The sequence below is a fragment of the Artibeus jamaicensis genome, unplaced genomic scaffold (assembly GCF_021234435.1).
Source record: "Artibeus jamaicensis isolate MK-2021 breed Jamaican fruit bat unplaced genomic scaffold, CSHL_Jam_final contig_387, whole genome shotgun sequence".
NCBI lineage: Eukaryota > Metazoa > Chordata > Mammalia > Chiroptera > Phyllostomidae > Artibeus > Artibeus jamaicensis.
In genome coordinates, this window is record NW_026521812.1 from 46,755,672 (window position 1) to 46,827,760 (window position 72,089).

A 72,089-nucleotide genomic window follows, 5' to 3' on the forward strand; every position below is an offset into this window, starting at 1 on the left:
ACTCCGGCCACCCCCAACTCCCACCCTCAATCCTATCCTCATTTGTCTTTGTGTATGTGTCCTTTATACACATGTTCCTTTGAAGAATACACTGTATTTGAAGGAAAAAATTATGCCCTGTAGGTCCTGGTGCTCAATAACTCATAAGATCTCACTTCTTAGATGGGGCCAAGGAACTGGGCATAGCAGGAGACTAGATTGGTTTTGTAAATGGTTCATCAGTTTTCTACAGGCTACAGTGCAGGGCACCGTGGGGGTGATGTGGAGGGAACCTCTGTACAGAACAGGCTGACAGGGACCAGAGGAGAGAGGGGAGAGAATTTCAGGGGAAAAGGGGAAGGATTCACAGGAACAAGTATAAAGGATACATGGACAAAAACTAAGGGGGGTTGGAAATGGGAGGAAGGTGGGGAGCACTGGGGGGGTGGGCTGGGATGGGAGTAAAAGACAGAAAACTGTACTTGAACAATAATTAAATTTTAAAAAATGCTTAAAAAAAGAATGGGACACTGCAGGAATGGGGAGAAGAAGTAATACTTTTCTCATTTTATTTTACTTTTGAATTTACATACATTAAAATTCAGTCCTTGTGATATATAATTATAAGGCTTTAACAAATGCATAAAGTCTTGTGTCTGTCATTACCACCCTGATACGCGCTCTAATGATTTTCTCGTACACTTCCCTTTTGCAGTCACCTCCTTTCCTTATGCTAGCAACCACTAATCTGTTCTCCATTCCTGTAGTATTGCCTTTTCTTTTGTTTTTCCCTTTTTTATATTGAATTTCTTGGGGTGACATTGGCTAATAAAGGTATATATATATAGGTTTCAGGCATGCAGTACATCATCTGTATATTGTATTGTGTGTTCACCACCCCAAGTCATCTCCTTCCCATACCATTTACTCAGGCTTTAACTTCTTCTACCTCCCCCCACTCCCCCTCCCTTTGCCTTTTCCAAAATGTCATAAAATGGAATTGTACAGTCTGTGGCTTTTTAAAATTCTTTTAATAGAATCTTCACAAAAGTTTTTAATTTTGATGAAGTTCAATTTATTGATTATTTTCTTTATGCTTTTGGATACATTGGTAAGCAAAACAGACAGATCCCTTGCCCTTACAGAATCTGATATACTAAAATAGTGTATTGAAATAGACATAAATGTAGTAAAATGGATGATTAAGGTGAAAAGAACTGGAATTTCAGCCAACCCTAAAGGCCCACTTGGGGAGAGTGGTTATGAATTTAAAATGAGAGCAGCCAGCAAAGTTTTGCATCTATTCCTCCAGCTTTTCATTCAGCTGCTCACATGCCAGTGCAGATGGCAAGAAGTCACGCATGGTCCGAGATGTGACTTAACTGGGTTAAGATTTTCACCAAGAGAGTATACTGGTGGAAGAATGTGGCCAGGGAATGGAGAGTATATATGGGACACTAATTATCCTAAATGGTTTGGAATCTTAACCAGGCAAGGAGAAATGGAGAATCTGACTTAAGTGAAAGCAGTAAAAAAAGGCTAGGTTAATATATTAGAAGTTACACTGCATCAAAGAATTGTTGAGATAGAAGCAAGGAATGAGATAACAAGAAGGTGGTGGTCAGTGACTGAGCCTAGATATTGAGATTATGGATGGTGATAGAGGTCCAGTTATTGGAATGACAGGGAATAATGAATTAATTTCTGAGAAAGCATAGAGGGCAGAATTAATGGGGGTGAGGCAGACAAGGAATTAAGAGGCCAAAATTTGGGAAGAGTTAGGAAGATATTTCAGTGCCAATGGATATGGAAATCATAAAAATCATTGTAAGCATAGTGTCAGTTGGTAAGATACTAAACCAGGTACTGTTATTTTCTAGGAATTTGGTGGCCTGGACATCTGTAGATGCATCCACTTGGAGTGTATTAGTTTCCTATTGCTGCTGTAAATGATTACAACAAACATATAGTTCTGGAAGTAAAAATTCCCAAATCACTTTTACTGGGCTAATGTGATGGTATCAACAGGGCTGGATCCTTCAGATTGAAGGATCTATTTTGTAATCCTTTTCAGCTTTTAGTGGCTTCCTTTTTTCTTGGCATGTGTTTACTAAAATTTCTGTTTCTTTTCATAAGACAATATATTTTATTTTTTTATTGTTTAATTATAGTTATCCTGCCTTTTCCCCATCGCTCACCCCTCCCCCTCCTTCATTGCACAATCTCCTCCATTGTCTGTTCCCACGAGTCCTTTATTTATGCTCCTTTTCTTGCTCCTTGCCCTTTTTCCCCTGTTTCTGCCCCCCTCTCTTCTCCCCTCTCGTCACTGCCAGTTTGTTGTTTATTTCGATGTCTCTGATTCTATTTTACTCATTTGGTTTTTTTGTTGATTAGTTTTCAATTATAGGTGAGATCATATGGTTTTTCTCTTTCACTGCCTGGCTTATTTCACTTAGCATAATGCTCTCCAGTTCCATCTATGCTGTGGAGGCTGGTAGGAGCTCTCTCTCTCTTTCTGCTGCATAGTATTCTATTGTGTACATGTACTGCAGTTTTTTGATCCACTAATTTACGGATGGGTACTTGGGGTGTTATTATTATAAAGTACCTTCTTGTATTCTTTCACCAAATCTCCCTCTGCCTTTTTGTTAAAAGGCCATTTTTATTACTTGTAGGATATGTCTCACCTAAAAAAATTTATGACACTCTCCCCATATCAAGATCCTTAACTTGATTGTGTCTTCAAAGTCATTGCCATATGAGGTAACAGGACCTGGATATTTGGGCAGGGGTAGGGCAGAACTCAGCTTTGCATGATGGTATAGACTGATGGAAAGAGCTTCAAAGAAGCCTGGAGGTTTAGTAGGAGAAAAAATTAATGGCTTGGAAGCGGCAATGAGGAGGAAGGAGGATACCCATTCTTACATCATAGGGGGCAAGGTGAGAAAACAGGCTCCACTTAAGACAGATTACACAACAGAGGCATTAGGGGATAGTCAAGTTTCCACTGGATCAAGAAGGTGGAGGGAACTTTCATAGAAGACTTTTGTGGATATCATACATTGAATTCTGAGTGTAAGGAAAGTGTTTGGGGGAGAGAGAAGGTGTGAGGTTAGGCCAGATTTGGAGTAGGCTCTGCTTTCTATGATCATTAAATATTGTTGAAAATCTGGAACCAATATAACATATATTTTTCTCTTATTGGTGACTTGGTGTTTTTGTCTGAATGTTTTTGTCCCCATATTGTTAAAGTTCAGTAGTAGTTTTACTAGGTCTGAGTTGGTGTTAACTACTCTGGGTCATATTTTCCAAGTGTTCAGTGTGCCTATGATATGGGAAGCTTTGAAGAACCTTTGTTTACCCAAACCCCAAGCACCCTAGGAAGAGCCATAGGGCTGTCTGGGAAAAGCAAACAGCAGGATATTCACAAGGGCTAGGACTAGCACCCCCGCAGTTAGAACTAACTTCCACATTTAGCCTTTGTACTCTGCTTCTGCCACGTAGCTAGAACTAACTTCCGCATTCCACTTCTGTATCCCGCTTTGCTGCGTAGACAGGAAGACCCCGTAGACTATATAAACCCCAAGAATCCTTTGTTCAGGGCTCAGAATTTTGAGACTGACTCCTATGGACCCATGCACGTTAATAAACCTCTTACTCCAGAATCCCTCAGTGTCTGGTTGCTTCATTTTCCTGTAACACCTACTCAATATGTAGATGTTAGGGTTTCTTCCAGAAAAAAATTCTTTATATTGTACTTCAAAAATTTGTTTAGTTCAGTTGTTTTGTTTTTTTTCTTTTTAGGTATTTTAATTATTAATATATCAACTTGAGCTTTCTTTATATGTCTTCTATATCTTTGACTTTCTTGAAAATTTTTTCAGTTCCCTCTTCTAACCTATCCACTGAGTTTTCATATCTACTCTTCTTTTAGCAAACCAAAAGGCTATTATTTTTTGTGTGCTGAGTGTTCCTTTAGGTAGCATCCTATGATGATTAATGATGGCAATAACGTATTTCTCTCAGAGTATTAATGAGAGTTAAGATTTTTAAAAAGTTTTTTTCCATGTATTGTCTTTTTTCCTAAACATTAAAAATTTATTTATTTATTTTTAGAGAGAGGGGAAAGGAGGGAGTAAGAGAGAGACAAACACCAATGTGTGGTTGCCTCTTAGGTGGCCCCCACTGGAGACCTGGCCCATAACCCAGGCATATGCCCCTACTGGGAATTGAACTGGTGACCCTTCGGTTTGCAGCCCATATTCAGTCTACTGAGTTACACCAGCCAGGGCTACATTGTCTTTTTCTGATCCAAATTTCTTCTTTCCTATTTTGGTTGTTTTCGGTAGTAGACCGCTCTGCCTGATTTTAGGCATTGTATCTCTACCCCTTGTAGCTAAGGGCAAGAGATGACCTCTGGAATGCGAGCCACAGGAGACAAAGCCTGTCTCTGGTAGCAAACGCTGCCTCAGTTCCTCTCCCTGCCCCCAGAGCTTGGTCAGAAGTCAGTGATGGATAAAACCTCTCACAGTGGGGGGCAACCTAAGCCAGACTCAATCACCTGGGAGGCCTTCATGGAAGGACTCAGGGGGCTACAACAAAGAGCAATGGACTCTTGCCCCCCAGCTTTGTCAAAACCCAAGTCCCCATGTATTCTGGGAGAAGTGCTTCCTGGCTTTAATCCCCTTAAGCCTGAATACCTGATGGGGAGGGGTACAGCTCCTTGCCTGGCTAGAGGGTGCCCTGGGGGAAAATCTGGCACCACAAAGACTTGCTGATTAACCTGTGAAATCTGCTAAAAGTGCTTTCATTCATATGATAAGGGTCCGAGAGGAAATGAGTATGTCTCCCAAAGTTTCTGCAGCTCTCTTCCTGACAGACACTGACTCATAGTAAGCCCTCAGACCTCTTTGTAATGTTATCTACTGTTTGATCCTTGCCACCCTGTATTCCTGTGTATTACAACCCAATAAAAGGCTATGGAGAAAGGCGCTAGGGGCCTTTTTCTCCTCGGAGAAACTGGCCACTGCTGGCCTCTTTCTCCCCAGAGAAACTGGCCACAGACCACTCCTCCATCCCCAAACAGATCTCATCTTGTCTTGGCCATATTTACTCATTCACGCGTGTCTGTGGCACCAGGGGGGGACCTCGCAGAGAGGTCGCCCCCACAGTTTTCTGTCTTTGATTTCATACATTTTCTTTTTAAGGTGCATTGTGTTTTTGAAATGCAGCTTTGGTGGCAGGAAGTGGTTGTTGGTAGGTCATTTTTCTTTTTTTTTTTTTAAGATTTTATCTATTTATCTTTAGAGGGGAAGGGAAGGAGAGAGGGAGAGAAATATCAATGTGTGGTTGCCTCTTGTGGGTCCCCTGCTGGGAACTGGCCTGCAACCCAGGCATGTGCCCTGACTGGGAATTGAACCACGATCCTCTGGTTCACAGGACCATGCTCAATCCACTGAGCTATACCAGCCAGGGCTGATTTCATAGGTTTTCTTAAAATGTCTGATAATTCTTGGTTGACAGCTCATAGTTATAAGAATAGCAAAAAGTTCATTGGAAGCTCTGAGTGTATGGGCGAGGCTTATTAATTTTGAGCTTTATTGTGAGATATTTCTTTGGGAAATGCTTAATGTCTGTGTCTTAGATTCTTTCTCTTGAACTGGTTAGAGTGAGTACCCAAAGATTTTTTTTATTTACCTTCCTGGATGATATGTATGTAGCTGCCAGAATTTGGGGAGCAAAGTGAGAGAATACAATGAGGCTTTCCGTATTCAACATATAATTTTTTACTTAATTCCTTTGTATGTGTGGAATCTCCCAGGGCAGAAGCCTTTTATTACTATCTGAAAAATTATATACCCTCTAAAATTCAAATAAAAAAATACAGTGAGAGACTACTCCATAGCCCTGAGTGTGGCAAAATGAAAAAGACAGGTAACAAGTTTTGTGAGAATGAGAAGGTGGAAATCTCATGCACTGCTGGTGGGGATGGAAAGTGGTACAACCACTTTTAAAAACAGCATGTTAATTGCTTTAAAAAGTAAACATAGAATTATCATATGTCACAGAAATTTCACTGCTATGTCTATTCCAAGGGAAATAAAAATATGTCTGCACAAAAACTTGTATACAAATGTTTATAGAAGTTTTATTCATAATATATAAAAAGCGAAAACAACCAGCTTTGGTGGGTGGCTTAGTTACATGGAGTGTCATCCTGTACATGACTAAAGTTGTGGGTTTGATGCTCAGTTAGGGTGCATACCGAGGTTGCAGGTTCAACCCACCATGGTTGGGGTGCATATGGGAGGCAACTGATTGATATTTCTCTCTGACTTTTAGTATCTCTCTCTCTCCCCCTCTCCCTATGTCCCTCCTTCCCTCCCCCTTCTTCTCTTTCTAAAATTAATAAACATGTCCTTGGGTAAGGATTAAAAGAAAAGTGAAAACAACTCAATGTCAATCAATGTCAATGGCAAATGGTTAAACAAAATGTGGTATATATGGACAATAGAATGCTATGTGGCAATACAAAGAAATGAGGTATTGTTACATGCTATAACATAGATGCATCTTAAAAGTGTTATGCCAAGTGAAAGAATCTTCATAAAAAGGCACAGTGGATTAATCAATTTATATTAGAACATAAATGTTAATTCATTAATTTAAAATATAATAAATTTTAATTCATTTTATTTAATGATTTATTTGAGCTGAGAGGAATGGGGGATTGGAACATGATAATGAATGGATATCGGGTTTCTTCTGGGGTAAAGAAAATGGTCTAAAACTGACTGTGATGAGAGTTGCACAACTTGATGAATATATAGTGTATAAACCATTGAATTTCTATAGCTATACACAGATTTCTGACTGCTTGGGAGGTAGGTCCCCCAAACCCCGCATTGTTCAAGGGCTAACTGTATACCCTTTAAATTAGCAAATTGTGTGATATGTAAGTATATCTATCTCATAGAGCTATCAGAAAATATACCTGTAGTTCTCTGACAGTATAGGAGAGAAGCAGTAACCTAGAGACTTTCAAATAGATAAGATCTGGTCTTAATGCTTTCTAAGAAAATTCTTAACCAATTCTTAGAGTTTTAGTGCTAATTTAATACATTTTCAAAATATTCTGCCAATTCCTCACATGTCTGGGGATCTATTTTTAAGTTATGTTACGTCTTGAACTTTTTTACAGCCTTAAGATTCAGCTTTCTCAATGTGCCAATCTTGTTACATTTCCCATGTTTCTATTTGGCTTCCAGCTTCTAAAAGAGTTGCTCTATTTTTTAATCTCACTCACCAGCATTTTCATCAAATTCTAGAAGAAAGTACAAATAATGCCTGTGTTTATTCAGCCCATGATAGATAAAGGTCAGCACAGCAACCTTTATCTGGAAGTCAATAGGCTACATTTGTTTGCTTTTTAAACTTTATATTAGAAGAAGGTTTGAATTCTTAAGATCTGTCTGCTTTTATATCTATAACTATTCTGATATATGTGTAATTTTCATGAGGGGTATTGATAGTTTATAAGGAAAGCAGATAGGCAAGATGGTTTAGCAATTATACCAGAACTGAGTTACAGTTGGATCTATTCCAACAAGATGTTATTTGGGGGATGGCATAAAAATATATAAATTACCAGTTAATTTAAGTGAAAACACTTAAATTGCCTTTTTAATTAACTTGAAAAATTTTAGGAAGCTACATTACTGCACATATTAATAAATTCAGATGCTGAGTAATTAGCTTTTGATTGTAAGAAGTGCTCTTTTCCTTTGGTAAGCACTAATATTCCTCTTTTTAACTATCTATGTTATAATTTCTATTCTGACATTCACTGTATTATGTACCACACCTTCTGTTTATATTTTAAAAGATGGTAGATGCAATTTTTAGGGTTTTCTTTTTATATTTTCAGGTTTGGAAGTTTTCCTGGCTTCAATCTGTAAGATGCACACCAGAGTGAAGAACTAAAGTAAGTATACAAGTCATGTTTCTATATCATGCACTTCTATTTTATGACTATTTCATCTCAAAATGCTTTCCCCCTGGTTCATTTATACGGTCTTCTCAACTCTTGGTATTTATAGATATCTATTTATTGATATCTATGTATTTTCTATCAGTTCAGAATTCATATATTTTATTTTCAGAATTGCCTCATTTTAGACTCCAAGATCCAACAAACCCTTTTGTAACAGTTAAAATTCTACATTTCCTTGCTCAAAATCTATTAGATAATGAGAGGAAAATGTAAATAGTTAAAAATTGAATTTGAGGGAGACATACAAGTAGAAAAACTCATGCAAGCTTTGGTAGTTACATTTAGAAAGGATCACAGAGTAGTTTTATTAAGTTTAGGAAAAATTATTATTGACATGTGTTTTAGATAAAATGGGAAAATTAAGGATATGTGGTTATTTGTAGAGAAGGGTCACAGGGGAGACGACAGTATTAGCCTACTAAATGGAGAGCAATGGAAGACAGTAACCATCACGTGAGAGAGCAGTGGGTTCATGGGTCATTAGGTCCTTAGTTCAGTGAATTTGAGGAAATAAAGAGAAATAAAAACTCTTCAGAAGACAAGGCATGTACCAAAAGAGGTGAAGGGATACCATTCAGAAAACATTTTGAAATGACATTTGTTTGCAAGGATGAGAGGGAGAGAAGTGGTAGAGGAAACTGGGTTAGAGTGTGAGGAGTAAGAAAATTCCAACTGAGTTAGAAGTTAGTAAGATGTTGGTGCTCACAGGAGAAAAATGGGAGGGCAGGATCTTTAGGGTGAGAAAGAGTGAGAATGAGATGATAAGAGATGATCACTAATGGACTAGGACCACAGCAGTTGAGAGCAAAGGGGCCAGTTTCATGAGAAATGGTATGAAGTCCATATGTAGGTGCATAAGAAGTGTGACTCCTGTGGGCCCTTGACCACACACACTGGCATTCCATGATCTCTGTAGGGTAGGAGTGCTATTGAAATGGAAATAACTTCTAAAAATTCTAGAAAACTTTTCCTTTGCTTATGCCTGTGAAATTAGGCCAGGTGAATCAGTTGTCTTGAAAGACCAAAGTTGCAGGTTCAATTTCTGATCGGGGCACAAATAAGAATGCATAAATATGGTGGAATAACAAATAGATGTTTTTTCTCTCTCTCTGTCTCCCCCCTTCTCCTCTCTCTTTAAAGTCAATAAAAAATTTAATATAAATTTCAATGTCATTTTCTCCTTGATTACAATTTCCTGTTACCATTTTGTAATTGAAAAACATGATGTAAACTGTCTTTGAAAGTATATGCCTTATTGATTCATTCATTATAATAATTTGTTGTGAAACTGAGTTCCTGGTCAGTGGGAAAATGTTAGCTTCCACTTTCCCTCTACAGTAGCTGTGACTCTGGACCTCAAGTGTAAATTCAACATTTTGGATTGAAATACATAACTACTTTATTTCATTTTTTAGAGTAATGACTTACTATGTTTGCTCATAAGAACAACAATTCAGGTGCAGGAGTATGTTCTGCTGTGGTGCAATTCTATGCTCATATTAAATCCAGGTACCCCTTAAAGTTAGAAGGCTTTCCCAGCCACCCTTGTCAAAAGCAGAGAGCACATACATTTATAGTTCTGACTATCAACATTCCATTAAAGTATATATATAAGTGCCTGTGCCTTCCCTGCCTTGTATAAGTTACCTCTGCTTGGATCTGTAAGTTTGGTGGCCTATCATTATTGGTAACTTGATTTCCAAATCATATGTGGTCTCCAAGAATATAACACCATACAATAGAATAAACAAAGGATCCCAAATGTATTTCCATTCATCTTGTAAAGTTACCAAGCCTATAGATCTAAAAGCACAAAGAGAAAAATGTGATGATATAATATAATAAAAATATAACTATATTAATGCAATTCAATGTGTAGTAAATATCTTTAGTAAGATAGTTGGTAAATGTCATATTAAGCGATAAAATGTAAGAAGAACATTTTATAAATTGTTTAGAAAATATGGTAATGGCCCAGTGCCCAATGAATCTATGAGAAATTCTTCAATTGCTAAGGTGAGCAGTCTTATATTTATATATCACATTCAATACTTTGGCAACTTTGTCAGAAAATTATGCATATTTTATTTTTATGAGATTTTTCTACTATAAATTACTATATCAATCTTTATCTGTTTGTTAAAATAGCTAAGTATGTGTATTAAGTCCCCCAGATTTATTGCTAAATTATAATTCCATGTGTCTCTTATATTTTAAAACACATTAGATTTCTGCATATTATTTCTCTATCAATCAACCACAGAAGGCTAATTATTGTATGAAATTTTAGGATTATTATTATAACAGACACCCAGCCCTATCATTCATCACCTAGACAGGCATTTTATCCCATGTCAGTCAATAAGTTCATCACACAAGATCAGCTATAATACTTCATGCATTTTGACTGTTTATTGTATATGGGGTCTTTTATATTAATTTAACTAAGTTAATGGAAGAGTTCCTACAAAGCTTTTGGAGTCTACCTCTGATTTTGTAGTTGGGGTAATAGGACAGAGTCTATTGATCTGCTATGGTCTGAATTTCTGTCCTTCACCCCCACCCAGTTCATATGTTGGAGCCCTAATCCCCAATGTGACTGCATTTGGAGACGGGGCCTTTGGGGGATAACTAAGATTAAATGAAGTTATGTATAGCACTGTAGTCAGTCAGTTAAGTGGGGTTAAGACCAAAGTAAATTTGAGATTAGGTATCTCTTTAAGAAATCAGTTTATTTTTATTTTGTTAAAGGCAAAATTTCCAGCCTTCCATTATGGGCTGCATGTGTTATATCTTAATTTTCAGGATTTTTTAATTACTTGCTTGCCTCTGGAATATACTTCTAAAATTGACTTCTGAATTTTGTTAATTGTAGTAATGCTTAGTATAAGAAATTTTACACAATTAATATAATATTTTGTTATAGGAAATTTAGAAGTCATCCAGTTCCATCACTTACACTAATGACCCAGGTATGTTGGAATCCTTCTGCTTAGGGGAAAGTGAGAACTGGGAAAGGCCCCTGGAAACCATCCTGTGGAAATCCCACCTCTCCCTGTACACTTATTTTATTTTTATTATGTTTGCTTCCTTTTAATGTAAACAGAATAGACAAACACATTAGAAACCTCAACATGACACAAGAGAATCCACACAGACTTATGTATAGATATTTACAGACCCTTCCAAACCAAGAAGGCAAATGGTGCCTCTAGCTTCTTTTCCTTCCCCAGCCCTGTCCAAAACTCAAGTGCTGAGGCAGCTGTTAGAGCCTCTAGAGTTGCTTCTGGATGAAATTTAGCACGAGGCTGGAATGACATCAGAACCCCCCCCCCAAAGCAAAACCAGGATTCTGACTTTCTGGCCCTGGCCCTAACCCTAAACCCTCTTCCTTGGCAAACTGACCTGCTGTGGATTTGCATGCCTCAAGAAGAGTCAGTGTGACCCCTGAAATTCAGATGAAGTGGGTTCCCAACCCATCCCAGCTGTTCCTAGCCTTGGGCAGAATAAGAAATGAGTTGTAAATAACTATGTCCAAGAGAGGAGAGCGGGGAGGAGTGAATGAAGGGAGGATCCCAAACTTAGAGAGGACAACTCCCAGGCAGGAAGTTGTGATCAGTAAGAGGCTCAATCTGGACTCAGCAACCAGCTCTGTGCTGGTCTGGGAGGGCACAGTGGGGCCGTGCTACCACCTGGAGGGGGACAGGTGGCAATGGACCAGGAAAGGCCCTGAGCCACCTGGACACCACTTTTCCTCTTCAGTCCTCTGCCTGGGAGCTTCACTGAAGCAGCTCTTGCCAGGAAATGGGCTTGGAGAAGACTTCCCTTTCTAACCAGAGGTTGCAGTTCATCAGGCAGTCCTCAGGCAGGTCCACTCATTGGCTTAGGACACTCTGCAGGCAATTGACAAGAGACAGGAAGTCAGGGTTACTGTGGGCCCAGATGCAGCACTAGGTGTTGAAGCATTAAGTGTTGGCACAGAGGGCACATTCCTCTTCCTACAAGTTCCAAGGCCAGGCATCAAGATTGTTATGGTAGACCTAGTTGTCATTCAGCTGAAGACACACCTTTTTGGTAGATGGCAGACATCATCCTCATGTTGCTTTTTTTCCACTGCTGCCCCAGATGCCTGGTCTGTACCTTTAGCAGCTTCAGCACATAGGGCTGCATCATTGCCTGTTTCACCTTCAGGGCCCACTTCAGGATGGGGTAGGAACCACCCACATCAGCATACCCGAATGCTTCCATTTGGTCAGTTTGTTTAAGATCTGAAGCAGATGAATACAAGAAAAGGGGTTCCTCTAGCAAAAGTGATTATTGTCACCAGCTTCCAGGCTCTGGGCAGTCAGTTCTGGCAGCTCACACACCACACAGGGAAGATAATCCAGTACAGAAATGCTGTTCTTGGCAGTGATGTAGGACATGATGTTTTGACCGAAGAACTTCAGATCAAAGGGGTGCAGTGGCAGATGCCAGGTGCTGGACTATGTATTCAAATTCCATGGTTGAACTTAAAGTGCTTGAGCAGCAGCAGCAGGACAGCAGAAATGGTCTTAACAATGGCCTCTTTGTGGAGGTTCATATCCAGCCCCAGCTTCACATGTTCTACAACATTGTGGTGGGCATCTCCTCAGGCAGGACATCTGCTAGGATGTTGATTGAGTCTGTTTTGGTTTTTGAGGTGGAAGTTGTGCCAGCAGGATCTTTAGCAGCACCATCATGCACTGAGGCAGGCTGGGGAGCAGGCCTGGGCAGAGGGTTTCTGTGGGGATTTGCTCAGTGTCCTCTTCTTCCCATGCCCCCAGAGGAGAGTGAAGGCACTCCTCTATCTGTGCCTGGACCTCTGCAATGGATGTGTACTCAGGCTGATTCAGAGTCTTGATGCTTTGGTGGATTGGCCTGGGTAGTCCCACTGCTGTGTTCATGTCACGGCCCAGAATGTAACCTATGAGTTTGCAGTGTCTGGGATCAAGGAGCATCTCAATGTCTCTCTGTTTGAGTTTGGGCGACCTTGGGAGCTCCTATGGGCAGGTAGACCTGTCAGTCTGAGGGTGCTGTGGTGGGGGAGGCATCACTTTGTCCCACCTGATGGGGAGTATTTCCCCCTCCAGACCTTTGCCCTCATCATTCTCCTTTTCCCCTTCCCAAGAGCCACTGATCTTGTAGGGAATCCACTGCCGATTTTATATCTTTAGCTTTCAGTTTCACAAAAGTAGGATGATTGCTGTGATCATTTTCCTTCTTAAAGGAGACTTTCTTTTTTCTTTTTAAGGTATACTGTTTGTCCTTTAAATTAACACAGATTTAAAAAAATAGCATATGGTCTTTAGGCTTTGCATCTGATGTTTTCTCCACTGCATGCTAGATTGGGAAATAGTGTGGCAATTTGAGCAAATTTATTACTTTCTGAGATACCTTCTTTGTAAGATGGGAGGACATAGTGTCCACCAACTAGGGTTTCTGTAAGGGTTAAATGAGTTAATGGCATATAGTAAGGGCCCACTGCTTAGTAGGTACTATAGAGAGAAACTATATTAACCATGCTACCTTCTGTCCTCTTCCACCAACACTGTTAATGGGATATGACAGTGATAGAAAGCAAATTTCTGCAAAGGAGTTACAGATTGTACAATCTTACAGCTCACTAAAGTTTCAAAGTAAAGCCATTCATTTTTTCTTAGATTATTATGTGAAACCTTTGGATTCCTTCCTGTTCCCTCAGTTTTGACCAAAAAGTCCTCAAATGATGTCTGTGATAGACCACAGCATGAAGAAATTTTTATCAGAATTTAATTTTTTACAAGTAGTTAACACAGACCATTATTTGACTGCTGTAGGCATACTAACTGAAATATTTTATGCTTTAGAAATGAACAGTTTAGTTCTGGACTGTTTACGTATCGCTTTACTGTGCTGGAATCAGGGTTCAGTAGGGATTGAGGAGAAACTGCTCCGCTATGATGGTAAAGTCACAGCACAGGCAGAATCAGCCACATTAGGCTCAGGTCCATTTACTCTGATGCATTATGAGTGACTCAGCTTAACTGAAAGTCACCACCAGATGTTGTTATTAGATAATTTATTAAGTGATTTCTATAGCAGCAATGACTTATTGGTCTTGTGTGCAACATAAAATAATGAAATGGCCATTTAAAGATTACCATTGGAGTATATTATGTAGTCCATAATTAACAGATAAATTATTTTTACATAATAAACCATGATAAATGCAAGGCCTGAGATTTTAAAATGACAACCAAAGAAAGCAAATGAGCTTTTATTTTACTAACAACACGTAACATAAAATAGACAGCTATCTGATGACAATTATACACCACTCACTGAAAAACTTTTTTTGTCAAAAAAAGCAGAAAATAAGGTGGAAATTTAGAAATAGGGCATAATTTTTCTCCACCATAGATCTTATATTTTTCTCTACCAAAAATCTTAGATTTTTCTCTAAGATTCTTGAAGTTTTGATATGTGTAAAAGATCTCAAGAATATAATTTGAGACATTTGGACAATGTTGTAGATTCCTCAACATCCATTTCACTCCCACTGGTTAGTCTCTAACCATTGTCATCTCATTTTCTGGCCAGTCGTCGGGGCAACGTGGCTTCACTAGAACATAAGCTCCCTGACAGGAATTTTTACTGTCTCATGCACTGATGTATCCCTATGATTTAGAACGGTGACAGGCCCGTGGTAGATACTTGATAAATAATTGTTGATCATTAACAATGAGAGAATGAGAGACAAAAAGAGAAAAAAGAGAGTAAAGGGTAAAAAAGGAAGGAAGGAAGAAAGGGAGGAAGGGAGGGAGGAAAGGAGGGAAGAAGGACCAAGAGTGACATAAGGGGAGAGAATTGCTTGGGGTTTCTGGATTCAGTCAATCAGTCAATCACTATAACTCTCTCCCTACCTGACTCAAGCAAGGACAGTTTTGCCCTATTGGTTCTGGTATTCATTCTAAGACCATAAAGACAACCAGCCACAGGATGGAATTAATCTCATTATCTTAAAGATATGGAAAGTGCATAAATTCTTGATGATAAAGTCGAGTATTTTAATTAATATTTCTACCTCTGAGCTTAATTATGGTGTGGCAAAATACATTTTAGCCTTATTTAATTTGAATGAAGCAGAAGTTTTATTTTTTGCTGCTGAATACTTTCTAACAGATAAAATCTGGATTTCAGAGTATGGAAACAAGATATTGAAGTTGAGAACCAGTCAGAGCCCAGGATGGCACCTGTAGTGAAGTTCTCTGTAATCAGTAATAAAAATAGTAATAGACTTCTTCCCTGACACTATGTGTCAAGTTCTGTGCTAATATTTTGAATACAGTAGATCCCTATGCTAGCCTTACTAGGTGGGTATTTCAATTTGCATATGTGAAATTTAAGGCTTTAGGAAGTTACAGAGATTTTATAAGATACATAATGATTAGGGGTTCATCTAGGCTGGTAATTAACAAGTACTGGACTCTAGAGCTCAGGCTTTGGGTCCCTGACTACACTCACACAGGTCTCATTTTGGCCTTTTAGAGAGCTGCCTTGTCTTTTCTTTTTTTTTTTTCTTCCAGATTTTTTTATTGTTCAAGTACAGTTGTCTCCATTTTCCTGCCACCACTCCCCCCAACCCCAGCCATCCCCACTTCTCACCCTCAATCCTACCCCTCTTTTGTTTTGTCCATGTGTCCTTTATACATGTTCCTGAAAACCCTTCCCCTTCCCCCCCCATTTTCCCCTCCCACCTCTACTCTGGTTACTGTCAGTTTTTTCTTTATTTCAATGTGTCTGGATATATTTTGCTTGCTTGTTTGTTTTGTTGTTTATGTTCCACTTATAGGTGAGATCATATGGTATTTGTCTTTCACTACCTGGCTTATTTCACTTAGCATAATGCTCTCCAGATCCATCTATGCTCTTGCAAAGGGTGGGAGCTCCTTCTTTCTTTCTGCAGTGTGGAGAGCTGCCTTTTTAAATTCACATGGTAGACTTAGAACAAAATGAAAAATTAGGGCTCAGCTTCTCCCCACATTATCCTTAATTTTCAGCTTTTCCTAGCAGTGTAAGTATGTGATTAATTACTCAAAATTTCTAGTTTTGCCATTTCTTATGGGTATTTGAATTGTACAAAATGGTGCTTCAATGTATTTCTATGCAGCATCATTGTTTTTGGAAAATTTGGTATAAAGAAAATTTCCATAATGATGGCAGATGAATAGGTGAAGAAAAATTTCAAACCAAATATACTGATATAGTGGTGACCTGGAAGATACAATTTTTTAAGGGGCTCAATTTCTATCTTCTATTTAGAAAGTGAAAAGAATACATAGGTTTAAAATAGTATTCCTAAGCAAAATATTTCCACCTGTTTTTTTAATCTAATAAATTATATTTGAATAGAGAACAGTAAACTAAAAATCAGCATTTGACCCTGGCTGGCATGGTTCAGTAGATTGAGCGCATCCTGTGAACCAAGGTCACTGGTTCAATTCCCAAGCAGGGCACATGAGTTGTAGCCCATGTCCCCAGTAGGGGGTGCACAAGAGGCAGTAGGGAGCACAAAAGAGCTAACCACCACACATTGATGTTTCTCTCCCTCTCTTCCTCCTTCCCTTCTCCTCTCTCTAAAAATAAATAAATAAAATCTTTAAAAAATAAGGATAAAAATAATAAAGCCAGTGTTTGTGTTTACTGCTGTTAGCAGTCTCTTAATATTTTTATCTTGCTTGCCAATTTTTTAGTCTCCCTAATTTGCACAGATGATAAATGTGTTACTACATGCTAATATTAATGAAGAATCACTCCCACATAAATATACTGCCAAAGTTTCCTTGAAAGAATTTCTTATTCCAAAAAAAGATATTATTTTATAACTCTTGGAAAATCCTCAGGCAAAAGCTAAACTCATTCTGATGATAATGTCTGGGATCTTGACATTTTCACTATTGTCTTATGTACCCTTCTAATACTATTTCTCAGTTTTTCCAACCTTAAACTCATTTAATTTTTTTATTAGCTCTAGTATTTTGTAGCTTTCCTTGATAATTTTATCCAGAATGTGGGTGGTTCTTACAATGCTAAAACTTTATTCATATCTTGAGGTAACAGTTTTCACTGACATACCAGGCAATATAAAGGCATGGTAAGAAGAAGATAAATAAGACACAGTTCCAGTGATAGATACATGGCTAGACATTGAAAATGCAAACTGCTAAGACCTAAAAGAGGACGGTAAGAGGAGAGTGTTAAGAGAAGTCCGAAGAGCACCTTAACCTGCTCAGAGAAACTGGTGAAATGTTACTTGAGTACATAATTCCTCAGATGAGCCTTAAAAAATAAGAACAAGCTTCTAAATCTTGTAAATCTGTGAAGATTTGTAAACTAAATCTTCACAAGGGTCCTTTGAGTTCTTATGGTTATTCCCATATTATTTGTGAAGAAACTAAAGCTTGGAATATTTAAGTCATTACCATTTGCCCAGTTCTTTGTTGTTCACTTCTCTTTAGTTCATCTTTCTTTGTTTATGAATTTATTATATAAAACACCTTTACATTATTCAGTAAATGTCTGTTGAATAAATACAGGAATCAAGGGAACAAAAAATGTCATCTTTATTTATAATAAGTAATTTTAACAAAATTTTATGTGATTTCATGTTGGTGACCAACATGATTAGAATTTACATCAAAGCAATTCAACTTGTGAGAAAACTTTAGAAAACAAAACCTCTCTCAGTGTTTCAAATAAAGAATTGGTCACAGAAGAGTTAGAAGATCTAGAAGAGCAAAAGGAAGAGGAGAGTTGCCTAGGGGAGAAGAGGATGCAGAAGAAGGAGGAAGGACAGAAAGAAAAGGGGAAGGTTAAGGAGGCAGAAGAGGAGAAAGGGGAAGGAAAAGGGAGGAGGAGGATGAGAAGGAGGAGCAGGAGTTGGAGAAGGGAGAGAAGAAGGCTAAGGAGGAGAAAAGGAAAAGAAAAGGAGAGAGGAAAAGAGTGAGAGGAAAGAGAGAGGAGGATGACACAAGAAGGGGAGGAGAAAATAGAGGAGGAGGAGAGATGCTGAAATTAGAAAGTGCCAGTGAGTATCTTTTCATGTTTGTTTATCATTTGAGTTTCCATTTTATGAATGTGAAATGCCATTTAAATAATTTGCCCATTTTTATATTGGGTTTCTTTCTTTTTGCATTGATTTGTAGAAGCATAGAAGTTCTTTTTAAAAAGATTCTATTTATTTGTTTTTAGAGAGAGGGGAAAGGAGGGAGAAAGAGAGGGAGAGAAACATCAATGTGTAGTTGTCCAGGTCTCAGTGGGGACCTGGCCCGCAACCCAGGCATATGCCCTGACTGGGAATGGAACCAGCAACCCTTTCATTTGCAGCCCATTCTCAATCCACTGAGCTATACCAGCCAGGGCTAGATGTTCTTTATATATTCTTCAGGCAAGTATTTAAAAATTATGAGTTGCAAATGCCTTTTCTGACTCTGTCTTTTAGCCCCTTTTTGGTGTCTTTCAGTAAATAGAAGTTCCATTTTAACTGAAGTGGAATGTCTCAGTTTTCCTCTGGTCTTTCTGTCTTGTTTGAAAAATTACTTCCTCCATGAAGTAATAAAAACATTATTTTATATTATATCCTGAAAGCTTGATAGGTTTGACTTCCACATTTAGGACATTAACCCACCTATAATTAATACTTGTTTTAGCTGTAGAATATTGTCATTGTTTCTTCTGGGAAATAGAAATCAGTCCAGGTATTTCAACATGCAGTTATTTACAGAATTTATTAGGGAACAATGGGGAGGCCTGGAGAAACAAAAGGAATAGACAGGAGGTCTCTAGGGAAGCAGAGCTGAGAAGTTGTTACCCTGAGATCAGGAAACAGCCTAATACCCGTAAATTGAAGCCTATGGTTCATCATCGATGAAGCCACTAAGAAAGGTTATGCTGCCACTGCTGATGTTGGAACCGAATAGGGTGCTAGGAGCCCATCCTCCTGCTGATGCACCGAGGACTGCAGCAGCTGGCCATCACCTCCAGTTTCCTGCCATAGCGCTGATGTCATTTTTCCAGCAGAGGCCAAGAGAAAAGAAAGATACTGGCTGCTCTCTTTCTGCTTTTAAGTTTCCAGTGCTTCTCATGGGTAGAACCTCACTTAAAACAAATGAATACTATTGATGTTATTTTAAAAAACAAAACCATCTTATCTACTTTTGTTGTTGTTTTCATGGGTGGGGTTAATTTGGATGACCTAGTCTGCCTTTACTGAAAATGATGTTTCTGATATTTGATTTAAGCAAATTTTTATGAATTATAAATGCTTACTGGCTTACAGTTTTATTCAGAAATTCCATTTTCCATTATATTGGGGGTATAGAAACATCATCAACCTATTATCTGCTTAACTTATATTTTTAGTAGAATAATACATATGTTTAATAGTTTATTAGACTTTATTCTGTTTATTCTGTTTCCACCTATCTCTTCCTAATCTATCAGTCTCCATGGAATTAATCTACTCTTTTGATCTTAAAATATACATTATGAGTTTACCATAGTTGAGCTAGTGGTAGAGATATTATATTTTTAACTATAATTGAGCACAATAAAAGTCATAGATGTGTCCTTATCCTTTGGTAGAAAAGTGCAGTTGGATTTCGTATTGCTTCCATATTAACCTTTTTAATTCTTCTGTTTCACTTACATTTAATACTGACACATTTTTATTTGTCCTGATGTATTTTTTGACATTACTTTCTTTCCTGAACTATATCAGCAATCCCTCAAATGCCATTTTGTTATAATTCTGAGATTTTTGCATTATCTCAAAAAAATGAGATCTTTAGAAAGAAAAATGTATTATCAAGAAATACATTAGAGGGGTGGGATGGGAGAAATAGATTTAAAAAATGTACTTGAAAAGTAACTAAATAAAATTTAATATTAAAAAAAAGAAATCCATTAGAAAATTTTATTTCAATTAAAGTTTATATTGAAGAATATAGTGTTTTCCTTCAAAAGGCACTCAATGCAGGTACAATTGACTTACTATTATCATTCAACTATCCATTGTTAGCATAAAAAACACAGGTCAGAGCTGCACATTAGTTATCAGATTATGATAAATCCAGAAAGTAATTTTTAAGTTAGCAACCACTTCTTCTGACATATCTTCTCTTTAGCTTGTTATTAATCCAATTCTCATATCAGACTTCACATTGACATTGTGAGAGATAATGGCCTCACTGCGTGGATCATTTACTGAAAGCTTCTGAATTAAAAGTAATAACACCTGGTACATCTATAGAAAGAACACATTTCATCTAAAGATTAAGATGATTATAAAAACCTGTCTGAGTATATTCCATACTTCAGAGAAGCATTTATCTTGCTTGCAAGATTATCATTTTGAATCATTGCCTGAGAGGAAGAAAATCACAAGTGTACAATATTGGATACCACTATTCCAATACTGTTAATTATTGTGCTTCTTTAAGCCTCTCACTTCTATACTGCAATGTATTTACCTTAATCTGTTTGTCTTAAAAAATAGAAAAAAATACATTCCCCTTTGGAATTTCTGGGTTAATTACAGTACTCAAAGGCTTATTTTACTTACTAGATACAATGAATTTTTAATGAATTTATTTATTACTTACTAAAATACCAAATTATAGTATAATTTGTTTGTTCATGATTGAAATTCCATCAGATTTAGCTGAATATTTACAATGCACTGCAACTGGTCTGTTTCTGACATTTGCACCCAAATTAACTGCAATGTCCAACAGAAAGGAAAGGTTGACTGGAATTATTATGGATTGACTTAGCTATATTTTTCCCATATATCCTGAAGGTGTGTATTCACTGTAGGCAACTATCTTCTCTTGAAGTCACAATGGATCCTTCATCCTTTCCATCAGAAGAATTATTAAAAAAATGGAACTGCTTTTTGACACAGCAATTTCACTGATGGGAGTATACCCTAAGAATTCCAAAACACCAATTAAAAAGAACTTACGAACCCCTATGTTTATAGCAGCATTTTTTACAATAGCCAAGATTTGGAAACAACTTCAGAGCCCATCAGATGAGTGGATTAAAAAAAAAACACTCATGATAGAATACTACAATAGCAGTTAAAAAAAAGAAGGAATTCTTACCTTTTGTGACAGCATGGGTGGAACTGGAGACTGTTATGCTAAGTGAAATAAGACAGTTGGTGAAAGACAAATACCATGTGATGTTACTTATAAACAGAATCTAGTGAACAAAATAAACTAACAAGCAAAATAGAATCAGAGACATAGAAACATGGAACAAACTGATAGCTGCAAGAGGGGTTGGGGGAGGTGGGGACTGGTTGAAAGAAGGTGAAGGAATTAGTTAAAGAACACAGATGGATGACCCATGGACATGGACAATGGTGTGGGGATTGACTGTGGAAGTGGGGTTGGGATGGGTGGAGGGGGACAAAGGGGAAAAAATTGAATAACTGTAGTAGCATAAACAATAAAATATTTAAATTAAAATAAAAATTGTAAAAAGATAGAAATAGCAATTTCCTAAATACTGACATGACATCCAAGGATATCTCAAGTTAATTAATTAATTAATTAATTTATAACAACATGTATTGAGAGTCCTTATGTGCCAAGTATGGGGACTACAGTGGAAAATAGGACTGTGGAATCCCTGCTTTCAAGGAATGTAGGGAGATGACTTTGCCATTCCTTAGAAGCATCAATGGGCGAGCAGAAAGTTATATCTGAGTGCCCAGACTGAAATATAAGTGAGGGAGGACTTTCTTTCTCATTACTCCCTTTCTGACCCCTTCCTTATTCTCCTCTTATTAGCATGGGGACAGGTGAGAAAGGTGGAGCTCGATGGTCTTCCCTTCTTCCTCTTCTTTTATAGACTCCTTCTCGCCTTTAACTCTCACACTTGGAAATGATGTGGAGATGACTGCCCCATCCAGAAAAATCAATGAAGTCATCAGTGTACCATCTCCACACACTATACCCAGCTTTGACAGGTATCAGGTGAAGATGCTTGTATGGGAAGCACTTTATCTGCCCTTCCATTCTCAATAATAGCTTTGCTGGATAGCGTAACCTAGGTTACAAGTCCTTGTTTTTCATCACTTTTAATACTTCTTGCCAGTACCTTCTAGCCTGCAAAGTTTCTTTTGAGAAATCAGTTGACAGTCTTATGCAACTCCTTTGTAGGTAACTATCTGCTATTGGTTCTTTTAAAATTTTCTATTTTTAACCTTTGGCATTTTAATTATTTTAATTATAATGTGTCTTGGTGTGGTCCTCTTTGCCCCTGTCTGGTTTGGGACTCTCTGTGCTTCCTAGACTTGTATGTCTATTTCCTTCACCAAATTAGGGAAGTTTTCTTTTAACATTTTTTCAAATAAGTTTTTAATTTCTTGCTCTTTCTTTTCTCCTTCTGGCCCTATGATTCAGATGTTGGTATATTTGAGGTTGTCCCAGAGGCTCCTTATCCTATCCTTTTTTTGCGGGAGGGGGGGGATTCTTTTTTCTTCTTGCTGTTACGATTGAATGTTTTTTTCTTCCTTGTGTTCCAAATCATTGATTTCATTTGATTCTTGGCTTTGTCCACTCCACTGTTGGTTCCCTTTAAGTTTTTCTTTATTTTACTTAGTATAAACTTCATTTCTTCCTGGGTCTTTTTTATGTTGTTGATGTACCTAATGAGTTCCTTGAGCATCCTAATAGCCAGTGTTTTGAATTCTGCATCTGATAGATTGCTTATCTCCATTTTGGTTAGTTATTTTCTCTGAAGTTTTGTTCTTTTCTTTCATTTGGGCCATATTTCTTTGTCTCCTCATTTTTGAAGCCTCTCTGTGTTTGTTTCTAAATAGTAAATAGAGCTGTTTTGACTCCCTGTCTTAGTAGCATGGTCTACTGTAGAAAAGTGTACCAGTAAATTGTATGGGATAGAGCCTTAGGTAATCACCTGGGTGGGGCAATGCACGTGAACCAGGTTGATGGACTCTCCAATATAGTGTCACTACTCTGCGGCTCTGTATGGAGGAGGTTTTAGAAAGGGGACAGTGCCACTGCCTAGCCTCTGAAATTTTGTCCAGGAGTAAGCTGTCCCTCAGCACTCGACCTGATGCCAGATGCCTCAGTTTTTCCCTGTATGCCACTGGTTCCCTTCCAGCTGCTGCCCTGGTGCTGGAGCCCAGAGGGAGTGAGTCAGCATAAGTCCAAAGTCCCTTGTGGGCCCTTTTAGAGGAGATGCCTAAGAGTCCCTTGATTTCTTCCACTCCCCACCCCCACTAGTTTTTACAGTTAGAATTATGGGGACTTATCTTTCTAGCACAGGAAGCCCGACCTGGGTGGTCTGGTATGGGGCTAAGATCTCTTGCTCCCAAGGTATCCCTCCTGCTATTTATCTGCCACATGTAGGTGTGGGACCACTTGTTTCACATCTGTGTCTTCCTCCCTCCTACCTGTCTGGTTGAATGTTACTGCTTTAATCCCTTGGTTGTTGGACTTACATACAGCTTGATTTTCTGACAATTCTGGGTAATAGTCATTTGTAGTTTACTTGTAATTTTTGCTGTGGTTATGCAAGGATATGAGCTGTGTTTACATACAACTCCATCTTGACTAGAAATTAAGTTTTTTAACAAAGCATCAAAATATTTCTCTCCAGTTCTGAGATTAGAATGAATTTCAATAAATGTCTTAAAAGGATTCAGTTCTTCCTTTCTTTCCCTAAGGAGGTGATAGTTATTGGGGTCAAGAAGTCATGCCATCCTGGAGCCTGCGATGTCCTTCCCCCACTCTGCTTCATATTCCATGTAGTCAAGACTCAGAATTCTCTGCCAAGTGACACAAGTCATCTTCCAGGTTCTGAACGAGTCTCTTCCTCAGCTTGTTCTCTGTCAGCAAGTGTAGGCTTAAGGAATGGCTTAACTAGGCAACCGGAGGCTGTTCGCCAGAGGAGAGCCTATAAGAAGAGTGCAAGTGGAGTAAATGTTAGGACTGAAGTGTTCTTGTGTGATAACACAAGGCAAATGTGTTATAGGACCATCCTCAGAGTGGACGAGAACTGGGGCAGGTGGGAGACAAATGGCCAGGGACCAAGACATCTAAGAACTGGAAATTTCAAGGTGGTCTTCCAGGTCATTGTGAGCATATGAATATATGTGTCAAAGTAGAAAGACAGAATTTGACTTCCGCCAAGATGGAGGTTTAGGTGGATGTGCCGTGCCTCCTCACACAACCAAGTTTAGGGACAACTAAATATTAGCATCAGAAAACACAACCAGAACACGGAAAACTGAACTTTTCGGAAGTCCGCTAACAACAAATTCTTCGGCCCGACCGGTAAGGGGCGAAACCGGCGTCGGGTGAGGAGTTACAAAGGAGGGCTCGATCGACCCGGGCGCGGAATCCAGACGCATGAATCCAGTCGCACGGGTTCCAAACCCAGGATTGGACCTAGTGAGCAACCGAGCGGCCCACCGGGTGAGCGACTACAGAGGAGACAGTGGGGAGGCGGTGGCAGCGAGTTGACTGTGGTTGCCTAGGTGCACGTGGGTGAGGGAGTGAGCGGTTGGACCAGCGGCGCCATATCCCCGCTCTGACCACGCCCCCACATACAGTGTCACAACCCAGCGACCTGAGAATCCAAGGCGCCGCTTTTCCCACTTAAAGGGCCAGAACAGACCAAAAATGTCGCAGGGAGACCTCAAAGCCCCACAGATAAATCTAAGTGACGAAGAAATAGCAAATCTCTCAGACGCACTGTTTAAAACACTGGTCATCAGCTTCCTCACAGATCTGGTGGACTATAGCCACAAATTAGAGAAACATATGAAGGCTAAATTAAGGGAAATGAATGGAATTCCACAGGAAACCCATAGAGATGAAAAAAAACTGGGACTCAAATCAATGGAGTGGACCAGAAGGAAGAAAAAAATCATCAAACAGAAAGGAATGAAGAAATAAGAATTCAGAAAAATGAGGAGAAGCTTAGGAACCTCCAGGACATCTATAAACGCTCCAATATCCGAATTATAGGGGTACCAGAAGGGGGAAAGACACAACCACCAGTGGAAAAACTATTTGAACAAATAATAAAAGAAAATTTCCCCAATCTGGCAAAGGAAATAGACTTCCAAGAAATCCAAGAAGCCCAGAGAGTACCAAAAAAGTTGGACTCAAGAAGAAACACACCAAGGCATATCATAATTACATTAGCCAAAATTAAAATGAAGGAAAGAATCCTGGAAGCAGCAAGAGGTAAGGGGACAATCACCTACAAAGGAGTCCCCATCAGGCTGTCAGCAGATTTCTCAAAAGAGACCTTACAGGCAAGAAGGGGCTGGAAAGAAATATTCCAAGTCATGAAATCTAAAGACCTACAACCAAGATTGCTCTACCCAGCAAAACTTTCATTTAGAACGGAAGGACAGATAAGGTGCTTCTCAGATAAGACCAAATTCAAGGGAGTTCATCATCACCAAGCCCTTATTATATGAAATGTTAAAGGGACTTATCTAAGAAAAAGAAGTTAAAGAAACATGAACAGTGAAAGGACAACAAACTCACAGTTATTAACAACCACACCTAAAACGAAAGCAAACTAAAAGGACAGCTAGATCAGGAGTGGAAACATAGAAATGAAGATCTCAAGGAGGGTTAGCAACAGGGGAGTGGGAGGAGGAGATGGGGGGAGAAGGTACAGAAAACAAGTAGCATAGACAGTAGATAGAAAATAGATGGGGGGGGCAAGAATAATATGGGAAATATAGAACCTAAAGGACTTGAGACACATGGACATAAACTAAAGGGGGGTAATGGTGGGGTTGGGGGGGCAGGGTGGAGGGGAATGAAGGGGGGAATAGAACAACTGTAACAGCATAATCAATTAAAAATAAATAAATAAATTTATAAAAATAAAAAGAAAGACAGAATTTATTTTATTTAATAACTTGATAGCTTGAATAATACCTTTACATATTTAAACGTCATATGTAATCCTCCATTTGTATTCTTCTATGTACAATGATATACATTTGAGAATATTTTTATACCATTTTTAATTAATAAGCTAATTTTCTATTAAAGGAACAATGGTTACATAAAACATGGGAGGCATAAACTATAAGATACTATTCAATAATTAAAAGTAGTTTTAGGGTTATAAAATTGACTTGGAAATCACATGTTTATTGACAAAAATGTTGTAGAACTGATGATTAGTCTAATTGCAGCACTAGGAGAACAAAAATAAAAATGAACCAGTAAAATCTAGGTATGCTTGAATAAACACAGAAGATAGTGAATGTGCTTTCACATCCAACTGACAATACTAACTTCCCAAGAAAATAGCACTGGGGTGAAGTAAAAACCCTTTTTATTGCAAACCCTCTATATTTATTGAAATGTTATAGTAACTATGAATTCTTTCATAATTTTAATAATATATAACATTTTTCTTAAAATGGTTCTTATACTGTGGAGTTACAGAAATAAGTCCTACAAACCTCAATTGATTTTAAACAAACATAATTTACTTTATGCTGGATTTTCTATGGGCACTATTTAAAACTATTTTCTTCTCAAACAATAGCAATAGGGAGGAAAAATCATTTACTGAATTCTTGGGTTGTATTGTTGTTATCGAAACACTAGTATTCACTAGTTTTCATGGTGATTTTACATCCTTCTTTTCTTCTCATACTCCCCCTCACACTCCCCAACCTCAACAAGTGGCTTTATTTCATTGTCTTTAAGAAAGTAGAAGCCTTTGTATGGAGCTCCAGAATGTGTTCTGTCCACAAACTCAGAAGCGTAATGGTGCCTCCACTCTCTTTTTCCCCAATAAATACAGGGACTTCCTTCCTCCTACTCAAGACCAGCCCTTCCACCTGTGCCCTGGGTCAATCTGATACTTTCTTGCCTTCAAACAAACTTTTCTTTTTCACTTTTGCATTGTCATATTTTATCTACTGGATTATTTTTATTATACAAATATGATCAATATCTATCATCTTAAAAAAGGACCTCAGCTATCATTCCTCTGACAGTGCTCTGTCACAGTTAAAAACGAAATCCCTGTTGCAAAATTCAAAGAACATTTTTTACGTCCTTGTCTTTATTTTTTTGAAAAAAATTATTTTAATTGTTGTTCAAGTACAGTTTTCTGTTTTTTGCTCCCATGCCAGCCCACCCCCCAGTGCTCCCCACCTCCCTTCCATTTCCACCCCCTTAGTTTTTGCCCATGTGTGTCCTTTATACTTGTTCCTGTAAACCGTTTCCATTTCCCCCTGAAATTCTCCTTATCTTTTTTAACTGTTCAGTACCATTTGACACACACATTTGAATTTTACCATTCTATGGTCCTTAAAGGATATGCATTTTTTCTGACTTCCTTATTATCTCTCTGACAATTCCTTTTCCATCGCTTTTGCTAGCTTATCTTCCCTCATCTGGTATTTAAAACGTCAGGTCTTCAGGTACCTGCAAGGAAGAAGCACATGATTGCTTTAAGATTAGGGTTTGGACTAAGAGAAATCTAGTAAATTCCAAGAATGTGCCACTTGAGACACAGAGATCTTGAATTCAACCATAGACTGTATATTATAAAAATATACTTTTATAGGAGGATAACCATATCTTATATAAATCTATTATATTCCATACAGTAAAATATAAGTGGAAAGTTGTTTTAAAAGTTATGAGAAGCATTATTGAAAATGAAAAGCTTGTGATATTTCAAAATTTCTCCTTCACTGGTTTCAAATTACCAATGGGCTGTATCTACTGGCAAGACAGACAAATTATAATCTTTCCTTTAAGCTAGATGTTGAATTAATATGGAAAAATAGATATGTCAGTGATAATTCCTTAAGCTACAATAATGAGAGGTACTGGCACTCGTGATTGAAGCTTCCTGCCATTGCTGCCTGTTTTGTAACACCAGTGGGCTGTTCTCAGTTTTCTTCTGACATTCATCTTAATCTAAAAACTAGATTATAACGCTGCTAAGAGAAAGGCATTTCAAATTTATCAAAATGGTTTTGTTTTCAAATTTTTCCCTTGAACTAAAGCTTACATTTAGTGAAATTTAATTTTTATTAAGATAAGCCACACGATATCATGACCTTATTAAAGCTATATAAGAGGTGTTGCTTTCTCTAATTCCTTGTCCTTGTGAATGTAATTTTGGCATCATGTCTAAATTAGAAAAATTTTCTTCTACCTGACAGTCAGGCTCATTTTACATCTTATATTAAGTATTCGTTTGTGGCATTGCCATTTATGTCCCTGACTTTCTTTTTCCATACAATAACTATAGTGAGAATTCAATGTCATTTAAGCAAACTTAAATGACTTGCAGTGAAAGATTCCTCATTAAGCAGATGCTAAATGTTCAACATTGAGCTCCAATAACCCTGTGTTTCAGCCTCTGACATTTTTCTAGTACCTCAAGTTTGCAGACTTAGAATCATCTTTAACCATTCTCTTTCCTTTATTTCTTATATCTAATGAATCTCCAAGTCTCTTTGAAATGAGTGTTGTTCATGCCATTTTCCTCCTCTCTTAACAATATCTTCCTTGTTTTAAATCACATATCAGAAAGGATTTGTAAATGTAGACATCCTGTTCACACTCTTGATGAGAAATACCCTAAGACAGGCACTTGTCCAAATATAGACTCAATTTAGGTTGCTGACTATTTGAGTCCTTTTCTAATTTTTAATCATGTTATTTGTTTTTCATTTTGTTTTTGTTTTTCCTATTGAGTTTTAGGAGTCCCTTACATATTTTTGAAATTAACCCTTTATCAGCTATATGGATTGAAAACACTTTCTCTCATGCTAGAAATGGCCTTTCCATGTTATTATTTGTTTCTTTGGCTGTGCAAAAGCTTTAAATCTGATATAGTTCCTTTCATCTAGTTTTGCTTTTGTGGCTTGCACTGTTAATGTCATATCCAAAAAATCCTTGTCAAGACCAATATCAAGAAGCTTTCCCCTCTGTTTTCCTCAATGTGCTTTATAGTTTCAGGTCTTATATTTAGTTTTTTTAATCTATTTTGAGTTAATTTCCCCTTGACCCTGACCCTGACCCTTGGCCAGCTCCTTCAGCTAGGATATCAAACAGAATTTCTCCTTTGTCAGGGAAAACCAATTGGCATTTGCCAAAACACTGCACAGTAAGTAGATAAAAATCTAATTTTTTCTTTATTCCTTACCTGCTATATAAACAACTAAATATACACCAGGGGTGTCAAACTCATTGTCGACAGGGGCCACATCAGCCTCACGGTTGCCTTCAAAAGTCCAAATGTAATTTTAGGACTGTATAAATGTAACTACTCCTTAATAATTAAGCAAGGCTACCACTGTGTAGAAACAAGGTGCCAGGCCAGATAAAACAAGGTGGAGGGCCAGATTTGGCCCATGGCTTGTGTTTGCCATCTGTGATATACACTATGGTATTAGAAGGTATATAATAAGAGATTGTTATTTGTTTAATAAACAGTAAAATGAGGCATTTGTCTTCAGGGTAGAGTTGGATCACTAATAGAAGTTTTAATGCCCAAGATTATATTAAACTCTATTTAAAGCCAGGCCTGGCTCCTTTGAAAATGACAGTGGACTACTTTCCACAGTCCCTTACGAAAACCTTAGTTTTTGTTCCTGGAATCATTGGTGCGATCTTAGATTCATTTAGAAATAGGGTAACCATATGTTACCAGTTTGTCCAACACGTGTTCATTTACACATCCTGTCTAACTAGACAGGATGCCAAATTCTCCCAGTTTAGATGATAAGATGGTCAAATTCTCCCAGTTTAGATGATAAGATGGTCACAATATTTTCACTGAGTAAGTGAATATGGAATCTCTTGCTGAGTTCTCTTCTTCCCAAAAGCATGTGTCCCTCATGATGCTTTTTCTCAAAAGTGTTGTTTTAAAATCTCTGATTTATTTATTACTTTTGTCAGGAGCTGAGGGCCAGATCCACTAAAGCTGGGTTTATTAGGCCTGAGAGTTGATAGTTCTCAGACAAGGTAACCAATGAAGTGAGAAATAAAGAAACTAGAGATAAAGTTGTATGACAAAGCTAACATACAAAAAACCAATGGGGAAGACTTAAGAAAGGACAAAACAACAACAAAAACAGCAACAAAACTCTCTAACTGATATTAGAGTCAACAGCCCATAATTTTATCTCATAGATAAAAACAAATGCAAAGCATGGAGTTTTCCATAGTTTTTAACAAAAAAAGAATTCTGTGTTTGAGACCTCTTTTAAAATAACCTTGACAGTATGTCACTCAGGCTTTTAATTTTACTTAAAAGGCAGCAAATGTTTCTGTGATATTTGTCTTAAATACATCATCACCATGGAAAATCCAAGTCTTCTTTAAAAGCACACAGACCTTATAAAACTTTCTTAGTGGACCTCATTTTCCAAAGTCTTCTATATGTTCCAGTTACAATTTAGTTTGTCACCTTTGTTATATTGTTTAGTTATCCTTGGGCAAAGAAAACAGTTGTTAGAACTAGGATTAAAATATTGTGTCTTATAGAGCTTTCTCTCATTTTGGTATAGATTGTGGGTCATTTGGAGATGGTCATTAACTAATTCTAGTGACCTATTCCCGCCTTTAGCCCCACATATTTCTAATCCCACTTGTTCTTTAGCTTACTTCCTCAGATCCTGGGACTTGTACACAGAGAGGATGTGAAGGATGTGAGGTACTCTTTGTAAATGCCAGCCCTGCCCCAGATACGTTCCTTGACTCATAATTAATTACTCCCCAAAACTAGTTCCTTTCTTCTCCATTTCCTTTGGGTTTTTTGTTTTAAAAAATAACTCATGTTTTTTAAATTGAATATTTTACTCTGTTCATCCTTATACTGATGATAGAGGCTAGAATTAAAAAAATTCTGCTCTGACTACAAAGCAATAGTCAGAATTTGTATCCTTTCATCATTAGAAGTATCCTTACATACTTCTCAGCTACTTTCCATCTTTACTCTCCCTATTAGCACACTTTTCCTGAGACAGTCATTCAGGCTTTCTCCATTTGGTTTCTTTACAATCATCCAATACACAGAGAATACTTTTTGAAGCATCACATGTGTAAGTCAATGAGTAAGGTTTTTTTTCTGATGGTTGTTTTACTTCTAACTTCTCTCACAAATAATATAAATGCTGGAGCATTCAAATGCAGCCTCTCAATTTCTACCCAATCAACAAATGAATCCTCCTCTCTATAACAATAAGAACGGTTAAATGAGTTGTGAGATTAATGACAACTACAACTAAATTTCTGAGATTAGCTTTCCATCATCCTGGAAACTGGGTGTAATAGCTTGATAGCTTTGAGATCTGTTGAGCCTGTTTCAGGGTAGGAATCCAATCTACCCTCAGGACAAACGCCTCATTTTATTATTTATTAAACAAATAGCTTAAATCTCTTGCTATATATCTTCTAATACTTTTAATTACTAGTTAATATACCAACTAGGGAATGAAGAAAAAGGTTAGATTTTTATCTACTTACTGTGCAGTATTTTGGCAAATGCCAATTGGTTTTCCCTGACAAAGGAGAAATTCTGTTTGATGTCCTAGCTGAAGGAGCTGGCCAGGGGTCAGGGTCAGGGTCAAGGGGAAATTAACTCAAAATAGATTAAAAAAACTAAATATAAGACCTGAAACTATAAAGCACATTGAGGAAAACAGAGGGGAAAGCTTCTTGATATTGGTCTTGACAATGATTTTTTGGATATGACATTAACAGTGCAAGCCACAAAAGCAAAACTAGATAAAAGGAACTATATCAGATTTAAAGCTTTTGCACAGCCAAAGAAACAAATAATAACATGGAAAGGCCATTTCTAGCATGAGAGAAAGTATTTGCAATCCATATAGCTGATAAAGGGTTAATTTCAAAAATATGTAAGGGACTCCTAAAACTCAATAGGAAAAACAAAAACAAAATGAAAAACAAATAACATGATTAAAAATTAGAAAAGGACTCACATCATCATTTCTTCAAAGAAAATATACAAATGGCCAACAGATATATTAAAACATTCTCAATATCACTAAGCATCAGGCAGAATTATCACCTCACACTTTTAGGATTGCTATTATCAAAAAAAAAAAAAGGCAAACTGGCAGCTGACAGAGGGGAGGGTTTAGTGGCTGGGTGCAAAAGGTGATGGGATTAAGGGGAAAGAAAACCAAACTCATAGACCCAGACAGCTGTATGGTGATTACCAAATGGAAAGGTGGGTATGCAGAGGTAGAAGCGAGTGAAGGGGGAATAGATGGTGATGAAAGGAGACTTGACTTGGGGTGGTGAACACACAATGCAATATACAGATAATGTATTATAGAATTGTATACTTGAAACATATATAACTTTATCAACCAATGTCACCCCGATAATTCAATAACAATTTTTAAAAAGATAACATATTCTTGAGGTTGTCAACAAATTGGAACTCTTGTGCAGTATAGGAGAAAATGTAAAATGGTGCAGCTACTATGGAGAACAGTGTGGTGATTTTTTAAAATATTAAAAATAGAACTACCATATATTCATCAATGCCACTTCTGGGTGCATACTTCAAAGGATGAAAATCAGGATCTTGAAGAGATACTTGCATTCCCATGTTCATTACAGCACTGTTTACAATAGCCAAGATATGGGAAAAACACAAGTGTTTATCTACAGATGCGTGGATAAAGAAAATGTGGTATATACAAATAATGGAACTTACTCAGCCTTAAAAAAAAAGAAGGAAATTTTACTATTTACAATAACATAAATGGACCTGAAAGACATTGTGCTATGTAAATTAAATCAGTCACAGAATGGTAAATACCACATGATTCCCCTTACGTGAGCCATCTAACATAATCAAACTAACAGAAGTAGACACTGTAATGAGGGTTACAGGGGATGTGGGAGAAGATTAAGGGAATCATTATTCAATGGGTATAAAGTTACAGTATGGAAGATAGGTAAGTTCCAGAGATCTTCTTTACAACACAGTGACTATAGTTTAAAATGAGATGTTATGTACTTAAAATTTCAGAATAGTTGTGTTCTCACCAAAAGAAAACAAACAAAATGACACAAGGAAACTTGGAGGTGAAGGATATGTTTATTACCTTGATTGTACTAACACTCATGTATATATATGTCCAAACCCACCAAATTGTATATGTTAACTCTCTGTGTGTTGGGGGGTGGTTTTTTATTTTGTACACTGATTTCACCTCGAAAAAATGGGGAAAGAAAAAAGGTCAAAGGAAGCTGCAAATGCTTGGAGAGAAAAGATTAATATTTTTACCCCCACTATATTTATAGTGGTTGATAAATTTCATGGCTTGGAAGATAAATGTACTGCCTATATATGAAATCATAAGTGCTCAAATTAGAGTTTCAGTGAGGTAGCTATTAAATGATATAATGTTCTCTATCTTTTCTGTGAGACTATAGGTAACATTTATTGGAGGATTATCATGAAGTTGAAAAAACCTTCAAAGGCCATCTAGAATCTTACAGAGACTTAAGCAGAGGAATGTGCACCATTCCACACTGTCCTCTGGAGAGAAGACTCTCTCCCTTCCAGTTCTCCATGCCATTAATGCAGTGTCCCTGACCGACCACCTGCTGCATCTTCCACAGGGTTACGATGTAGTACGTGTGGGCAAGTTTTCAAAATAGCAGCCTTTTTGTCAATTACACACAGGGAATGTGTTTCGGACAAATTGTTCAGGAAAAACATGATAAAGAGAAGTGGGAAATTCAATTTTCAGTTATACCTACTTGATTACTACAACTAAAGGAGCAATAGGAATGAGTCATTAGCCCCCTGCTCAAGGGCTGCTCGGCACTGAAATAACAAATCTTCAGAATTAATCCTTCCACCTCCTGCCCCCAATTCTCATATAGTTCTTTTTAATAGAATCTGGATAGGGATGTCTTGTTATGAATACTAATTACCATATTAAGTTGTCAAATACTCACTTTATGTAGAGAGATTGTGCTATTACTGTTATAATGTGCTTAGTTATAATTGAAATTAAATATAATTTTCTCAGCTTTTGGTAAAACCATATGATCAAGTTAAAGCTCATGGGCTAGCTCAATAATTTTAAAAAAATACTATTACAAGATAATGTTAGCCTATAAGAAAATAGTTATAAAGTCTTGCGCAAGAAACCAAGTTCTTAGTATTTATGAAGTAAAAATAGTACTTATTGAAGTATAGTCATTCAAGCATATCAGAAATTACTTTTTTCAATTGTGTTGAATGATATTTGCCTTCAGTTTAATTTGATGATTATTAACATGGAACACAATCATCAAAATCAACTTTTAGATGCATGGCCATATTCAGACCTCTTCAATGAGCATTTGCAACAGGGAACTGGTTATCTATCAGCTGAATAAGACTTTCACATATGTTGATTTTGTATTATATATATTTGCTAGAAAAATGGGGGGTATATCAGCTTGAATTTACACATCCTGCTTCTGAGAATTTATTGCATGAATTGTTAGTAAGATGACGTTGATATCTGAATTTTATAAACTAATGACTTTGTAGCAGAATCAGAGGATGCTAATTAGAATTTTCACTCTGAGTTTTAGAGTATCACATTGAATTATGTAATGTTAATACAATTTTTTAATTTTCATTAGATTATTAGTCTCAGTAACTTTATTTTAATAACATGAAAATCATGTTGGTAATGCCATACTTATGTTTAATGCTCTTGTGTAAATACATGCTCACACTTTTATTAATCTTTTTGGCTTCTTAAAAGCTGTGTACAGAAATGATTGGTCAAGTAAGTAAACACAAGAAGCAAACAGTTGGGTAAGAGAATATTAAAAACAGTTTGTAGTGAAGTACTTTAGGGATACTTCAACAATGTTTTATAATATACTGTTATTAAAAAAAGAGAAAGCACACAATGGAAACTTAAATTTACAAATAACTTTTAAGATGATTGGGGCATACTTCAGGTTGCATGCAGGATACAATTTTATGCTCATGAGTGAAAAGCCATGGGTTCAGAGAATAATCCAAACCAAACTCATGAAGAATTCACTGAGGTCTATGTTTACCAACTGTATTAGTTTCCTAAAGCTGTTGCAAGCCAGGTGGTTTAAAAGAACAAAAATTAATTTTCTCACAGTTCTGAAAACCACAGTCCAAGATTAAGCTGTCAGCAGAGCTGGTTCTTTATAAGAATTGTGTGGAAGAATCTGTTATATGTCTGTTTTAGCCTTTGGGCGGGCTGGCAGTCTTTGGCAATTCTTGGCTTGTAGATGCATAACTACAATCTGTCCTTGTCTCCATGTTGCCTTCTCTGTGTCTTCACACAAAAATCAACATGGCTGTGAAAACCCTGCTCCATGCAGATGGACTCCAAAGTTCATGATTAAATATGGAGAGGTCCTTGGTGCCGCTCAACAATCCTACCACTTTTCCCTAATCTATTCACTTTTCTAGACAAGTAGTTCACACTTTCTCCTCTCCCCTCAGATCTTCCACTCCACTTTGACTTCCTCACTCTCAGGTAATAACTTTATTATTTTACTGAGAAAACAAAAGCATAAAAGACGTTTCATCTCCTACCACTAAAACTACATGCATTTACTTACGTTTGTCCTGGCGAATCTGCCTGCAGTCTTCCACATGAATAAGCTACGTTCCAGCGAAGGCTCACCCTTCGCCGTGCACTGGTGCACGTCTGCTCCCAGCTGTGCTGCTCTGATAACTTCCCTTTATCTCCTTCATCTTTAATTTTCCTACCCTGCCAGATCATTCGCAATGACATATCTCTACAATGTGCTAACAGTCACCTAAAAACCACATGTCCTTTTTTATTTTATATCTCATCCCATGTGTAGCCCCACTCTGAAGAGTTGCCTGTTTTTGTAGCCTCTACTCTCTCACCTCCTATTCTCTTTTGAGCCTGCCCTGTTCAGGATTTCACTTCGACCATTCTATTCCATTGATAAACCACTCTTATGAAGTTTATCAATGACCCCTAAATTACCAAATCTAATAATTCTCAGCATTTACTTTAGGTTATCTATGAGCAGCATTTGACTCAGTTAATCACATTCTCCTCTTTTTAACATCTTCATTTGAGTTCCAGGACACACATTCTCCTTGTGTGTCTCCAACATCTCTAGCTACATTTTCTCATATTCTTGAACTCTTAATTTTACAATGCTTTAAATGTCAGTAATGTGCAGATAATGCCAGAATATTTATGTCTAATCTCAATCTTTTTCTTGAATATCAATCAGGTTCATCCAATGCCCATTTGTCATATCTAAGTGAACATTTTAAAGTGTCTCCTTAAACTTGAAGAATAATATATCTCTGATTCCATTTCTTCCCTCCTCTAACACATGTTGTTCCATTTCTTTCTATAGTCTTCCAGTGTCATCAAATGGCAGTGTATATATACCAATTGCTCTGGCCAGAAATCTTAGTATCATCTTTGACTTCATTTGTTTTATGGAACCCCAGCAAACATTTTCCGCTCTACCCACTGACTATATCTACAATCTATCCTTGTCCATGCCACCTTTACTATTTGCCTGGTTATTGCGATAGCTCCCAAAGGTCTCCTTGTTACCACTCTTGCAATATAATGTTGTATTTTCTCATACATGAGAAACTCACAACGGTATTCTTTCATTTCCTCTGTTCTGTTTTTTCTACTAATGTTATATGTTTTTCTTCTGCATGCATCAAAACTCACAATAAATTGAATTATGCAAGACATTATTATGTAAGTAATTTTTTAATGTAAGTAATTTAAAATGGGTAAAAACTATGTCTTTTATTAAACTAATGTATTTACCACTTCCAGTGCTCTTCAGTTTTTGGCAATAATTTTTTTAAATTTATAACTTATTATTTTCATTTAGCCTGAAGAAATTTGTCTAATATTTTAGGCAAAATATTAGATGAATTTGTCTAATATTTTTAGACAAGTGCCAAAATAACAAGAAAGAAAATATTATAAATAATGGACTGATGGCTACCAGAATTAAAATTAAAAACATTGTTTAAAATTAGTGTTACTATGTTGGTTTTCCTGCACCAATAGAAATGCCTTCCCTCTATTGATGTAATTTTCCCCTTTGCATTTCTTATAAAAACTCCTTGTCTTTGTCTTCTAATAGAAACATGATTTGGGCTTTGCCTGAATTAGTGTTTTTTGGAATAGCTCTTTTTTTTAATATCAAATAAATGTCTGTTGCCTCTCACTTTGAAAGGCCTTTTATTTTTTGGTTAACATATCCCTTCTTGTATAATAATGGTCTTTAGTTACATTTCAAAAAAATTAGATTGCTGTTGGTTTCTCAGAAAGGGACTAGAAAATGAAGAAAGCTCAGGGGGTGTAGGTATACCGGATGAGGTCCAGAGGGTATAGGTATAGTTGCCAGATGAGGCCCAGGGGTGATTCTCACCTAGTGGGTTGTCTGGTAGAATAGGCCAGTGGGGCCAGACTGTGTTGGTAGGTTGGCTTTTCCTTCATATGCAACAGAGAATCACTGAAGATTAGGGCAGGGGAATAAGCCAGCGTGAAATGAAGGAGAAAGTGTGGCATTTAATGTTAGACGTTAAAACAGTTGGGACTGACTTCATTTCTTACTTCATAATTAATTTAGACATGTTGGTAATTTTTTGTGAGAATGCATTTCACTGGAACTAATACAATATGTTTTGTATATTGTTATGAGAATTAATTCAGATAATTTACACAGAAGCCCTTGGTAAGCTAGAAAAGTACTATTAATGAGTGTATTATTATAATTTTTATGAAGAGAGTGACACAAGCAGTATTTTGGAAGGGCTGTTTTGGTAATGGCGTGCCAGTGGGAACCACAGGGAGACTGTGGGCAGGGAGACTGTAGGATGTTGTCCTCTTAGGTCTACGAGGTCTTCAAGCCTCTGTCACAGCTAATGTTTGCTGAGTAGGAATGGACATTCAGACCTAGGGTGTCACTTCTCACCCTTTAATATGCATATAAATCACTCAGCGTGCTTGTTAAAATGCCAATTTTGAGTAAGAGGTTTGGGGTGGGGCCTAAGATGACTTAATAAGCTCCCCGATGATGCCAATGCTGTTAGTCCACAGAACAGGCCTTATGTAGCATGGATTCAGAATTTGCTGAGGATGAAGCCCCAGAGGTTTGCAGATGCCCAGTGACAGTTTGTTTTTCTTTTAGATTTGGTCAACTCTAGGTGGTAAAAAAAATCAAATGTCTGAGTTTCCTAGCAGTGTGTGTTGAACACTGTGGGTTATAGCGTATTCAAACAGCATCTGTCTCTTTCATTGGGTTATATTTGTCATTTTCAATTGTGCTATTGCCCCTCCTTTTAAAAAAGTAATTGTAAAGAGGAGAAAAAAATATACCACAACAAACAGATGATGATAATATAGATCCAAGAAAAGTAATGCCATCCTCCTGTGTTGGTAACGTTAAAACGCTCTTATATAAAAGTTTAACTTAATATTTTTTACATTATGAAATTTTCATTTTGGGAACACATTCTTAATATTGACAAACTAATTACTTATTAAGCTCTCTGAATTTCAAGTTTATCTCGTAAGGAAAGGGCCTGAGTTTTGAAGCTGTAACTAACATATCTGATCATGAAAACTGATGGCATTCTTTCTTTCTGTAGAATTCAGAACTTTTGTTTAAAAGAAGAATATGTGACTAAAAATGAATTGTACTGATGTTGTAAATATGAGTACTTATCCCTTATTTTGCTTTGAATATAAACCATTACAAAGCAGCTGGTTTCATTGACTATTGGCCTGTAACTTAAAGGCTTCAATAGTTAAAGTATGGATTCAGCCTAGGGTGGCCCAAATAGGCTAGTATATGAAATAATTGTTCATGAAACATCTCACTTAAGAGCTCATTGTAATTTTCATGCAACTAAGCTAAACTTTTTCTCTATGTTAACAACTTTATTTGAAGGAATTAAGTACATGTTCCTGTTTTAGTTTCAGTTTGTACAAACTTCACATTGTGAATTAAACCGAAGTTTAATTGGAAATTTCCTTTGCTCTTTAAAATCTTTTGCATAAGTATCTCAAAGTAAAAACTAGTTGGATGAATCTCTTTATGATCACTTAGCATGTATTTCCATAGGCTATAGACTGCCTTAAGGATTTTGTTAGATTACTTGTTTTATTGAAATGTTTGAGTAGGTAAATTGTGCACATGGTAAAAAGGTAACAATGTGCAAAGAGATATTAAGTTAAAAGTAAGTCTCCCTCTTGATCAGTTTACTCTGTGTCAAAGCAAAAATTGTATTAAACAAAGTTAAACACGCAAAGAATTTTTACACAAAACTATTGCAACAAGGAAAGACACCAAAAACTCAGTTTGAGTGCAACTCCATTAAAAACAAAAAAAGCGGGGTTGGGGAGGTAGGAGAGTTTTTAAGATCTGGGCTGAGGAAATCATCTTAAGCCACCCATTTTTGCTAACTGGCATTACCCCATGGAAAATTAAACTTTCTCTTATCTTCCGGACAGGAGCTAGCTTTATAATTTGGAGCAAGACACCTCCCTAGGTGTTAGGCTCCTACTTTCCCACAGAGACTGGGAGATAGACAGGTCTTCCTTGATGGCTTCATTTCAAAGAGATGGATTCCCAGGTCTGGGTTATATAACTGGCAATGGGCTTTTAAACAGATTTACATCTCAAAGGGATAGAGAAAGAATTTAAAAGACCAGTTTTCAAAAGTGCAGAAGAAAAAGGATGTGAGGAGTCTGGAGTAGGGAGTAACCTGTCTAAGATGTAGTCAAGCTGAAAGGAATGATAAAGCCATTTCAGTCACCCTATCCCCTCCCTGCAGACACTGCTGACAGTTCTCAGATGTCCCTTTCCAGAGAGATCTATGCCTGTTGAGTGTAGATGTACTATGCATTTCTGAGTATACAAATATCATGTAACTTGTTTTTTTTAATGTTATAATATATATTAAAGACTACTAAGATAGTAAATGCTATACCGTTAACTATAAATAATATCTGACTTTATAGATGTAGCTAACCGTTTAAATAATTCTCAATTAGTAGAAATTTAGGCTGTTCTTAGGCTTTTGCTGTGACCAGCCATGCTGCACATTGGAACATGCTTTGTTTGCACTCAAGAGGGTATTTCTTTAGGGTAAATTAGTAGAAATGGTATTGCTGGGTTGAAAAGGTTCATTTCAAGTTCATTTCAAGTTAGCTGTTACTAAATTGCCTTCCCTATGGTGTACGAATTTTGGCTCACATCAACCTTTGCAAACACAGCATGTTATCAAACTTTTTGATGTTTGCCAATGTTATAAGTGAAGAGTAGTCATTTTTTAACTTTTAATTTGCATTTTGCATTATGAACACCCATGCTGTTAGCACATAGGTATTCAAACTGTGCAATGAATCAATTGTCAGTTGCCAGGTTTGCTGTGATTAACTGCCCATTACTGATAAAATGTCCAAATCATTTTACTAAAAATGTCAAAAATCATAAAATGGTTAAAGGACATTTTCCATTTACAAAAACCTTCAAGAGACAGAAGTTAAGGGACAACCTTTGATAAAGGAAATCTTCATGTTTGTGTTTTTTCTAGTTCCTAAATTTCCCTTATCATGTTTCAGTTTCAAGCTATTTTTCCTTAATGTCTTTTCTGATTCTTGCCCATACTATAGATAATTACAAGATTAGAAAAATTTGAAGGAAAGGGAGATTTAAAAAAAAAAATTAATGGAAAGTCTAACCCTCATTTCCCCTGAATCACTTTTAAGGAAATATAAAAGAAACTAGGTAAGGAACAGAACTATTCATTACTCGAGGTCTCATTGAGTTCATTTCCCTATACAAATGTTATTTCATTTAAGTTCCAAGACAACTTTCCAGATAAGTGATGTCATTTTCATGTTACATGTGTGCAGCCTGTGGTTAGGAGAATGAAGTAGTTGGGTAAGGTTACTCAGCTAGGAAATGAAGCTGGAATTGTATCCCTTTTTCATGTCATTGCAAAGCCCTGCTTTTATCACATGGCATATTTTCTCTGCCTATACCATGTTATATAGAAAGCGTTTGTCAATTCATTATGGCTGGCATCCTATCCTAATTTAGAAAGGCCTTACTGTCTTTTCTGTTTTTTACTACAGTGATATACAATGAGGTTTGTCTGGAAAAAGTCCAGCCAGTGATAATATAACAAGAACGGTTTGTACAACATTGATGTAACCAAGGAGGGTGGGCTGGAATGCACATGCTTCATGAACAATGACAACTTCATGGTATACACCCCACTAACTAGTGGGCACATGTTGAGTGAGCATGTGTACTGTGTGGGTATCATATTTAAAATGACTGAGCCAGTAGAGCAAATAGTTCTGTATCATATTTTGTGTTAAGCTTGAACCTTCCCCCATGGAAACTATTTGGATGATTCAGAAGTCCACAGCTATTAATCACAGCTGGACTAAATCACAGCTGTGATTTAGCTATAATCATAGCTAAAGTCCACAGGAAATTAGTGATTAAGAGATTTCAGACCTTTGATGAGATTCAGGAAAATATGATGGGGCAACTGATGGCAATTGGGAGAACTGTGTGAGTTCCCAAGATGCACACTTTGAAGGGGACTGAGATGTCATGGGCCTATGTATGATGTTTCTTGTATCTTGTATCTTCTTCAATAAATGTCTTTATTTTTCATATTACATGTCTGGATACCTTCTGGACAGATCTCATATACACAGGCATTCTAGAAATTCAAGAGTTGGTACATATGAAAAAGTAATGTTACTTTAATGGATTATTTTGAATAGGGGAGTAAGTGAGAATATGGATTCATGTGACTCAATGACAGAGAAACTGTTTTGTCAATGTTCAAGTTGCATTTGTTTTTTGCATATCTTTCCAAGAGGAATTTTAATAGATAACTCCACAAGAGTATATTAAAATTCTGTGTTGACAAGGCAGACTGTTTGTCCATTGAACTCTGTTTTTCCCATAGGATATTTTAACAACATGAAAAAGAATACTCCAGCTTGAATTCTCTAAGATATGATTTCTTTAAAACAGTAATAAAGGTTATATGAAAAAAAAAGAATGTATATTATGTAAATTAGGGAAATGATGTAGTTCTAAAAAAACATAAGCAGAATGACTTCTTCAGACTTCAAAGGGAATTTGGAATGCTGAGTTTCCCAATCTCATTTGACCTAGAACTTCCTTTTAGTGAGTATTCTAAAGACCAGCAATTTTCAACTAGTATGCCATGACACACTGGTGAGCTGCAAGAATTTTTAAAACATGCCATACCTAACTATTTAGCCAGGGGCACTGACCTCTTTTTTCTTAGATTGTGAAATTAAAAAATGACAACAGCTAACACAACAATAGCCATCTGGTGTGAATGAATCAAAATTATACTTATTTTTTATCAGATCAGCAAAAAATGTATTTTTTCGTGTGCTGCAATGAGGTAAAAAAGGTTGAAAATCACTGCTATAGACTAATGTGCAGGAGGAGTCTAGTGTGAAATGCTGCTGTAGAAACTGCTGTCAGTGAGCAAGGAATGCAGATTCTAACGGGAGAACCAAGATATGGCTCAGTTTGTACTATGGTCTTAGGTTCATTGGTTTCTAAAATGTAGAATACCTGCAATTTTTCAGGTACTTCTGGCCTAACTTATTTCACAAGTCTTTCACTCAACTGAGATCTAACACGCTTAGACTTTTTACTGCCTTTATGAGCTCAGAAGTCTGTCTGCTGTACTTAATACTGAAGAATAGCTAGGCTTGGGACCATCAGTTATTACCTTTGTGGGTTCATCCCTGAAACCCTGACAGTTTGTGATGTAGATAAAAAACCAAATTTCTTTTATGAGATTGTTGTATATTCACCTCATAAATGTCTGAAATGTCACTATGACAAAGATTGTGCCAACTCAGAACATAACTTTTTTTCTAATTTCTCAAAGCACTAAATGTTTTATCTCAAAGCACTAAAAGTAAATGATGGTTGATTAGTAGTAGGTAGTAAATTTTTCAGGATGGACCACTCATTCTACAAACTGCCAGGTGTGTTGGGTCTCAACAGCTCACAACTGAGTGCTTCCTCAGCAATTGTCCTCAGCAAGAGAAACAACTCACACTTAATGACTAGTGGTATGGCTGGCATACAAAGGCCAGGTCCTACTTCAGTTCTGGACAACTCTAAGGAGCAAGTGTAGCTCCAAACCTCCCTGTGAAGTCTACTGAGGCTTTTATTACAAGTTCATCACATTTTGCCTCTCCTGCCCATCCAGCTTCCCATGTTCTTCCCACATGTTTTGGTCTCAATGGCCCTGCTCAATAAACTTTCTGTACACAGATCTATATTTCAGACTGTTTTCTGATGGATTTGACTTGGAGATTAGTATTTTCTATAAGAATCTAGGTCTGCCAGGTGTCCACAAGCACAGAGAAGAATAGACCTTGTCAGGCTGAGTTTATCTCTGAGTGAATTGAGGTAAGTATGTATAGTCTAAACATCTAAAAGAAATATCTATCTAAAGTGCATTAACCAAAATGCTTTTGTAGAGAGAATTTAATCTTTAATCAAAATGAAAAGTTTCTACTTTTCTGAGTTTGGGGAAAGCTGGAGAAAATTTCATATATATATTTATCATAATCATCATCATGACCTTTCCTAGAAAACCGGACTTGACTCACATTGTCAATCCATCATTTTCAATCATTAAACCTCAAATACTGGGCCTAAATTAGGTATAATGAAGAGATGAAGCCAGCTTGACTCTCCTTATGTAGCCTGCATTTCTAAATGAAAACATCACATGTGAAGATCGCCAAATCTTGAGTGCCTATCAAGCTAAATCAAGAGGCTACTAATCTAGAGATACTCCAGTAGTTTTGAGAAACACTGTTAAGTACAGAGAAGGGCTAAGCTTGAGGGAATGAGGTAAATTTAGTGATAAAGGAGCGAATGAATGAGAGTTGAGGGAGGGAATGTGATCATTTGACTTCTGACAGTAAATGTTGCAGAGTAACAATCATCCCCTTTCTCTCTTCCAACTCCACTCTCATTTATTCAACATGATTATGTGTCAGACTCTGGGTATATATTTTTTTATCTTGTGTTATGCGATAGGCATTTTATCCCCATTATGGAAGAAAAAACCCAATGCTTACAAAAATCATGTAAACTGCCCAAATTACCTATCTAGGTCCAAAACCACATTCTTTCCATTATATGTTTATAATATATATTTTGAAAGGATGTTTTGTGCTCTTTTATAGCAAGAGAATTAACCATTATCTATATTCAAAAGTTTCAATATCTATATTCAAAAGTCTCAATATATCAATTAGGTTGAATTTTGCCTAATAAATTGATATTGACAAGTAGATAATTTCATACTTGGAGCTATAACTAAGAGAAGTAATGGTAAAAGCAACAAAGAATTCAAAGGAAATTCATACAGTAATTAGGCCTCTTTTGTAGATTAAGTAAACAGCTTGGAAAGAAAATATGCAAATGTTCATGGAGTACATTGACTTATAAATGCCAAAAGAAAAAAGTATCATAATTATACCATTAAATGTATTGAAAATACTGTTTACCAAGTTGATTATGAAAATTAAGTGAATTAAAGTGGTTTCTATAGTTGCTGAGTTTAAAAATAATTTGGAAAAACTCAGAATCACTGTGACAACTCTCCTATTCTCTAGGGTCAGAATATAACTATCTATGGGAGCAGAAGGAAAATTCTATTATTCTCTCATCTATGTCACTTCTTGGACTACCTCAGAAGAGAAAGAAATTTGTATCTATGGAAAATGAGGGAAGAAGAGATATAAGAAATTTAACTTCTGTTCTCTTAGTTTCTGCAATGAAGCCAATCAGGATTTAAGAAAAAGTTTTAAAAGTAACTCAAATTTACACACATCCAACACATCCAGCCTTGGATAAAATTGAAATTGTAAATTAGGTTTCTTTATTTCAGGCTGAAGTATTTCATAGAAGTAGTTATGTTAAATACTTAATGCTATTGCTGAATTATGTAGTGAAATCAGCAAAATGTAAGATGTTTATCATTTGACTCACCAATTTTTAAATGTGAGGTATATATTACCCAGGTTTACATGTACTTTACAGTGAGAAGTATAAGTATATGTAATTTTTCAGCAAGATTATTAATATTGTTTATGGTATCCATCTTATGAAGTAAGAGGCATATTGGACATAGAATTTTAACAAAGATGTATTGCGCTAAATCAACAAAAAATGTTTCAGTTAACATATTCTTTATTTCACATTTTAATATAGCTGTGCAGCAAAAATAGAATACAAATAAAAGCATTTTTATAAAAATGCTATAAATTAACATAAAATGTTAACAAATGTTAACGTTATACTTTGTTTAACAAAGTATAAATTAACATAAAATGAAGAATATAGTTTTATTATGATAATTTCTTGATCATTAATGTGTGCACAGGTGAGTAAACACTAATTTGTTATTTTGCATGTTACTGTCGCAAAGGCGTTATCAGATATTTATATCTAAATACATGATAGGTAATTTTTTCTCCAGGAAAAGGTTTTATTTTTCTTGCCTGCTGCAGTGACAATGAGTGTCCTACAGCTCACATCATTTGAAACATGCTTACTTCAGCCATTGTTCTGGAAGTTACACTCTGTGAATGCAGTTGTTTGCCAATATGGTTAATTATTGTTGATTAATGGTTCAGATTTTTAAATTTATTATTTTAGTGTCTCTCGTTCAGTTTCAAACTACAAAGTCATAGTTACTTAATAGCTTACTTGATATGCAATTACTAAAAACAAGGGACAAGATAGAAAATTCTGTTGCATTAAAACTTAATGAAAAACTAAAATGAACTTTAGATACTATGAATTTTGGTATATTGTCCTTTATTCTTTAACAGTAAAAACAATGGATTGTTCTTGGTCAAAGGGTACAAAGTTGAGGTTATGTAGGATATATAAGTCTGGAGTTGTAACTTACAGCATGATGACTATAGTTAATTATGTACTGAATACTAGAAATTTTCTAAGAGTGGATTTCAGATGCCCTCAAAACACAGAAAGAAAAAGATAGCTGTATGAAATAAGTTCATGAGCTTGACTGTACTAAACATTTCACTGTGTATTATCAAATCACCGTGTTTTGTATCTTAAACATATACTATTTATATTTTAAAATTAAATTGCATATCATCATTTAAAAAATAATGTAGGTCATGTAAATAGTGAATGCTATTAATAGTATACTATATTTTTTAAATACATTAACTTTATTTCATCACTCATTTATTTAGATAGAATGACAGAGAATATGAGAAATAATTCTTTTTCATTTATTAAAATTTATCAGTACCAGCATCTTATTTTATTTTAAAAAAGGCAATGCTTGCAGACAAAATATAAAAGCTTTCCCCTTAAGATCAGGAGTAAGACAAGGGTCTCCATTTTCACTACTCTTGTTCAACATAGTACTGGAAGCTCTAGCCATAGGGATCAGATAAGAAAAAGAAATAAAAGTCATCCAAATTGGAAAGGAAGAAGCAAAACTATCACTGTTCGCAGATGACATGATAATGTACATGAAAAATCCTGTAGTCTCCAGCAAAAAACTGCTTGACTTAATAAGTGCATTTGGTGAAAGAGTGGGATACAAAGTCAATATTCAGAAATCAAAGGCATTTTTGTACCAACAAAAACATTTGTACCAACAATGAGATATCAGAAAGAGAAACTAGGAAAAATTTTCGTCTACTATAGCAACAAGAAAGATAAAGTACCCAAGAATAAGCTTAACCAGGGAAGTAAAAGATCTATACTCAGAAAACTATATAACACTGAAGAAAGAAGTTAAGGAAGATACAATTAAGTGGAAACATATATACGGTTCATGGATTGGAAGAATTAACATAATTAAAATGTCCATACGCCCTGGCTGGTGTGGCTCAGTGGACTGAGCGCGGGCCTGCGAACCAGACAATCGCGGTTCGATTCCCAGTCAGGGCACATGCCTGGGTTGCAAACCAGTTCCCTGCAGGCCAGTTCCCAGCAGGGGACGCACGAAAGGCAACCATACATTGATGTTTCTCTCCCTCTCTCCTTCCCTTCCCCTCTAAAGATAAATGAATAAAATATTTAAAAAAATAAATAAAATGTCCATACTACCCAAAGCAATCTATAGATTCAAAGCAATTTCTATTAAAATACCAATTGCATACTTCATGAGTGTAGAACAAATATTTCAAATATTTATATGGAATCAAAAAAGATCCCAAATACCTGCAGCACTTTTGAGAAAGAAGAACAAAATAAGAGGGATCACAATACCTGATATCAATCTACACTACAAGGCCACTGTAATCAAAACAGTCTGGTACTGGCATGAGAACAGACATATAGATCAATGAAATGGAGTACAGAGCCCAGAAATAAACCCATATCTCTATGGTCAATCAATATTTGACAAAGGGGCATGAAGATACAGTGAATTAAAAATGGCCTCTTCAATAAATGGTATTGGGAGAACTTGACTGATAAATGCAAAAAAAAAAAAAAAGAAAGAAACTAGACTACCAATGTACACCAAACACCAGAATAAACTCAAAATGAATAAAAGACTTAAATATAAGTCATGATACCATAAAAGTCCTAGAGAAAACATAGGCAGTAAAATTTCAGATATTCTGTGTAGCAATATTTTTTGCTGATACATCTCCTAGGACATTTGAAATAAAGGAAAAACTAAACAAATGGAACTACATTAAATTAAAAAGCTTCTGCCCAGGTAAAGAGAACATCATCAAAATGAAATGGGAACCAACCGTGTGGGAAAACATATTTGCCAATGATACTTTGGAAAAGGGTCTGATCTCCAAAATATATAAAACACTCACGTGACTCCACACCAGGAAGACAAAAAATCCAATTAAAAAATGGGAAAAGGACCTAGACAGACACTCCAAGGAGGACATAAAGAGGACATCTTTTCATAAACATATGAAAAGATGTTCAACATCACTAGCCATCAGAAGGATGCAAATAAAAACCACAATGAGATATCACCTCACACTAGTCAGAATGGCCATCATTAATAAATCAAGAAACAGCAAGTGCTGGTGAGGATGTGGAGAAAAGGAAACCCTAGTCCACTGTTGGTGGGAATGCAGACTGGTGCAGCCACTGTCGAAAACAGTATGGAATTTCCTCAAAAAACTAAAAATGAAACTGCCTTTTGGCTCAGTGTTTCCTTTCCATTGCTGGGAATATATCCTAAGAATTCTGAATCACCAATTCAAAGGAACTTATGCACCCCTATGTTCATAGGAGTGTTATTTACAATAGCCAAGTGCTGGAAATAGCCTAAGTGCTCATCAGTAAATGAGTGGATCAAAATACTGTAGTACATTTACACAATGGAATACTATGCAACAAAAAGAAAGAACTCCTACCTTTGGCAACAGAATGGATGGAACAGGAGAGTACTATGCTAAATGAAATAAGCCAGACAGTGAAAGACAAATACCATATGATCTCACCTATAAGAGGAATCTAATGAGCAAACAAAACTAATGAACAAAATAGAACCACAGGCATGGAAACATGGAACAGACTGACAGTGACCACAGGGGAAGGGAAAGGGAAATAATCGTGGAAAGAAGGGGAAGGGACTAGCCAAGGAACATGTATGAGTGACCCGTGGACATGGACAACAGCATGGGGACTGACTGTGAAAGCAGGAGTGGGATGGGCAGAGGAGAGCAATGGGGGGGGGAAGAATTGTGACAACTGTAAGAGAATACTTGTAAGAAAAAAAAGAAAGGCAATGACTTAGGCACAAGCATAGTAATGGATGTAATACATGTAAATGCTTCAGACAAATATTTTTTCAAGCCACTTTATTTCAAAGAAATGTAATATAGACCATTTTTTCTTATTTGTTTTGGGGGGGAGTAACTAATAAAAACCTACATCAACGGTGCACTGCAAAAGCAGGCTGTGAGTACTGAATGCAGAAGTGATTTGTGGTGGCAGGCATGGGCGCTCTTTTCATGACATCTTCCAAGTGAAGCACAAGGGCCCTGAGAGAGAAGTGGGTTCTTACATAATGAATGATATAACAACTCCAGACATGCAGAGAATTCTAACTTCTCCAAAAACAAATTTTCTCTCTGAAATTTCACGTTGTTTCCAGAACAACCCTGTGAGTTGATCAGGCCAGCTTTTTTTACACCTATTTTATGTATTTCCCTTTTGTCTCTAGTAATCTTGCCTTGTTTACAGCCATCATTTTGGCCCAGGACTCATCACTTAGCACACTGACTCTAGGAATTTGTCTCTTTCCAGAAGCCCTGCCTCTGATCTCTTCTTACTGCCAACTGCTATCAGCAGTAATGCCTTACTAAGTAAGGCATTTGTTCTTTTTCTTCAAAACATTTCCTAATCTCATTGCCATCTGTATTTTTGTAAAGTTCTTTACATGACTTTGATATGCATTTCATTTGCTAAGTGGTTTAAAATGTTCAAAATTCACTAAATCTACTGTTGTCTATGTAAATGAGGACAATAAAAGAAACAGACAAATATTTAAATAATTTAAATAAACAAAACATAATTTAATACTTTAAGAAAATAGTCCAAATCATTACAAGAACACTTTGTATTTAATGACTTGTCAGCACACTTCTAGTTAGGGAAAATTAGCAGTAAACTGATCAATAATAAAATGATTGTAGCCTTCTAGAATGTTGACTGACAGGGTTTGACCTACTAGTGAAGTTGGCATAATATTTTAATGAATTAAAATGAGAATAATGAGATCTAGAGTTAGACTAAATAGAAGAGATTGCATGGGAGGTAGAGTTAAATTTCTCATAAAAGATATCTGATAGCACAGTAATTACCAAATAATTATGTAGTAAATTACATTTTTTTATCTCTGCTGGTGGGAAAACTCTATTTGCTGATTAACTTTAAACTTTGTTAAATGAACTTTCAGTGACATTAATCAGCCTGTTAAAAACAAAACTTCAAGCCAATATGATGTATTAGAACAGTGAGGATAGATTTATTAAGTAGTCCAATTCTACTTTCAAAGTTTCAATTTCCACCAAGTGACTTTGGTTACTGACATGATTTTGCAATTTGAATACATAAGGATATTGATCTGTCAATACTATAGATAGAATTTTATGTTTTCAAGACTTGGGGACTCTTTCTCTCTCTGCTTCTCTCTCGTTAGCTCCCCCTCACAAACACACACCACACTCATCTTTCATACTTGTAAACTAAATTCATTTTCATTCAAATTTATGAATAAATTTTTATTCATAAAATTTTAACATCTAGGAAGACTCAAACTGTCTAAGCTGAATGATAAGACCAGTGGTTTCAGTAATATGCATGTTCACCAAATCCTTGCTCATATTCCTCCTTATTTCCTGAATTATAGGCACCCTTCATATACCCATCACTTGATGAATCCAACTATTTATATTCTTTGATTCTGTTCCCAGGCTGAACAAATCTCCATACTAACCCAGTAAGTTTCATGACGACATTATGCTTTCTAGCTCCATCGAACTCCCTACTCCCACCCCATGTTTCTGTACAGTTTCTTCACCTGTTTTCTAAAATGTTGTCTGTGACAGGCTCTAGTATTCTTTCCAAAACTTTGTTCCTCTTGTCAACAGCATATTTTGTCACCCCAGTGCTGCCAAGGATAAAATGTGGTCATCAGACAGGACCAGTTCCTGACTTCGCCTCTGTAGTTACACATGACATCCCCCACTCTGGCCTTTTTCTCTCCTGTTGAAAAAAGTGGAATTGATTGTCCTGTTCCAGTTTAATTGTTCAACCTTCAACCATTGTGATAGACAGGATAATGATTCCCCCCAAATATATACATCTTAGTCTCTGGTACTTGTGAATATTTTACATGACAAGAGAGACTTTGCAGATGTGATTAGAGATAAAAAAATTTATCCTGGATTACCTGGGTTGACTCAGTATACTCACAGGGGTCCTTATGGGTGGTGGTCAGAGTCAGAGAAAATAAGATATGACAATGAAAGTGGGAGGCAAACAAGAAGAGAGATTGATTTGAAGATGGGATGAGCTGGTTTTGAAGGTGGATAATGAGTCTACAAACCAAGGAGTGCTGGTAGCCTCTAGAGTCTTGAAAAGGCAAGCAAAGGGTTTTTCTCCTATAACCTTCAGAAAGGAGCCCTACTGACATCTTGATTTTTATCCCCATAAGCCATGTTTCAGACTTCTGACCTCCAGAACTATAAAATGTAAGTTTTGTTGTTACAAGCCACTAAGTTTATAACACCAATATCTAGTTACCACCACTTACACAGGAATTTTATTGCATTGTCTTCTCTATTTCTATACCATCAATTTTACTTATTCTTTTAGCTTCTTCTTTTCAGGTTGCAAAAAAAAAGCCTTCCATTAATCTTCATTTAAACTACTGCCCTTACATCTCTCCTTTCCTTCAGTATCATTCTTAGTAAAAATGGTTTATGTCTTCCATAGCTGCCCCTCAAGCTTTGAAGATGTAGTCTTGACTCTGGCCCTGCTCTGAGTGGCTTTCCAGCCTCCTTGGCAGTTTCTTCTTCTTTGACAAATTTAACTGAGCTCTTCTTCTCTCACCTGGGGCATTTTCAGTTTTTGATATTGGCCTGTTCTCTCAGGGCTTCTAGTTATTAATTTTGATCATTCTTTCAGGGATTCTTCACAGGCTCTTTTTCCCTCCCCTCTGGCCACTACTTGTATGTTGGTATATGACTCAAGGTCTACTCTTCTATCTCTTTCAGTAGCACTTTCCATATAAACTTAGGGTGATTTCATCTATTCTCACAGTTTTAATTACCAGTTACAAGTGGACAACTTCTAATCAGTATCTCCAACTTTATTAATGAATTCCAGATATATTTACCTACTAGACATATTTGCTTACATGTTATCTAGGGTACTCAAATCTACTTAAATCTAAAGACATTCTTCTAATTTTCAGTGTCCATAGAAAAAATAGAAAATCACCCTAACTCTTTCGTTATACTCATTCCTCTTTTCACTGTGCTCATTTGAATCTATTTTACTAATATCAACCCAATTAATCTTTGTGTGACACAATGCCTTCATCATTTGACAGGATGTTTCATGTTTCTTCTGGAAGATTCTAAAACCTCCTAACTTTCCTCACCTCCAAATCCATCTTCATCCTGCAACCAGCATGATGTTCCTAAAGCTAAATCTGATTATGTCTCTGTCTTGTTTAAAGATTTCTTCTACATTCATTTTGCCACAGATAAAGTATACATTTCTGAATATTGCTTCTAAGGTCTGTTCTGTTCCACTGGCTGACTTGGCAACCCCCTCCTCTCTGCCTCAGATACCTTGTGCTCCAAACACAAAAAGCACCTCCTTATTCACTAGACCTGCCTGATCCTTTCTTGACTACATGTCTGGCCTTATTTACCTAGAAAAATCTACCAATTTGTTAAGCTCATACATCCCCCACTTTTTTCTTTGACTCTTTTCTCAAGTAGTCAGAAAGAGTCATTAAATATAAGTTTCCAGATCACTTTTTTCCTATTTATATCATAGGACTACTGTATTGCATTGCAGTTATTAGTGCTGTATTCTGTCTGTCTGGCCTTTGAATTATTTAAGGATATTTTTCTTCATGTCTAGATACCTAGTACCTAGCACCATGCTTGACATATCAGAAACATTATGTATTGTAGCATGGATTATGAATGTAGCATTAATAATATACACCATAATAGGCATAAACAAAAGATCATGTAATGATTTTCTAAAAACAACACTTGGAGTCTTTAAGGAAAAGGAAGGTACTCTTACTTACTTACAATTAAAGAATTGATTATGAAAGGAAACATACTACAGTTGATGAGGCAGTGAAAATAAAAGTTCAAAAATTTCACATACCTTGTGTGGAAGGCCCTCCATCCTCTCTTAGATGATGCACACTGACAAATAGGGTGCTTCTGTGTTCTAAAGACATTACATCCATAAGAAAAAGCAGTCATGTGCACAGTTAGGTGGAGCAAGGGACTGCAAAGGCTATGATAGATGTGCATAAAGGATTAAAAGACAGTGATGAGTTAATGGGGTTAGATAAGGCTTCCTAGAGGAAGTAACTAAATCAAATAAAAATGTTACTTTTTGAACAAAAAAGGCAAGTATTAATACTAGGAACTGTAAAATATAAAATGGATAACCCATTAGGTGAAGCATTGGTTTTTGTGTTCCTTTTGTAAGCCAATTGAGCATGTGTCATGGTCATGTACATTTATACTTAGTTGAAAGATATATTCTATTGAAAATTGTGTTTATTACAAATTGGTGTGTCCCACAGGATTTTATTAAGCAACCTTATTGAATTTGTGATTGGCCAGATGAGAAATTGAAATATTTCATTACAAGCTCTGACCCAGCTGTGATAGAAAGAGATCAAATTAGGAGTCAGGTAAAATAATAAAGCTCCCATTGGGCCTGGTATATTTTCATATAAAATTTGGACTTTGTTCTTACTCCCATGTCCCCTGGGAGTATGATGAAAGACATTTAGATCTCTCAGGCCACACAATTTGAAACTGACAGTCACCTCAGAGAACAGATTCTCAAAAGTCTTTGGGGACATCATTGGAATATCATCAGTTAATTATTACTGTATATTAAACACATATCTCTGATAACAATCATTAAAATTCATACAGATAATTAATTCAATAATTTTACACTGTAATTATTTAGTCCCATAGAGAGATAATTAATTTACATTCTAAAAATCATTTTAATAGCTATTTTTTGCAATATTGATACACAATGAAGTGTCCACATGCATATGATAGTAAATTTGTTTTCCCCAGAAGGTTGCATCTGCTTAAGGAAAAAAGTAATCATTATACATAATGATTATCTGATGCTTTTGAACTTTACTCTATCTGGCTAGGAAACTTCCCAAAACATGTAAGTCTTCTTTATTAGGAGTATCTTAGCTGATCTTAGGTTTTTGAATATTTATATTTTATATTAAAAACTTAGCTGTCAAAGTGTCTTTGAAACCATGCAAGATTTTTATTGAAATTGCAATGCATCTACATATTAGAGAGAGATGAAATTTTTTGTCAATTGATGTACAGAATACGTATCTCTATTTGTCTTCTATTTGTGTCAGTAAGGTTTTAGATTTGTCTACAGAAAGGTCCTATGAAATCTTTGCTAAATTTATTCCTTGTATCTATTTTTAGAGTCATTGTTATCACTCAGCATGGTGTCTTGACTACTTCATTCCTACCCTAGAAAAGCCTATCCAATAATTTTCTCACCATTATTATTTTTAATGCAAAGATGACTGGAACTAAGTAGTTATTAATTAGAGAAGGTATAAATAAGTTTTGCTCTATCTACCCATTGGAATACTGGACACAGGTAAAATTGAATGAGAAAAGTACACAAGCAATACAAGTGAAATGTAAAAGCACAATGCTGTTAGAAAAAATTCTGAGGCATACATGCAATATATTTTTATAAGCTCGGAAGTAAGCAAATTGCCTTTATTATTATATTAATTTGTTATACACACCTTACATATATTTTTATGCATTAAATATGACCACATATTAGATGCTGTTTTGTAAGTAAGAGGAAAAACTCAATGGCTTTTTAAAATTGATTTTAAAGAGGGAGAGAGAGAGAGAGAAATGTCAGTTTGTTGTTCCACTCATTTATGCATTCATTGTTTGCTTCTTGTATGTGCCTTGAACAGGGATTGAATTCACAATGTTGGTGTTTTGTGTTGACATCCCAACCAACTGAGCTACCTGGCCAGGTCCTCAATGACTTTTAAAAATGGTCAGCTCTGGCTGGGTGGCTAAGTTGAGTGCAGCATTGCCTCAGACACCCAAAGTTATGGGTTTGATCCTAATCAGGGCACTTACCTAGGTAAAGGGTGTGATCCCCAGTCAGGGCAGGTACAAAGCAATTGATTGATGTTTCTCTTTCACATCATATTTCTCTCTCTCTCTTCTTCCCTCTCTCTCTAAAGTCAATAAACATATTTTTGTCTGAATGCTAAAAAAATGTTAAGAATTCACAAATAAATAACAGATCACTAAAAATTGCATCAATCATTTTACTACTAACTTGTAATCCTCTCATGCCAGGTACATGAGCAACAGATGCTGGGAAGGAGGCTTTTATAAAAGCTTTGTGTACAGCCTTGGACATAACAATAAATATGTTTTTTCTTAATAAATTGAATTGATTCTGTGATTGAAAATATGATACTCTGAAATAAAATATACCAGCATATTATTAGGATATCAGTATTATAATACTACTTTTTCAGTTCTTTACAAAACTGTCACCTTTTCAATGAGGCCTCCTCTGCATATCATATTGATGATTACAAATGGCTCTCACCATCTCCTGACATGGATCTGCTTTTTCTTTAGTCTTGTTCATAGCATTTAAGATATTTGATCATACCATATACTTTATTTATTATATTATTGTTTAATATCTATTTTCTTTCACTGGAAGGCAGTATGGTTTCACACAAAGAGGTTTAATTGCCTTCATATGTTTCATGTTCCACAGAGGCCTATGGGGTTGTGGGGACATGTGATAGACAGAATCACTTAGGGACTCAGGTGGATGTAGACTACCTTTTTGTGAGTGTGCCATTTGGACCACTTGTTTCTGAAGCTATCATAGAAGGTAAGAGGGATTCAGGGGTCATACTAGTGTTTATTTGCTTGACCTCATTAGAGACATATGGCCCTGGTTAAATGCAAAGGCTTCATAGGGACACAATTGCATATTTTCTACTGATTACCTTAATTTTCTAATCCTGTCTTTTGCTAATCTTTTTGTTAAACTTTTCTAGTGATGTTTTAATTTTAAATTTGCATTGTTTTTCTTCTGTGATTTCCATTTGATTTCTTTTTTATAGATTTCAATTTGCTGCTTAAATTTTACAGATTTGAGCTTATTTTTTCCATTTTTATGTTCTTGAGCAGATCAATCATAATCGTTTTAAAGGTCTTGAGAAGACTGCTGATATCTGGATCAACAGTGATGTGCATTCATTGTTTGTTTTTTCTCCTCTTCCGTTGTTTTACTAAGTAATTATTTTATTTAATGCTGGACATTAAATAAAAGATAATTCTCTGCCTCTGTTGAGTAGTGAGATTGGTAGCTGATCGCTTTACTTCAACAAGGCACTGTGTGCAGTCACTGCTGCATTGCGACCCTGAAAAATTTAGTCTACTTCCTGCTTACCCCTGTCCTTACAGGGTTTCAAATAGGACTCTGATGTCTTCTATGTGGAGTAGGAACCAAACTTCAAATTCCATTTTATGAATTGTTTGCTATTCAGATGCTTCTCCTTTCAGGTTTTTAGCCTGCTGACCATGATGCACCGGTTTTGGCCATACTAGCCATGTACTTGAGACTCTAAATCTCTGCTTATAGCATAGCAGTCAGCCACGAGTTTTCATTGGATTTTTTGCCACCTGTCAGTGCAAAGAACCATTAAAAGATCCCGAATAAAAGCCACTGCATAAGCTAGCTCACTTTTTCAATATTCTTTTGTCTCTAGAGTCTTAGCTCTTCTGTTTTTCTTGCCTCAGAAGATTTTTGCTATCTTCACACAAATGAATGCTGTACTTTATTTTGCTTTTCAAGTTGTTCTAGGTAGGGATACTAGTCTGCTGCTCAGCTATCCAACACTTCCCAAAATATAATTTTTAGGGAAATGTATGGAATATTTGAAAAGCATTAGTTATCTGTGACACAGTCTAATAAATTTTCTTTTTTATCCCATATAGGAAACAACTCCTTTTCCAGTTATTAGACAGCCCAGTGTTCCAAGTTGCTGAATCAAATTATCAGCCTCTCCAAGAGACAGACAGTTGCATTATGAATTATCTTGAGCTAGAGATGTATGAACTATGCAGACAAATTACCTACTCATTGTCCACACTGGTGTGCAAAAATGGAACAGGAGCAGGATATCTGTAATAAACAATCTCACAGGGAAAAGGAAGACCCTGTGGCACATAGCAGTCACCAGCCTGTAAGCAATTCTGGAATTCCTTTGGACGTTCTGCAGCCTTGTGCGCTGAAGTAGCAGAGGTTCCTTGTTTAAGTTCTTATTCTCTGGAAGACTTCCTGTAACTGTTGGTCTATACATTCTTTGGCTTTGCCTCTGGATGCTCCATCTTTTCTACTGCTCTTGGCTCATTGGAAATAGGAATTGAAAACTATGCCCAATAAAACCTTTCAGAATTATTTTTCCCAATATTTTGAAGGCCCTCAGTATTTTCTTACTTGTTTGTTTGTTTACATCTGGAACATCCAAGGTGTTTTATAGCCCAAGCTTATGATAAGCTTTCCTTTGAAAATGTGGTAAGCTTTTGATTTATTTGCTTCTAGTATGTTTCATGAGTCATAATGCTACAGTCTGCTTTATTATTTTGTTTTCTTGTTCCGCATATCTTTCCTCACATACTGGAAGCTATCTTGGGGTTCTGTGAAACATATGTATCAGCCACACCTGTAATTTGATCTCTTCCCTATTTCATTTTAACTTTCCAGTAGGAAGGTTATACTGGCCTTTGTCTCTTGAAGCCAATTTTGATCCTTTCTGTTAGTGTCAGGATCTGAAAGCTGTAAGTTTTTCCAGTAATAAGGCCCAAATTTCTGCCTGAAAACTAGCTAATTATTCTGTGCTGATAACTTTCTTGTCATATAATACCATTCACAGCCAAGAGCAAATAGTATACATTCTTTCCCTGGAATTACTGTTGGTTTGCAAATTGGCTCCTTGTACCCAAAGGGCAAGGAGAGACTGAGGAATAAGGTAGAGCACTCCAGGTTGTTAGGCAGCAGGTTTAACAAGTAAGGAAACTTCTTACTTATGAGGCTTATCTCGGGTGGCTGCAATACAAGTAGATTTCTGTACTTGCCCACCAGAATCATTAGTTTACATAGAGGCCTTAAAACATTTTGTCACATGTACACCATACAGATGGTCTCGACAACACATTACTCTCTGAAGGCTGCAGCCTTGAAAAGGGCTCCCACTGTGGCAAAGGTGGGCAGACTGTATATTCCAAGAACAGGAGAGGGGGCTAAGAGCCTCCAATTGCTCAGGTGCAGCACTTGGGTCAACCAGCAGTTCTATCCTTTCAGTGACCTCTTCCAACAACTACAGGTTCAGTAGTACCTCATCTTTCTTCTAATTTGCCAGTGTTAACAAATACAGAACCTGTGCATAATTGTATCTCCATCTTTCCAGCTCCTGAATGTATGTGCTACACCAGAAGCACAATATTTCATATTGTATGTTGAATTAAATAATGTTCACTGCTTCAGCAGACAAACCCCAAAATCTCAGCGGTTCAACGAAACAATTCTTTCCTTACATTTCTTTTCCAGTGCAAGTTGGTAGGGGATGTCACTGTACAAGTCAGGTTGCTTGAGGAGCCACAGTTTGGTAGGTTGCCATAGGCGGAGGAGAGAGAAGTGGAGGAGGTTCACTGTTCTTAAGAGCTCCTCTGAGAAGGAATGTACCATTCAATCATAGTCCATTGAGTGGAACTAGTCACGAGGCTGCAAACTGAGCACAAGGGAGTATGGGAAAAACTGAGAAGCACATAAAATAATAAGCATATAGATGAGATAAACCTTTAGATGCTCTTAGTTCCAGATTTTCATGAGTCTGTGCTTAACAATAATCTGTGCTTTACATTTTGTTATAAATAATATCTTTGGAATTTCTCATCATATACCAAGATTGTTTTGAAATGTTAGCCTTGGTTATTACTTGGTCTCTTCACATTAGTTCAGCGTAGAAAACCTCTAATTGGCATTTAGACAAGACATCCAAGACATCTGTAAGTTCTGGTCTCCAGGGTTAGTGTGTCTCCTAGCTGCATATAAATTGATATCTATTTGTGAGAGAAATCCTTGTGTTGTTTTCTGCCTTATCATGTTAGAAGAAAGAACTTTTTAAAGATAGTGAAATAATTCCCAAGGCATATCTTAAGGACAAGAGCTTATGGTACAGAAAGAGAGCCCTTGTTACTTGGTGGGGGTTGTACTTGTCCCTTGTTCCTTAGCTTAAGGCTCTTCTCCTCTCCATTCAGGCACAGAGAAATGTTATCTTTTATCACACCAGTTGCCTGAAAATTCCTTATCTTGAAAGACACAGAATGCAAGGCATTCCAAGGGTATTTTATTAAAATAAAAGCAAAATCCATAAATAGTGTCTATTCTGAAAATACAATGTTGTGCTACAATACCTACAACAATATTTTTCAATCACCTCACAAACTCTTGAAATACTTTCATACTTGGGTCCTCCATCGTCAAACCAAATTATGTTTTTCTCACCTGTCTGAGGAAATATTTAGCTTTCATGTAGTACCCTTGATATTGGGGGAGCCTGAGAAATCCAATGCTTGATTTAGCTAAGCAACACTCTTTCCCCTTAGGAAAACAAGACTTTTCTAAAAATATGCCAGATGTAGTTGCTTATCTTAAAAGTCCTTCTGATTGTTTGTAGATGCTTACCAAACTCCAGACCTATATCTATTATTGAAACTTTAATTCATTATGGTCAGCAAGAATGTATAATGATGTTAAACCAAAGCACAGCATGATGAACAGTTCTGTGCTAGAGGTGGGGGTGAAGGAACAGGTATGGGGTTGAGCTGTGGTCAATTCAGCACAGTTCTCTGTTTCTCTTATAAACAGAATGGCTTTGGTGTTGCTGTCATGGGCGAAGTCAGAAGGACACATAAAGACAGTCAACATAACATCTCCAGAAAAACACTGCATAGATAGAAACTGTGCAGAATTAATAAATAACTGTGGGTATTGGGGGAAAGATTCAAATTTTAACAGGAAACTTCTGTCAGTTGCAGAGACAGACCACTTTGCAGTTAGTTACAATGTCTTGGGCAAAGGGGGTATCCATTTCAAAAGAGGACAGTTTGTGGCAAGACAAGGGTGAGATGTAGAAACATCAGTCGAACACGAGAGCCCAGCCCTGTTTGGATACAGCAGGCTAACAGCTGGTGGTTATCTATTAAATCCTGCCAGAGATGTGCTTTGTTTGGCTAGCACAGGTTTTAACAGACTTGAATATAAATGCTTTTATGTGGCGCTAATACTCCCAGCTTATCGTTACTTTCTGTTGTCATAAATGTTTATCCCATTTGTATATTTATGTTACCTGCATGCTCCCTATGTACATTTTAACTAGTGGTACAAAAGGCATTTTTATATGTTCCCAAAGAGGAGAAAGAAAATGCTTATATCCAAGCATCACTGATATACTTTGTAACTGGTTGTTTGTAATTATGCTTAGATTGTCATATAAATGGTAAACCACGCATAGTTCTTATTATATAGGTACTTGAAATACTTTTATTGCTGTCTTACAAAGTGCCCTTTTTTGTTTCACACACACACACATATGTGTGTGTGTGCATGGATTGGCTAGATCTTAATGATCATGGCAGTTGAAATACCTTCAAATAATCCTCAGTCACAAGATGCTAGGTCAGCTCTCATTTGTGTAGCCTCATTATGCTGCAGGTAATAATGACTGTGGTTCTCTTTTCTTCCCCATTCTTTTTCTGCTTGTTTTTTTTTTTAACAAGATAAAATTTATTTAGAAAGCCACAGAGGTAGAAGTGTGCTGTAGAAGACATGGTCTTAGGAAACAAGTTACAGATGCAAAAGAAGGGCCCTTGGAGGTCAGGAGAGAGAGGCAAGAAAAATGGGCCTGGGGAAAGGTATGGGTGGGCTCTGTAAGAGGGCTGCCTCCCTCATTCTCCCAGGAGTCCAGCTCCTGCCCTGAGCTGACTGTCACCAGTATGTTTTCTTTTTAAAATTTTAATTGTTCAAGTACAGTTTTCTGTCTTTTACCCCCATCCCAGTCTCCCAGTGCTCCTCACCTCCCTCTCATTTCCACCCTTCACCCTAGTTTTTGTCCATGTGTCCTTTATACTGGTTCCTGCAAACCCTTCCCCTTTCCCCCTGAAATTCCCTCCCCTCTTCCATTTTCAATTTATCACCAGAACTGAAGCCATTTCTCCTCAACCCTTATGACTATCTTACCCTCTCAACAGGGTGGGCATTTGTTCCCCAAAGAATGATTTAATTATAGCTAACAAGTTATTCCAATTTTTTGTTCACTAATTATATCATGATTCACTGAAAATTTCTTTTGTAAAATGCCTTCTAAGAGGCATTTCAGCCCTGGCTGTATAGCTCAATGGATTGAGCGCTGACCAGTGAATTGAGGTTCCATTCTCAGTCAGGGCACATGCCTGGGTGGTGGGCCAGGTCTCCAGTTGGGGGTATGTGAGAGGCAACTGATCGATGTTTCTCTTCCTGTCTCTCTCCCTCCCCCTCTCTCTAAAAATAAATAAACAAAATCTTTAAAAAAGAGGATAGATACATACATATATATTCACAAACATATATACATAAACATATGAATACATAAATCTGTTCACATAAAAACCCACACAGGTTTATGAATATGTGTGTTTATATTTTCCCCTCCAGAAGCTCCTATTATATAGAGAAAGGTAATTGAAAAGAACCTATGTTCCAGTTATTTCTTAACTTATCTCAAGTTATCTCTATCTAGTTAACTCTCGCCTTGATTCTATCAGTTAGGCATTTTAATGTTTTTAATCCTCACCTGAAGGTATGTTGATTGATTTTAGACAGAAAGAAGGGTGGGGGTGGGAGAGAGAAACATCTATAGTTTCTGAACCGAAAGCTTTTGGTGTACGGGATGATGATCTAACCAACTGAGCCATCCAGCCAGGGTGGGGGAGTATTTTAATTTTTAAAAATAATTTTAGAATTGAAGAACCCTAGATTGAAACAGATTGCTTCTTCAGGTAATGCAAGTAGTGAATAGCAGAACCAGGATCTAAGTGTCTAAATCAATTACATCTCTACTATTGCACCATGTCATTTCAGGTTGATCATGTCAATACTGGTTAAGATGATTCAGATTTTACTTTGCTTTATGTTACACTGGAAAAACAGAAAACCACCTATTTGATTACATATGTTTATATTTTATTATCTAAACAAATGAAATTCTTCTAATTTTGTTGTGATTAATGCAAACAGAGGAGTGTTGAGATGTTTGGAAGAATTTCTGCTTAGTTTTAATAGGCAATGAGTCAGAATCCACATGTGCTGAAGAAGTGAAATGATCTCACACGAAGGTGTGCATCAAGTTGTTTAGAGTAGCAGGTCCTTGTCATTTCTCTGAGACCCATCTTGTCAATCACTAGCTGTCAACAGTGTTCCTCCTGTCATTTCTATGGAAGGTAACAAAGCTGATTTTATGAAAACTCCTTCTCACAGAAAAATGATATGGAATTGTTTTCATTGTCCTTATAAACAAATGAAAAATATTTGTCAGCTTTTATCTTGGCAAAGTATTGAGATATCTCAATTAAAATAACAAAGAAAACAACTTTTTAAAATGTTTTTGAATTTTTCATTGAGGAGAGAATCCACAAGAAATCTGCAGATTTCCTTTGGGAGACTAGATTTTTAAACAATCTAAAACAGAAGTAAAATCATCATTAATTTACATTAGTTTGCTTTATTTACATTTAAAATTGAATAAGTAAAAAATCACAATATTTGTCTTAGTTCTATTGACTGATATGCATGCATATCAGTTATGCATGCATGCATACAAATTATGTAAATGTTCATTGAAAGATAATTTAATTATATAATTACCTTGGTTTTTATCCTCTACAGCAAGAGATGAAAGTGAAGAGCACAGCACAGTCACTATCAAGCACAGGAGCCTGATCTTTCCTCAGGTTTGCATTGGAAAAGAATAGATTTCCAGGATATCATCTAAGCATGTACCTTCACTTAATAATAATAGTAAACTTAATACTAATGAATGTCATAAATATTGATATTTAATAATATATTAATAATGAATAATCAGTATCTTCACTTAGTAATATGGATGAAATAAATATATTTTCCTAAAAATGTGGAGAAAGTTTGTTTCTACTAGAATCTTGATGAAATAAATTTAAAGGTCATACTTTGGGAAAAAGAGAAATATTAGACCCCCAAATAAAGAGTTTTAGAAATAAATCCAAAAGACAATACAGAGAGCAAAAAGGTAGGAATGAACAACAACGACAAAAAATTGTAAGTGTGGTTATTTCTAAATAAATATTTTTTGTGTAAAAATAATAATGTGCCCTAGCTGGTGTAGCTCAGTGGATTGAGCACGAGCCTTCGAACCAGAGGATCACAGTTTGATTCCCAGTCAGGGCACGTGCCTGGGTTGCAGGCCAGTTCCCAGCAGGGGATGCACAGAGGCAACCATACATTGACACTTCTCTCCCTCTCTCCTTCCCTTACCATTTAAAGATAAATAAATTAAAATATATTTTTAAAATATTTAAAAAATAATAATGTAAAATTCAGGAGATAATAAGACACAACTAAATCATTTCAACAGAAGTAAATTGCTTGATTAGGCAAATTTGGAATTAAAAACTTGGTGTTGCAAAGAAGAAATGAGATTTTCATTAACTTTAACCTTTTAATGAAATATGTACATACTAAAAGTCAAGAAATTACTGAAATGGTAGCATATAGCATTTTTATTATGGAAGTAAAAAAGTATGTGGTAAAAGAATTAAATAATCCAAAATCAACTAAGCATAAAAAATTATGATAAAGCAATATCTAATATATTAGTAATTACAAGAAATGCAAATGGATTAAATATTCCACTTTTTAAAATAAATTCAGCCTAGATATTTAAAAATCCAGCTATATGCTATTTCAAGAAGAAAAAAGAACATATAAAATGTTAAAGGTGGAGAAAGGCAGAATGTATAACGATGGGACAAATGTACTTAGAAAACATTAACAATAAATGTGGCAAATTAATATTAGGCCAAATATTACTTAAAAATTACTTTTTAGGATAAAATCAATTCAGTGGGAATATAAACCACTTAGAAACCCAGATTGTAATTAGTATAGCCTCAAAACATAGAAAGCAAAAATGGACAGAACTACTATTGGGAGCTGATAAATCCACTAAGTTAGAGATTTTTAAAACATATTTCTTAGTCATTAAGAGACTAATAAGGTAATGATAAATAAGGATATCATATATTTAAATTTTTTTGCTTTTTCTTCAGATAACTTATCCTGAACTTCCTTGAGTCTGTACCTAATTGTACCTCCTCAGTTATCCACCAATATCTAGTCTTTTTTCCCTATTCTCATCATTCTTTTTCTCTAACCCAGCTTAATTTGTTTTTATAGTATTTTTACTACTATATGTCAAATATTTATTCGCATGTGTTGGTCTTTCCACAGCCTGGTACATTGTAGGTGTTTAATAAACAGTTGTTGAATAAGCAAATAAACTCAGGATCTGGGGTAATGTTGTTATCTTTGTGGGTAAGCTCTTTCCTTATTCTTCCCTTTCCCTAGCTGACTCGTCTCCTCAGCATTTGGGATTCCTCAAGAAATCTTTTCTTGTTCCCTCAGCCTAGGTTGTAGCCCTCTGTCTTTCCCTTCTGTTGAACCTTATAATGCCATTTTGTAAATTCACTCAATCATTCACTCAAAAAAAAACACTGAATGCCTTGTATTCAGTATCTAACCCTTGCCTTGTATTCAGTATCTAACCCTTGTTCTGGGCCCTGGGGATGCAAGAGTGAACACAACACATGTAATCTCAATTCACATAAAGCTCATATCCTAGTAGGGTAGGGGTGGAAAGAAGATGAGAGTTAAACCTGTAAGTACTTACTTAGTACTTCATATAATTGTAAGTAGGATGAGGAAACATGAACCGGGTTAGGGAAATGAGTGAGCCAAGGAAATAGTAGAGGTGATTCTTTTAAATAGAGGACCAGGGAAAGCCTCACACATTCAATGTTTTGGAGTGGAATCTGTGAGTAAATGAGGGATTGGCTCTGAGGATAACAGGAAAAATGTCCCGGTCAGAAGTGCCTTGAGGTAACAATGCTCTAAAAGTGTTGCAGGACAGCAATGAGCCCAGTGTGCTGGGGCAGAGTAAACAAAGGCAAGTGTAGTAAAAAAAGGAAGTCAAAGAGAGACTATTTCCTTGACAAGTGATGTCATTTTTGTTTTTACAGATACCACTGGGACAGGCAGCAGAAAGGGAAAAGGGCAGGGTGTGGGTTCTGGCCCCACGGTTCTAGGAAGGCCGGGTCCTGTAGGTGCCATCTCAGGAACAGCCACAAAGGGGCGCCAGGCTGCACAGGCCTCTGCAGGAAGTTGGTTTAGCACTGGGGGCTGTGAGTCTTAAGTGATTCCAGGCTTCTACAGACTAGCCCTCTATAGGGTTGGTGGACACAGCAATACTCTTCCTGAAAACTCAGAAGGGTTCAGCTGTAGTCCAGGGATACCAGACTCAGGGCGCCGGACCTGGCGTCAGTGGTACTCATCTGTTTCAGGTCACAGTCTGGAGATGGGGGTTCAGCCCACCAACTCAGCACTCAGCAACTTTTCATGCTGCTGGGGCTGTCCAGCCAAGGAAGGCCCCAAGTCAGGACACCACGCAAAATCTCTGGGTACCTTGCAGCCAGAAGTTGTACCGGTGGCTGTGAGGATCGTTCTGGTCACCTCCTGGAATGATGGATGTTTTCGTGGAGCCGAGCCTAGCATGCCAGGTAGGCCACTGTGCCCATGGACTGGGTGAGGCTGAGGCTTGCTATTTAAAGGACTTTGGCTTTTACTCTAAGATGCTAAAGCCACATGACAAATTTTAGTATGAACAAGCTCCCTCTGCTGTGTTGATCATAAGAGACTGACAAGGAGATTAGTTAGAAAGTAATTAAAAGAATCCAGATCAGAGGTGACAGTACAGGTAGTGATAAGTGGCCGAATTCTGGAGATACACTTAGAAGTCTTAGCCAGCAGGATTTTATGAAAGATTGATTGTAGACAGAAACAAAGCAGTAGATGATGAATTAGGTGTCTGCTCTGAGTATCTGCAAAGGTGAAACTTCACTTTACTGACATTGGGAAGATTATAGAGAAATGTAGGGGGAAGGGGTTAGTTTTGGAGAAATATAGATTTTGGAGATACCTATTAGCCACCCAAATGAAGAGTTTTAGTAGTCATCTGTATATATAATGTAGAACTCAAGAAACAGTACGGAATGGAGATATAAATAGCAGAGTTAACATATAGATGGTATTTTAAAGCCATCTGGAGAAAGAAAATACTTGAAGTTTGATGACTCAGCTCTGGGTAATTCCAACATTTAAAGTCTGAGAAGATGTGGAAGCACCAGCCAGGGAGAAAACAACAACAAAAAAATAGTCATCAGAAGCCAAGGAAATGAGTGTTTTAAGAGGATGGCAATGGTATTTGCATGAAATGCTAATAGGTGAGGTAAAATGTCATCTGGGAATTGTGTGGAGGGCATTGGTGGTCTTAACACTGTAGAAATTGCAGGTAAAAGCTTCATTGGAATAGGTTCAACAGAAGATGGGTACAGATATTGTAGGGGTGGTATGAACAACTTTTTGAAGAACTTTTGCTTTCAAAGGGAGCAGAGAAATACTATAGTAGCTGGAGGGAGATACATTGCTCACCATCATTGTGGTAACAACTATTTCCATCTTGTTGGCTGCTTTTTGCCTAGTACAATGCTTAACCCAAAGAAGATGCACAATTAAATATTTTTGAGCAAATAAGTACCATTTCAGTTAAAATTATAGCCCTCTTTCTAGATGGACCTTGAAATCACTCTCCATGTTCCCCAGTGTTCTTATAATCTATCATGAATGTCACCTTTAGTAGATGATGGTTTCCATGTAGATAGAGACTATATTATTCTGTTTTGCATCCACCACTGCACCTTCCTTAGAACTTTTCAAAGAGTGTGTGCCCTTCCAAAATATAAATTGATTGATGAAAATATCATTGATCATCTTTATCATGACACATTTTGAATTTTCTTCAAGTATCAGTACTTACAGTTTTAAAGCAAGGTGAACATAGTGGAATGAAACTGCAACACTGAACTTGCAGCAGAAGTTTGAGTGTTATCAATAATAGGTAAGAAAAAAGGGCATGCTCAATAAATGTCAGGATTACAGAGCAATATTTTATGTCTACTTCTCATGTCTGTGGGGTTTATTTCCTCTTTTGAATCAGCAAAAACAGGTTTGAGATTTACTAGGAGTGAATCAGAGATTTAAAAGCAAGAATGAAAATATCGAGAAGGAAACTAGCCACGGTGTGAAAGCAAGGACACGGCTGATTAGACTTTGAACTGGTCCGAAGGCTGCTTTACAATGCCAAAGGGAGAGCCCAGAGCTTTAGGTGTTGCGTGTGGTCTCTCACAGAGGAGACAGCCCTCACACAGTCCAAAACGGGACCCAGGCGCAGGCTCCTAATGTTTGTCTTTCTTCAGTGATAAAAAGGACTCATTTATTAGTGAAGAAAACATGGTTTCCAAAACAATGCCTTTCTAAATAGCCACAGTGTAATGACAGAATCTGAGGAACAGGTATGAGGATTTGGAAGACAAATCACTGTCTCTTAGGTGACCCACCAAAATGTTCTTTAAATGACAGTGGTTGAGATTAAGAGGCTTTGGAGCCAGGGCACAAACAAGGACAAGGACCAGATTACTCTGTGGATGGTTTTCCTCCTGAGAGAGTGGAATTCATCTGCAGATGTGGTCTCAGCTCCCAAAATGGGAGTGATATTTAGCAGTTTCATCACTTCAGAGACACGTATTATGAAAATGAAGTACAAGAAGTAGATCATTAAGTATGTTGAAGGAATGATTCATATTCTTGCATTTCCCACTCATTGATGGTATAACCACTAATGGCTGCATATAAAGGTGGATAACTAGAAAATGTGTAACCAGTATTTCTTTAAAGATAGTATACGAACTGCATACTGTGAATTAATATATGATATTATAAAATTTTCAGCATCTGCCCTAGCTTTCTTTGAATGATTTCACACACTGTTGGTATAGTAATTGGGGTTTCTTATAGAAATGATTAAAAATTTAGAGATTTCAGGCTGGAAAAACATTTTTGTTGTATGGAATGTGTCATAATGGTATTTTTGAAATGGGATTTGACTGATATGATGAGAAATAGCTGCTATGAAGTCATACCCTGAATCCAAATACCAGTCAAGAGAATATAATTTTCCCATATTGAGTAAGGGCACTCATTCATTTTACTTCACTCTTCACTGTGAAGGGCTCAAATCTTAATTGAGTAAAAACTTACACAGTGAACTATTCAATAGGCAATCAGGTTCTCTTCTGCCACATTAAGTGTCTGGTTTCCTGAGGGAAACATTTATCCTCTCAGCTTCAGAAACCATTAGACGTCTGTAAATGGATCTAGAGCTGCTGGCTGGTTCTCAAAGCTTTCATTCATTGTTTTTCACTTAGGAAATATAATATTAATGTAATTTCAGGCTACATAAAAGAAGTGTAATAGAGTATGATATCATAGTATGTGTACTATTTGTGTTCCTATGTAGCGATATTTCTTTGCCCTAACACTGGCCTCGTCCCCTTACTGCTACGTGACAGAGTACAGCACTGTGAGCGGGAGATATTAATCACTCCACATTGCAACTGTGGAGCTATGTATCATTGTGCAGTGAAAAAAATATTGTGCAAGAACTTCCCTTAATTCTATAGTAAGGAACTTGAGTTTTGGAATAGTAAAAGACTTACCCATTTTAGAAGTTTTGGAAAATATATTTTATTGAGGAAAATCACTCATCATTCTACTACATGGAGCTAGCCTTTACTACCATATTGGATTTTTTAAAACCAGGAAATAATCTTTTTCATTTACCTGCAATCTACTATTTATTTATTTTCTTGTTATTGTTGGTCTATTACAGTTGTTCCAGTTTTTCCCCTGTTGCTCTCCACTGCCCCATCCCCCTCCACCCCCACAATCAATTGCCCCACATTGTTTGTGCCTATGTGTCCTCTATTTGCATTCCTGGCCTTGCCCCTTCCCTTTCTTTCCCCTATTATTCCATCCCTGCCGCTAGCCTCCCCACCCCGGCCCTGCTTCTCTGGCAACTGTCAGTCTATCCCTTGTTTTCTTGCCTCTTGTTCTGTTTTGCTGATTAGGTTCCACTTATAGGTGAGATCATATGGTATTTTTCTTTTACCAACTGACTTATCTAGCTTAGAAAAATACTCTACACATCCATCCATGCTGTTACGAAAGGTAGGAGTTCCTTCTTTCTTTCTGCTGTGTAGAATTCCATTGTGTAAATGTACCACAGTGTTTTGATCCATTCTCTTACTGATTGGCACTTAGGCTGTTTCCAGCACTTGGCTATTGTAAATAACACTGCTGTGAACATTGAAGTGCATAGGTTCTTCGGATTGGTGTTTCAGGGTTCTTAGGGTACAATCCCAGTAGTGGAATTGCAGGGTTAAAAGGCAGTTCCATTTTTAGTTTTTGAGGAAATTCCATACTGTTTTCTCCAGTGGCTACATTAGTCTGCATTCCCACCAACAGTGGACTAAAGTTCTCTTTTCTCCAAATCCTCACCAGCATTTGTTTGTTGATTTAATGATGGCCATTCTGACCCATGTGAAGTAGTATATTATCGTGGTTCTAACTTGCATCTCTCTGATGGCTAGTGGTGCTGAGCATCCTTTCATATGTGTATTGGCCCTCTGTATGTCCTCCTTGGAGAAGTGCCTATTCAGGTCCTTTGCCAATTTTCTAAGTGGATTGTTGGTCTTTTTGGTGTTGAGTCATATGAGTTTTTAATATATTTTGGAGATCAAACCCTTCCTTGTCTGAGGTATTGTTGGCAAATATGTTTTCCCATACAGTTGGTTCCCTTTTCATTTTGATGATGCTCTTTTTAGCTATAGGGAAGCTTTTTAATTTGATGAGGTCCCATTACTTCCTTGATTTGATGAGGTCCCATTATTTTCTTTATTTCCCTTGTCCTAGAGGATGTATCAGTGAAAATATTGCTACATTGGCTATCTGAAATTTTACTGCCTATGTTTTTCTCTGGGACTTTTATGGTATCTTGGATTATGTTTAAATCTTTTATCCATTTTGAGTTTACTCTGGTGTATGGTATAGGTTGGTGGTCTAATTTCATTTTTTTGCATGTACCATTCCAGATCTCCCAGCACCATTACTTAAAGAGGCTACTTTTACTCCATTTTGTGCTTCTTCCCCTGTTGTCAAATATTAAATGACCTTAGAGATCTGAGTTTATTTCTGGCCCCTCTATTCTGTTCCATTGGTCTATTTGTTTATTCTCATGCCAGTGCCAGACTGTTATGCTTAAAGTGGCCTTGTAGTATAGTTTGATATCAAGTATTGTAATCCTTTTTATTTTGTTCTTCTTTCTCAAATTGCTGTGGCTATTTGGGGTAGTTTGGGTTCCATATAAATTTTTGAAATATTTGTTCTATATCTGTGAATATGTCATTGATATTTTAATAGAAATTGGGTTGAATTTATAGATTGCTTCAGGTAGTACTGATGTTTTAATTATGTTAATTTTTCCAGTCCATGAACACAGTACATGCTTCCACTTTTTTGTGTCTTACTTAATTTCTTTCTTCAGTGTTGTGTAGTGTTCTGAGTACAGGTCTTTTACCTCCTTGTTTAAGTTTATTCCTAGGTACTTTATTTTTCTTGTTGCTATATTAAATGGGATTTTTACCTAGTTTCTGTTTCTGATATTTCATTTTTGGTGTACAAAAATGCCTTTGATTTCTCAATATTGACTTTGTATCCCATTGTTTTGCCAAATTTACTTATTAGGTAGAGTATTGGTTTTTTTGGTGGAGTCTATCGGGTTTTCTATGTACACTATCATGTCATCTGAAAATAATGACAGTTTTACTTCTTCCTCTCCAATTTGTATGCCATTTCCTTTTTCTTGTCAGATCACTGTGGCTATAACTTCCAATTCTATGTTGAATAAAAATAGTGAACATGGACATCCTTGTCTTTTTCCTGATTGTAATGGGAGAGCTTTTAGGTTTTGCATCTTTAGTATGATATTGGCTGTAGGTTTCTCATATATGGCCTTTATTATGTTGAGGCATGCTCCCCCTATTTCCACTTGGCTGAGTGTTTTTATCATAAATGAGTACTGTACTTTATCAAATACTTTTGCAGCATCTATTGATCTGATTTCGTGATTTATTGGCATTTATTCTGCTTATGTGGTATATTACATTTATTGATTTGAAAATATTTTATCATCCTTGTATCCCTGGGATGAATCCCACTTGATCATGGTATATGATCTTTTTAATGTATTGCTGAATCCAGATTGCCAGGGGTGTTTTTTTGTTGGTTCTTTTTTTTGAGTATTTAAGCATCTGTGTTCATCAGCGATATTGGTCTGTAGTATTCTTTCTTTGTTGTGTCTTGATCTGGTTTTGCAATTAGGATAATACTTGCCTCATTATAAGAGTTTGGGAGTTTTCCCTCCTCTTGAATTTTTGGGAATATTTTGGGGAGAATAGGAGTTAACTCTTCCCTAAATGTTTGGTAAAATTCACCTGTGAAGTCATTTAGTCCAGGGTTTTATGTGTGGGGAGCTTTTTGATTACTGCTTCAATTTCACTAATTGTTATTGGTCTATTCAGGCTTTTGCTTCTTTTTTATTCAGTTTTAGAAGATTATATGTATCTAGAAATTTGTGCATTTCACAAAGGTTGTCAGATTTCTTGGCATGTAGTTGTTTGTAGTAATTCCTCACGATTTTTTAATTTTTGTGGTATTGGTTGTAATTTCTTTTCTTTCATCTAATTTTA

The 72,089-nt window shown here is 36.6% G+C and overlaps 1 pseudogene; it reads right to left on the minus strand.

Annotated features, from left to right (window-relative positions):
- Positions 1-11,811: 11,811 nt before the first annotated feature.
- Positions 11,812-35,909, minus strand: LOC119050544 (striatin-interacting protein 1-like; annotated as a pseudogene).
- Positions 35,910-72,089: the final 36,180 nt, after the last annotated feature.